Source organism: Caenorhabditis remanei, chromosome X (genome assembly GCF_010183535.1).
Source record: "Caenorhabditis remanei strain PX506 chromosome X, whole genome shotgun sequence".
NCBI lineage: Eukaryota > Metazoa > Nematoda > Chromadorea > Rhabditida > Rhabditidae > Caenorhabditis > Caenorhabditis remanei.
The window spans coordinates 7,807,470-7,878,177 of NC_071333.1; the positions used below are offsets into that span (position 1 = coordinate 7,807,470).

The 70,708-nt window shown below is 36.7% G+C and overlaps 10 protein-coding genes across 10 annotated transcripts; 4 read left to right on the forward strand and 6 right to left on the reverse strand.

Annotated features, from left to right (window-relative positions):
* Positions 1-278: 278 nt before the first annotated feature.
* On the reverse strand, positions 279-5,287 carry GCK72_023501 (uncharacterized protein; the record flags this gene model as incomplete). The annotated part of the gene is made up of 20 exons (XM_053735419.1): positions 279-438; positions 774-919; positions 968-1,215; positions 1,265-1,337; positions 1,399-1,657; positions 1,706-1,944; positions 1,990-2,091; positions 2,159-2,322; positions 2,371-2,518; positions 2,561-2,657; positions 2,727-3,098; positions 3,174-3,288; positions 3,372-3,481; positions 3,535-3,711; positions 3,760-3,869; positions 3,916-3,997; positions 4,064-4,170; positions 4,969-5,004; positions 5,089-5,172; positions 5,270-5,287. 20 exons carry the CDS (start codon positions 5,285-5,287, stop codon positions 279-281), a joined length of 2,847 nt encoding a protein of 948 aa, XP_053578985.1.
* A 6,555-nt stretch (positions 5,288-11,842) lies between these two features.
* Positions 11,843-13,225, reverse strand: GCK72_023502 (uncharacterized protein; the record flags this gene model as incomplete). The annotated part of the gene is made up of 6 exons (XM_003102518.2): positions 11,843-11,983; positions 12,031-12,161; positions 12,446-12,524; positions 12,575-12,793; positions 13,042-13,099; positions 13,149-13,225. 6 exons carry the CDS (start codon positions 13,223-13,225, stop codon positions 11,843-11,845), a joined length of 705 nt encoding a protein of 234 aa, XP_003102566.2.
* Positions 13,226-18,350: 5,125 nt separating this feature from the next.
* Positions 18,351-24,819, reverse strand: GCK72_023503 (uncharacterized protein; the record flags this gene model as incomplete). The annotated part of the gene is made up of 13 exons (XM_003102570.2): positions 18,351-18,488; positions 19,714-19,866; positions 20,337-20,498; positions 20,547-20,706; positions 20,756-20,960; positions 21,011-21,329; positions 21,507-21,632; positions 22,249-22,420; positions 23,366-23,496; positions 23,545-23,646; positions 24,369-24,474; positions 24,619-24,718; positions 24,768-24,819. 13 exons carry the CDS (start codon positions 24,817-24,819, stop codon positions 18,351-18,353), a joined length of 1,926 nt encoding a protein of 641 aa, XP_003102618.1.
* Positions 24,820-26,847: 2,028 nt separating this feature from the next.
* GCK72_023504 (uncharacterized protein) lies at positions 26,848-30,198 on the forward strand (the record flags this gene model as incomplete). The annotated part of the gene is made up of 9 exons (XM_003102546.2): positions 26,848-26,977; positions 27,082-27,302; positions 27,761-27,898; positions 28,246-28,395; positions 28,451-28,525; positions 28,675-28,960; positions 29,017-29,176; positions 29,524-29,617; positions 29,962-30,198. The coding sequence occupies 9 exons, from the start codon at positions 26,848-26,850 to the stop codon at positions 30,196-30,198; spliced, it is 1,491 nt and encodes a 496-aa protein (XP_003102594.2).
* Positions 30,199-31,081: 883 nt separating this feature from the next.
* GCK72_023505 (uncharacterized protein) lies at positions 31,082-33,424 on the reverse strand (the record flags this gene model as incomplete). Its single annotated transcript, XM_003102624.2, has 11 exons — positions 31,082-31,201; positions 31,575-31,646; positions 31,707-31,878; positions 31,926-32,032; positions 32,083-32,179; positions 32,226-32,296; positions 32,343-32,417; positions 32,713-32,878; positions 32,924-33,120; positions 33,163-33,297; positions 33,347-33,424. The coding sequence occupies 11 exons, from the start codon at positions 33,422-33,424 to the stop codon at positions 31,082-31,084; spliced, it is 1,290 nt and encodes a 429-aa protein (XP_003102672.2).
* Positions 33,425-38,554: 5,130 nt separating this feature from the next.
* Positions 38,555-43,745, reverse strand: GCK72_023506 (uncharacterized protein; the record flags this gene model as incomplete). Its single annotated transcript, XM_053735420.1, has 19 exons — positions 38,555-38,698; positions 38,745-38,921; positions 38,970-39,083; positions 39,131-39,277; positions 39,323-39,533; positions 39,582-39,745; positions 39,792-39,929; positions 39,974-40,195; positions 40,247-40,363; positions 41,182-41,212; positions 41,263-41,771; positions 41,817-41,930; positions 41,983-42,126; positions 42,173-42,386; positions 42,457-42,761; positions 42,809-42,986; positions 43,038-43,075; positions 43,120-43,245; positions 43,683-43,745. The coding sequence occupies 19 exons, from the start codon at positions 43,743-43,745 to the stop codon at positions 38,555-38,557; spliced, it is 3,156 nt and encodes a 1,051-aa protein (XP_053578986.1).
* A 4,773-nt stretch (positions 43,746-48,518) lies between these two features.
* On the forward strand, positions 48,519-50,187 carry GCK72_023507 (uncharacterized protein; the record flags this gene model as incomplete). The annotated part of the gene is made up of 10 exons (XM_003102596.2): positions 48,519-48,643; positions 48,691-48,850; positions 48,930-49,052; positions 49,136-49,255; positions 49,302-49,481; positions 49,525-49,593; positions 49,638-49,703; positions 49,758-49,843; positions 49,890-49,955; positions 50,091-50,187. 10 exons carry the CDS (start codon positions 48,519-48,521, stop codon positions 50,185-50,187), a joined length of 1,092 nt encoding a protein of 363 aa, XP_003102644.2.
* A 794-nt stretch (positions 50,188-50,981) lies between these two features.
* On the reverse strand, positions 50,982-60,503 carry GCK72_023508 (uncharacterized protein; the record flags this gene model as incomplete). Its single annotated transcript, XM_053735421.1, has 15 exons — positions 50,982-51,083; positions 51,345-51,484; positions 52,004-52,130; positions 52,187-52,266; positions 53,220-53,385; positions 54,345-54,481; positions 54,901-54,989; positions 55,501-55,600; positions 55,719-55,835; positions 56,382-56,517; positions 56,637-56,704; positions 58,109-58,439; positions 59,736-59,807; positions 59,863-59,990; positions 60,362-60,503. The coding sequence occupies 15 exons, from the start codon at positions 60,501-60,503 to the stop codon at positions 50,982-50,984; spliced, it is 1,935 nt and encodes a 644-aa protein (XP_053578987.1).
* A 1,971-nt stretch (positions 60,504-62,474) lies between these two features.
* Positions 62,475-64,878, forward strand: GCK72_023509 (uncharacterized protein; the record flags this gene model as incomplete). Its single annotated transcript, XM_053735422.1, has 9 exons — positions 62,475-62,605; positions 62,713-62,846; positions 62,903-63,005; positions 63,066-63,228; positions 63,284-63,427; positions 63,704-63,808; positions 63,852-63,943; positions 63,989-64,071; positions 64,571-64,878. The coding sequence occupies 9 exons, from the start codon at positions 62,475-62,477 to the stop codon at positions 64,876-64,878; spliced, it is 1,263 nt and encodes a 420-aa protein (XP_053578988.1).
* A 1,415-nt stretch (positions 64,879-66,293) lies between these two features.
* Positions 66,294-69,318, forward strand: GCK72_023510 (uncharacterized protein; the record flags this gene model as incomplete). Its single annotated transcript, XM_003102575.2, has 10 exons — positions 66,294-66,334; positions 66,709-66,812; positions 66,969-67,036; positions 67,082-67,185; positions 67,244-67,652; positions 67,702-68,090; positions 68,143-68,249; positions 68,305-68,753; positions 68,827-69,215; positions 69,264-69,318. The coding sequence occupies 10 exons, from the start codon at positions 66,294-66,296 to the stop codon at positions 69,316-69,318; spliced, it is 2,115 nt and encodes a 704-aa protein (XP_003102623.2).
* Positions 69,319-70,708: the final 1,390 nt, after the last annotated feature.

Genomic DNA, 70,708 nt, shown 5'->3' on the forward strand with positions numbered 1-70,708 from the left:
TTCCAAGTTTCCCATTCCATGGGATAGAGATAGACAAATTCACATTCAATCAGAAATGTATTTAAGCGAAGAAGTACTTAACGAAAGCCATCGCCAGCCTCATCCAGTACAGTTTTGCTTTTTTTCAATTTCAAATCAAAGTTCAATCTCAATTGTTTCATAACCTTTTATGTTGCAGAAATTCATTCATTCCGTAATGAAAAGTAATAATAATAATAAACCAATGTTTTCGTTAAAAAGTTGTATTAATACCTATGCACAGAATAATCAGATATCATTCACAGGAAAGTGTCTTGAGCAGAACTGGTGCTCGTTGGTTGAGATGTCTTGCGTGATGATCGTCTCCGGGTACTGTCAGTTAATAAGGCGGTATACTGGTTGGGCTCGTCGATGCTATTTGCGCATAATCGGGAACTACAATTGCCAAGGGATCGGCTACTGAAAGAAAACACGTTTGCGATAAGACACACAGAAATCAGAAAGAAACACATAGTTGTTAGGGAGTTTGAACAATGCAAAACATGCAACAATATCACGCAAAATGTTATTTTTGTATATGGGGTTAAAGAAAGTCCCCGATGACTTAAAATGTTCACTCTAGAATGGGAACCTTCAAAATTTTGTTTCTTGAGCATCAGAATCTGCGTTTGTACTTTTTCTGAACGGTGATTATCTTATAGCTGCACAATGTTAGCTGAGAGCAGATTATGAAAGAACAATGCCTCCCATAGATCAATTATATCAAGTCTCGAAATCAAGTGACATCATCTCACCTTTTGTTAAGCATGCTTTCTCCCTCTTGCTTTCTGACGTTTTTGTGTTTTTCAAACAAAATGATCCAGAGTTTGGGGGAGAAAATGCACGCTAATGCCACATTTGCAGACATGGAAATTGAAATACACAAAGATGATGTTTGGATCTGAAAATGTGTCATTTGTAAGTCAGTTATTTGAAGAATAGTGTATACCTGGAAATCACTTCCAGTTCCAAAAAAGAAGAAAATCCAACTGAGCCACACGACACAAGTGGTGTACATTGAAAAGCCAATGAATTTCGTCTCATTGAAATTCTCCGGTACTTTTCTTGTTTTGACTGCGTATGTCGTACAGAGAACAATCAAGAATCCATCATATGCCAGGGAATACAAGAAATGATGGTCAGGAACATTACAAGTCAACACCACTTGGTCCCTAGTTGGATAATGATGTCTCCAGCCTGCAAAAACTCGAAAAATCTAGAGAAACGTCACATCATACTCAATTACCTGGTGGCACTACAAACAGCCAAATAAGACTTCCGATCAGTTGTACTCCAGCAAGCATAGCAGTCATGACAACCTATAAATGGTGTGTTTCCGTTGACTTGTCACCGTCTGACAAAGTAAAAGTGCTAGAGTACCTGAGAGATGGGAGATATGAATCTTGGACGTTGAGCTGATCGAGTATTGAAAATTCGGAAAATCCTATTTGTTTTCACGAACATCGCGGAATAGAGACAAGAGAATGCAAATCCAATTCCAGTTCGTTTGATAGCACAGACAATCGCACTTGGTTTGGAAAGAAGAACAAATGTCATGCAATAACACATTATCATAGAAATGAGTAATATGTAACTGAGTTCCCGTCCAGAAGCTTTTACCACAGGAGTTTCATTGTATCTGGAACATGAAATCAGAGCTATGAATATCAATTTTGTCATAACTTACATCACATAAACCACAATTACAAACAATGTTGCAATTATTCCAACAACTGCCAGAATCATTGGAACAAGAGAGTACATGGACCTCCATCTCATATATTTCAGTTGAGAGAGTGACAAGTCAAAACATCCTTTTCTATCTTTAGTTGGCCACCACCCTTGTTCACATGCCACGCAGTGAGTTTCGTTGATTAGATATTCGTAGTCTTCACATTTACTGCAGGCCCAGCAACATTGTTCATCCTGAATTATTTTTTGAGAGGATAAGCTTTTTAGTTAGGATCTAACCTTAATCAGCTGTTTCCGGAAACCAATTTTACATGGCAAAGAACAAAGAGAAACTGGAGTATGGTCTGGGTCCCACCATAAGTTTTTCTCATATATTGTCAACTGAAATTGTTTTATTATTCTTCATTTCAGACTACAACGTCTTCAATTAGACGACGTCATAACATACGTTGTTCTCACTCCAGTGTCCAATTTCTACATAATCTGAAGGCGAGCTTTCGTCATCGGTCATCCTCCGCTTTTTTTCCATGGTTTTTGGCTTATAAGTTAGAATAGTGTAGCTTGCCGGACCATCTCCTTGCGGTGAAAATCGAAACCTTTTTCCAACGATGTCTTCAAAAAGAATAATATGGAAAAAGAAGATAGAAAAAAATGACTCACCAGTAAAGTTGACCTTAAGAAGATAGTTTTGATAGAAATCACTTCCGTCGATATTTTGCATGGCATGACAAATTTCAGGTTGTTTACTGTATCGCGATATCCAGTGGTTCTCAATAGCGTCGTCGGGGCACACAGCTTGTTTCATTGACTAAAAATGTGATTTTGTCAAGAAAAAAAGGAGTTTAAGTACCTGGAGACCGTGGGCGATTGCGTATACGGCATCTATCACAAACTGAACTTTGTCATCTGCATTGAAGCCTTCTGTGGATTGCTTAATGTCCTCACACCTGAACGTATCAATCAAATGACATATTATTTTCAAAGGAATTTGAGAACTGAGAAAAACAATTACTAACCTGGTTCCTTTAGTCCCGGGAGGAATGTCAAATTCGCATTTATACTTCACTTGCCATAACTCTCTCAACCATTTATTCCTTTCAAACGCTTCCGTTCCCGGGTGAAGACTCATGAAATACTCTTCAAATGAAGGCACCTTCTGTGATGCCAACATCAGAACAATGGCTCCTTGAGCCGCAAGTCGGTTGTCCCCGGCAGTGTACTTGTCATTATTCCTATCCCACGACTCAGAAGCCAGCCAAATGATACGCTTCTTCGCTCCAGACGTCAACTTCATCCTCTCAGCAGTATACCGCAAAATGTCCGGAATATATTCTGTTCCCACAAACAAAACGACCACCGTGGCACCCACATTTTTCTCCGGTTGAAGTCTGAAACTTAAGTGTCTTATTTCGATTTCTTGTCGAGCGCACTTGAACGGAAACTATGACTTCCGGTCAACCTACTTTTGAACCAAGTTGTTTATTGACTCAGTGAAACTCTCTTTTTTATTTTGGATTCTTTCTTCCAAAGCAATACAGATTCCTTTCTTTCTCGCTTCTTTTTTGAATGCATCAGCTCCTGAAATATTCATGTAGTAATATTCTAAAATGAGCTATATCTTCTGAATAGTGATGTTGATGATCAATGGTTTGGATTATTACCCAATTCTCCGTATTCATCCGCCGAATAAACCAAAGACACATAAGACCACTTGAATCGAACTGCTATTTCCACCATTGCCATAGCTTGATAGTCATCAGATGGGACAGTTCTAAACACACAAATGTATCATTGACACATTAGACTGGTTACCTTGCAAAATACTCAAATCGGTTTTTATCCGACAAATCAGCATTTGTGCTTGCTGGACTGACTTGTGCTATACGGAACAGACGCAACAGATTAGCCAACTGTACAGAAACTGAACTATAACTCCCACCGACTACCGCTGCTACATTTTTCTTTTGCGATTGTTTCTTGACGTTCGGATCACTTCCATCACTGAAATGATAGCGTTGCTAATCTTTAACTTTTGTGCTCTTCACTTACAGACAAACATAATCAGACGCCTCTGACGATCCGATCATATCCCTTACAAAATCCAAACTTTGATTCAATGCATATGCTGGATTTGAGCATGAGTCAAGAATAAGTGCACCCTGAAAAGTTCTCATAGTTGTTTTCTTATATTTTTGAATCCCTCACCAGTTTGTACCCGCGAAGAAAATCATTTTGAGAATTGATCTGATCCAATGCATATAGCATCGCTTCCACTCGATGCACACCCCTGTAATTATATTTTATGAGTGTTATGATTGGCCACTTGTATCGGTGGTGGGGCGCTATGGCTCACCTGGTCTCTGCAATTTCGCCACATGGCTCATCTCCGTTTAATGACTTTGAATGTACCGGAAAGACGCCACCGATCAAGATGTCGCCGGGTATTCTGATCTGGCGAACCTAAAATAATTATTTTTTCGGAGGATTCGCTTGATTCTAATGTCTAAGGTTGTGGTTTTATTACGGCGCCAGACACCAATTTAAGCAAGATTGTTCTTTTCCGTCTATAGGCCATATAAGTAAGGGAGGATTTTAAAGGTAGCAACGGTGTATTTTCACCAGTAAGTATGTTCAAGTAATAGAACTGTAATGCAAAAAAAAAACATTGGACCGTCAAGTAAAGGGACGCATCCTGTCCCCTGGGCCTGTGAGCCTAGTCCGATAGAAGAAGAATTACTCAAGTATTCTTTCTTCCGTCCGATTCTATTGAAGAAAAAGATTATATACTTTTTATCTTTTTTAAATAAAAAACATCATCTTGAAATAAGTAAAATTAAAGAAGTTGTTAGTTTTAATTGATATTTAAAAAACGTCCAAAAAAAACAAAATTGAAGTTAATCAAATGATACATTCTTTAACTGACAAAAACTTATCATATCAAAGCATGCTAATAACAAAAATGAATAAGTTGGTGAACAATGACAATCGCTTCTTAAAATTTCAAAGTTTTGATTTCATCGCACGTCGCTTTTTCTAAAACTGGAAAAGTCTTTGGACTTTAATAAAAAGGGTGTAGTGTGTTTGACAATCATTTTTATAAATTAATTTGATGACGGAAGTGTAAGTTTTAACAAAACTGCCAGTTCAAACATCTTGAAGAAAACAAATAATACAGAAAAAACGTTCAAGTTCAAGTATTCAAAATTCACATGACTAATGATTCCTCAACGTATCAAATTGCGACCCCCAAAAACTCACTTTTGCAGGTGGAGCAAGGCTGATGGTTTCGGCAGTCTGAAATAAATATGTGTTGGTTGAGATGTGAGGAACAATACTATTCGGTGATAGAAACTCTTATACTGAAACTATGCTGCTCACCTGTGCAATCACATTCACATTTGCCAGAATTTGTGAGGCAAGTGCTAGCACCGAGAACATGAATCGAGCTATCGGCGGTGGTTTCTGTAAAGTTAGAACTAAGATGAAAAAGTTATGATGAAGCTGGAGAAAGAAAAACTTTGTTTCCCTTGAAGTTTTTTCAGATTTATCAGATTCCCACGTCTCTACGCAAGTCCATTATATTCTTTGTTGGAAAAAATAAAGTTTGAGCGGACATCAAGATTCACATTATCGCTTCTTTTCTGTTGTTCATCCTTTTTTTTTTTTTGGAACTCATTTTTCTATCAACCATGTACATACTAATGGACCTCCCTTCTTCTGCTTTTAAAATCGTGAATCAGCCATCAGTATGGAAAAATGTGAAAGAAATAGTTGAAGGAAAAAGAATGAAACGGAGATTCCATATCCTTACACTACCATCCCTATTACGTATTTATCGGCGACGTGTGCGTGGAAATTCGAGATTCTTAGTGAAAGCAATAATGGGAGAAAATGGAAAAAAGAAACATTACATAACAACGTAAAGAAGAAAAACTGGGAGATATAATCCGCTAGATCAAAAATTACAAAAAAAACTGAGGAAATGAAACAAAACAAAAACGTGTAATATGCTAACAAGTGGGTGGTAAATATTGAACTACACTTGCATTTTTTGTTAGCGTCTGGAAAAGGATGAGGATTTGTGCAAAAAAATTAATCTGCTCTTTTTGAAAACATAAATTGTGAAGATATGTACTAATAGGTAGGTAGAAATAATAGAAGAAGAACAAAATGCTTAGTAATCCGGTGGCATTGTTGACACCCCCATCTGATGTGTGCACTTTTTGATAGGTGTACAAGGTTCAGATAAGAGCTCTCACGCCAGTTGAAAAAGTAAGTACTGGACTGAAAAACTACGAAAAAAGTAGAAAAGCAGAACCTAAACGGTAATAACTAAGAACAGGCGGTCCCTGTAGTCCCAGAGGTGGGCTGACTCAAAAATACCCTAATTTGTGAACAAATAACAAGGTGTCAACGTATCAAAATAGTTTGGTTCATACGACATGTGCTATAGGGACAGATGAGCCATAATTGTTTTTGGAAGCTAAAAATGAGATGATGATCACGAGCATCGCTAACTTAATTGTCGTCATTACAGAGAAACTTGCGTTGAATATCCGGACGAACTTTTTCCAATTTTGCACTTTCACTTACCGGTATCATGATTTGAATATGAGTTTTTTTGTTCGTTGTTTTCCAGAATATCAGGTGTTTGAGGGATTGAAGGATGAGAGGACGGATAAGTTTTTATGTGACACAGCGGGGGCTCAAGCGGCAGATTCGGTTAACAAGGCGAGAGGCGAAACACGATCCGTGCTATTCTAATGAGCACTATGAGTATGGAAACTCTTGTTCCTATATACATTCATATGTGTCGTTTGCATGTCTGTCTTTTCTGAAGAGACCGCCGGTCTCCGCCCACTTCACGTCGTCGACCTCTAGCCAATTTTCGGAGGCTAAGAAGAAGGGAGGAGAATCCAAATCCGGGCGGCGCCGGAAGGACCTGCTTTCCTTGTGCTCCTCCCTTTTTACTCCCAACTGCATCAACAGCCGGTTTCTCGCACGCGACACACAAAAAAATTTCCATAATTCTCAATAAGAGCATACTGGTTTTCTTTGCGACAAAACCGATTCACCAGTAAATTATGGATGTGTACATACTGGGCGCCAACTTCAAGACGAGAGAAACAAAAACATACCTTACCCACAAAATGCGCCTCATAGGACTTGTTGGACGATGTGTTCCATGGAAGATACGAATTGGTTATCAGGGATTTGGTAGAAAACCTCCAAGTTCTGAAAATCTGATGTTAGAACTGTAGATAACGAATGAGCCATATTCGGAATGAAGATGAAAAGAAGTTTCATGTTCTAATAAAAAGACTGTATTCATGCGTAAATATTTGTTCTTTTTTTCTGATGTTTGTCATCCTTTTAAATATTTATAAATTCCAGACAGTCATGTCAAATTGGTTTCTAAAAAACAGTGACTGCTGATTAATTGGAATGTCCTTCAAGTAATTTACTGCAGCAAATTAAAATCATCATATATGCGTATGAAAAAAGAAAGAAAAGAAAGACGCCGACCAAAAACCTGCCGCTTCTGACGCGGAAGATAACTCATTAAAATGGGGACCACTCGCTCTCAGTCAAAGAATAAGTGGGAATGAAAAGAATGAGATCTTAGATTTATGGCTCGTCATTTTTCATATTTTTCACGTTTCCAATGAGGGGGTACGAATCAATGGGAGGAAACTTCGGATAGCATCAGAAGTCAGGATTGGAAAAAATAGAAACGAGTGGGATGAATGAATGAGGGGAACGGCACTTCTAACCAGTACTGAATTTTAAAGTTGGAAGACGAAAGAATAGAGATGAAGAAAACAAGTGATGATGATGGAGAATGGAAACTGAACAACAGAACACGACGGTTGGTTTTTTTGTTGGAATTCGTAAAGATATAACATCACATATTGCGCACCATCTGGTTGGATATTGAGAAAAATCTGAAAACAAAGTTCCGTTCCTTCATTCCTATTCAATCGACGATGTTAGTAATGTGGAAATTGAGATTCCATTCAGTTCAGCTTCAAAAAATTCACTAAATTATTTACTTGTTATTTTTCTTTACGTCATAAATATTTTTTAAAGTGGCCTGGGAGAGTATTTGAGCAAAAATTATTTGTTTTGATACGAGTCAAAGATACTGCAAATGGTTTAGTTCACGGAGTCGGTGTGTCTCTGTAAACTTGACAAGGGGATGAACTGAGAAACTCCAAATAAACATTTATAGAAAAGCGGTGGACTCTTCATTCTTGTAGTTAAAATCAACTTTTCAGTGATTGCAGGAAAATGAAAAAACCGGACATTAAAAATTCAAGAAACATTTCCTCAACGACATTGTTTAAGAGAGATAAATGTGAAATGTTGGGTAGCCAGAGTTATCCCAAATAACTAGAAACTGTGAAATAACATAATTTACATCCTAAATCTTCGAAAGTCCATATTCTGCTGAGGTCAAACTATGATGTGGTAGTTTTTGCTATGTCATCCAAAACTCTCTATAGTTGACGATTATGCCTAGAGAACTTATGCAAAAGAGTCGAATTTCCAAACAAAAAAAGACGCAAGCTATGTCCATTCAAGGTCGAAAAATGTTGCGGAAGGCAGCTTGCACCCTCATGCACTCACTGACTGGTTTTGAATTTCTCAATTAAAACGAAACTAATGCGAGATTTACGGATATGTCTCAAGTAGATGAACAAGGTAACATAATATGTGTTGGAGACAAAGAAAACGAGACAGAAGCAGAAGCAGTAGCAAAAAAGAGACAAAATGAGGAAGAACAGGCAGACAAGAAAAAAACACGAAAGAAAAATCTTGAGGAAATGCGGCTAATTTTCAATTCGTACTTAGCAAGATCCAAACATGAGGCCTGCTGCGTATTTACATATAATGATACTTTTTACTCGTTTTAAGATTTGTGAAAATGATTTTACAGACATCTCCCATCACTCTCAGACGTAGGAAAATAGATTGAGCAGTCCCAAGAGTCTCATAAATTTTGATTCCACCCCCTACGCACATCACTCGCTATCTGATTACTATCAAAATAAGGTTTAGTTCCTTTTGATTCAATTCAGAACAAAAAATAACTGGCTACTCACTCGATATATGAATAAAATTATGCTGTACTATACTAGAAAGGGAACAATGAGATGGCATCAAAGATTGCGTGCTAGGAGCTTTAGAATCGAGAAGAAAGATTTGTTTTCCCTCAACATAATTCGATAATGTTGGCAACATTCGCTGCTAGATTCAATCAATTTTCAACACCATTCGCCGGTTTCCTTCAATTTTTTGTTAGTTTCAAAGAGTGTTCTTTTTTTTGGTTGTAGTTGAATAAAATATTGAAATGGTGAAATGAAACGTTTCTTGACATATTAGTTTGCAGAGTTAGCGTAGTTAGTGATTGAGATGATTTATGACTCGAACAAAGTAGTGAATGCAGTCACTGAATGTGTACAACTAATAAATCTCTGTTTTTGCTAGAAAAAGTAACAATTTTCTAGAATCCTATTTCTTTTTTCTCAAAAACTGAACAAAACGGAGGATGGATCATAAGCATCCAATGTTTTAATGCAATGTTGAAACTAGTTGTGTTAAAGTTTGTTGCTCTTGTTATTAAAGATAGTAAGCAGGCTACCAGAACAGCTTCACATTACTTTTTTATTCAAAAAACTTGCGATGCTAAAATCCAAGGTGTTGTCAGCAATTGACCTAACTAATAGATTTCGAATAATTTTTTTGGTATCATGCTCTCCTCCAACCACATACAAAGTTTAAATGTTAAAGACTCCTATCAAATTAAAATCAGTGGGCGAATAATGCTGTATAGCACAAACAATGTATCTGAAAACAAACGTGTGAATAATCGACGCTTCCGTGTGTTCATTCTCCTACACAAATTCTCGTTTCTCCTGTCTCTGGAGACTTTCAGGAAGTGAATGAAGCATGCCTGGATATTCACAATCTTCTAATTGTCTGAGAATTTTTTTTGAGATATGCGAATAGTGAAAACATGAATACATGAATGCGACCATAACGAGTGGATGGAACCATTTCTGTGTATTGGTAATGAATATTTGGAAAATACTAATGATGTGAAAAAAGAAAATAATAAGAAATTCCTCTAAAAGCCGGGCAACAAATAGAAAAAGACACTCGTGAGAAAAAAAAAGAAATTGGTGTGAGAGGTGAGAAAGTATGAAAAGATAGCTGGAGGAAACAAAACACTACTTTTCCCGAAACTCATCCTCCTGCTCCTCATGTTTCCAAAAAAAGCCTCCCATTTTCATAACAATAAGTAACTTGTTGGAGTGTCCATTTTTGCTTAAAAAAAGAAGAAAGGCAGTAAATATTTCTCATTTTCTTCCTTTTTAGCACCTACTCCACCACGAACAAAGAAAAGTAAAAAAACGTTGAAAACACTTGAAAACTGAAATACTTTTCGACACAGAAACCAAACCCTTTACGGCGTTGGTTGGGTTTAGTTTCGGTTGTCTATGAAAATGCTCATTTAGTGGAAGAGGACGGGAGTTTTAGAAAATGACTATTTTATTTCAAATGCTTAGACGGTGCCAACACCAGGGGAACAGTGTGTGATGTGCACTATAATTTAAGGCAGTAAAAAACAAACTAATTACGGGTGTTAGTAGGATTGGAATTTGTTTTTTCTTGACAGTTTTGTGTTTTTCTAGAAATTCCACTTCAAGCCAAAACATAATTGTTAACATTTCTGTTATGCAACCGTAGGGTTGTGATTATCCTTTTACTATTTCAATCAGAAAACAAAATATTCTAACCGAAACACTTCAGAGATGGCATACTGTAAAAATGAAAACGATGTCTCATACTTTAATTATAACAGTTATCAACAACTGTTCTAAAGAAAGCTAAACCTTTGGACATTTCATCTAGACTTGAAAAAAACAATGCGAGCTTCACAAACATAGACAACCACAAAAAAATGTTTGTTTCCTGCATGACAACACAGTGGACCACGGAAACTTATTTAGAGAAAATTATCGTCCAATTTTTTTACTTCTCTGTGTAACATGTATACTTTAGTACTACTCCTACATATGAATACGACTGGGAACCGTTGGGTGTAAAAATCTAAATCTAAGTTCCGAGATGAAAGAATAGAAGAAGAGAAAGAAAAAAAAAGCATAGATCGTGAGTATTTTTCGTTTTTCACTTTCCACACCAAAACTACCGCCGCACACTGCAAGAATTGAATTTTCTGTCGGGAGGGACCCGACAAAGGAAAGTGGGAAAAGATGACGCAAGTACTCAACGTGATTTTACAACAGCGACTATGGAACTCCGAGCATATAGTAGTGCTAAACGTGGCAGCAGAAAAGAACTTCGAAAAAAGAAGGAGCCAATTATTTGGAAGGAGTTCTATAGAAAAACGAATGTCCAAATCGTAAACCTCACGAAAAAAAAGAAAGTCGGAAGTTAGAATTTCTAAAGTTTATTTTAAGAGCAACTACACGAATTGGAAATTATGCTTTAAACATAGCAATTACAGAACAAAATATTTTTTAGTCATATGAAAATTTGAAAAAAAATCTCCTGCATATCCTAGCAAGTCATGGGAATGTTATGACGTTTTGCCAACATTGGTAACGTTTGAGTAAACTAACTAACAAAGTCAATTAGTGAGAATACTCTCCCGGCTATATTTTAGATCATCTCCATCATTCATTCACGTTATTCTAAGAACCAATTCAAATCATTTATCATGTAGACTGTATGCCTCATGAACAGTAAAAATAGTGTTTGCCATAAATTGTTCATCTTAATGGCAAAAAGAATAATGAGGATGAGACGACAAAAGAAATAAAGGCCTTGAAGTAAATGAGCACTCATTTTTCATACGGCATAAATGTGATTCGGGCTTTCAGTGCTTCTTCCTAATTTGTTTTTCACTTTCTTTTAAGTTTGGAACAAAAAACCTTTCGTGACCAATTTATTCAAACAAAACAAATGGAGAAGGGGCAATTTGATGGAGGATAGATGATGAAGTTCTACTCATGTACACACAAAATATTCTAAAAAGGGAAGGACGACAATACTTTACTGGGAAGTGCAAAGCGAGACATTTTGGCAATGCTCTGCTTTTTATCTAAAGTTGTTCATACTCGTCTTGTGGGTGTTCGAGGGCGAAGTATTCGTGGTAAAGTTGGTATCCTATGGAAGAAATATTTGTGAGAATGAGGATACTGGTGATGTATGTTGTGACGACATCAGCAATCAAGTTATCCTTCTGTAAAAATAGCAAACCAGATTGAAACGTGATAATGTAAACCTCACATTGACTATAATTAACAGAGATGAGACAAGCACGAAGTATGCGACAAAATGGTATACAAAACCATGCATCAGTTGGTTTCGTTTGGATCCAGTGTAGAGAGAGAAATTGTAACCTCGTTCACGTTGCCAAGCTGAAAAATCAATATTTCATCTAGTGCAGTTTGGCAGTTTTTTCCACATTTCTATCAAGAATAGTTGTATAAGATGGGATTGAACTGTCTCATTGTTTCAAAGTAGCACACTAGCATTTGTGCAAGCTTTGTGATAAAATGATCTACAAAAGTGCTATGAAATAAAAATGTCACATCATATTTTGTGGAAACTACTATGATTAAGTTTCAAACAAATATCGAAATAGCTTTACACAGACAGGAGACAATGAATTTTTTACATTTTGTCTTAAATAAAAACGTACTTCTGAAATGACACAATGTCTGCAATGTGTTAGCAGTCATTGCCAGAGCAGTTCCAATAGACAAGTACATCCGATTGATCTCAAATTAATTGTATTTGAAATTATTTTTAAAACGATACTCAAACTTACATCAAAATCCATAGTTGCAGCTCGTCCCGAAGCCGTGAGCAAGAAAGCAACAAACAAGAGGAACAACACAACATTGGTTATTCCAACTGTGATTATTTCAGTCAATCGTTTTCCTGGAGTAGCTGATCTGTCGTATTGAAAAAGCTCCAAATGGTCTGCAAAGATTCTAGTTGCATCGGCTACTAGCGTCAGACTGTTGCCAAGTACTCCGATGGTGAGCTGTAAATAAAATGAAAGTAAGTTATTTTTTATTACAGTGCAATGTATTAGTTTTAAATTCAATTGTTCGTAAAAGTTATTAACAAATAAATTTCAAAATAAATTTTATTTACGGGAGAGTCAAAAGTTTCAAATTCTTTTGCTTATTTATGCATTATGTAAACATAAGTAGAAAAACTTCTTCTCAAAGCAAATTTATCATGGAAAAATAAACAGATTTTGAAAAGATAAAACATTATTAATCTTACCTGGGCAATTACTACAGCCAATGTATAATACGTGTTCAGTTTTTCCAACATGCTCTCTCTGAATAGGACAAAATGACAATGAAAACAAACGATCGGTTAAAACAAACCGCTGCTGATAAGAATGGGTTGAATCGATTCGAATGCGAGGGATATCTGGTTGCGGGTCAAACATGTTTTCTTCCATTGCAACTCTAAAATGAATGATTTATTGTTGTGGCCAAGACAAATAAATAATCAGTTCAACAGTACAAAGATTGACGACAAAATGAGTTTTACTTGAAAAGACTATTTTAACTTTAGAGAATAAGAGTCCATTTCAAAACTTGTTTACAGAAATTGAAACAATTAACTGAAAAAACTGACCGAGATACCACGATAGCTCCGTATTCCTCTGACTGGTCTTGCATAATGCAAAAGTTAAGTTTTTGAGTAAAAACACAACAATTCAGGAATGGTGTGCTCAACCAACCAATCTTATCAATATGTACACGCGAATAGCCAGTCAGCGACTTTTGACGTATAGTTTTATGAAAGACTGGGTAGCTCTGTCTATGTATCAGCCATCTATAATCTAACACTAATCTTATCTTTCTTGGTTATTTAAGCCACAGGGAATTGTTTTTTAGCAGAGAGAAAAATATTAGTTAAGTGACAAGACCGAAGAGAAAAATATGAAGGAGGAAAATGTTGAAACCATTTTGTCTAATCAGTTGACCACCACTCACTTTGCTCCTCTTATTGACTAGAGACTATAATATTTTTGTTTTGTACGTTATGGACTGTTGTGACTTGTGTTTTCAACGTGCCTGGAAAATATTACCCTCTATCATGTTTCGAGAGGATCGAGATAGTATGTTTCTTTTTTTTCAATTTCCAGTAGAATTTTTCAGGTTTTGACAGTTATAAAATGTTTTCGTGTTTTTTCTTTTTTTCGCAAATTGCTTTCCATGACTCGACATTGTTCTCTCCTCTCCTCGTGAACTGTACTGTATTTGATAGTACCCAATTCTGCATTTTATTAGCATTATTTCTTATTTATTCAGAAATGTACTATCCATCTCCTCTCTACTTGTGCTCTGTTCTTATAACCAACAATAATATTTCGTGAGAGAAACTTTGAGATGACATCGAAGTGGACAGTTAGATACTTATGATGATGTTTTACTTATTCGCCAGCACCCGACCTGTCTGGGTACTTAGGATCTAGTTCATGAACACATGTCCTTGGAAGAATACCCAGACTCTATTGTGCGTCTTCTCTTCATTACGCAGCGGCACCTCTTTTCGGCATCCAACACAAAACCACGAACACACTTCAATACTCAAACAATATGATGAGACCGGAAATGATATAATGGAGTGGTTTCGATCAGAAAAGTTTAAAACTTGACAATTCAATTGACATACTTTTAGTCTTTTGTCATTCAAAGAGTGAATCCGCTGGAGATTCATAATCTATATTCTGCATTTTTATTTAGCTAACTGTGTATGGTCAAATATAGAATATAGATAATTTATTGTTATCAGCTGGAATGCAAACAATGGTCACTGTTCTGCCCATCGAATGTAGGTATGGATTGGTGTAGAGGGGTAAACATGGATAGATGGACGGCACCTATAGATGCGAACCGCTGATAATCGTCGTTGTTAAACAAGCATTTGTGAAGACACTCAGACGATGTAAGTTACGTTTATTTTGATGACTGGAGTTTGACAAACAAAACATGATTTCAGTTTTCAACATAATTTTTACTTGAAAAAGCATAAATGAAAACGGTAGAATCCTAAAACCTCAGATCCATTAGCCATCTTAAGTCTTCCGTACGGTCGTCTCCATCTTAACTGCCATATAATTATAAAAGAAGAAGACGAGGATGAGAAATAATATCCGTACAATTATCCTCGCAGCTCTCATTTTTCGCCGGTGTGCCGACCACTCGCACGCACACAATGCCAATCGGCAGGTGTTCAAACTGAAATTTGAATGGCGATGACCCTGTTGTTGACAAACTCAACGCATCCTTTTCGTTTCTCACCAGATCCGACCAAAAAATGAAAAAAGAAGGGTGAGGGGAAGAAACGGATCGAAAATTTGCAGGAAGAAAACAGTGAAACCCATTTCAAGAAAAGAAAACGCCATACGAAAAATTGGAATAGGGTCGTAAATTTCGTGAATTTCTATCAAACCTTCCATTTTACCCTTTACCCAACATCCAACCAACAATTACGTTTTTCACTTTCCGGAAGCTAGAAAACTTTTCCCGAAGTGCTGACAGAAATAAGAATACGCAAGGAATTTAAAGAATCACATATTTCGTTTTTGTCTTCTCATACTTTTTTGCCTGTTAGTATCTTAAATATCATCGAACGAATAGACACACCTATAAGAACTTTTTGCCGTCGCTCTCTCTTTGATTCAAGATTATAATCTTCCCCATCTTTCACTGCGCGTTGAACACATTCTTTTTTCAACCCATTCTCTTTTCCAACCCATACGACCCTTACTATATCGATAAGCATTTCTTTGTTTGCTTTGCTTGATTGGAGGTCCATCAACACTTCCTTTACCTGGTAAACAATTTTCTTTTTCTCGTCTTCTCTAACGATACAAGCAAGCCACGACGTGTCATAAATAGGCTCCGCCTTCCTTCGTTTCGGGAGGCGGCCGATGCGAGGCCAGGCACCACCACTTACCATTCATAGTGTGTATGTGAGCGCGTCCTCTCCTCGTCCTGCCTTTCTGCCATTGCTTCTTTCGGTGCACTTGTTGTCATGCACACTCAGATTGCTGACTTGTGAGCAAGAGCTTCTTGTATTCATATTCCCTGCCTAATTATGTATTCTTTTGGTAAGTTTAAAACAATCCACCGTCCGCAGTTTCTTATGATGTGCTCCGAGCCAACATGTGTTCGAAGCACCACGAGAAGCTGCAGATGGAGTAGTTTGTTCCATTTTGCAAAAAACTCTAATGTTGAATTATAGGGAAATCAAAAACAAAAACTGAACAGACACTGATAAAAGCAATATTTTTGTGTAATTTGGAACAGATACTGGGAAATTTGACAAGTATATTGCTGAGAAAGCGCGCTACTGAAGAAAAAATGGGCGTACCAATGAAATTTGAGATATCGGCATTCAAACAATGAGTTTTTGAAAGAAGTCAATTAGCCAAGACATTTGAAACATTTTGAAACTTGGTTACAATAAAGTTTAGAATAAACTTCAATATACCGTCGTTAGCTTTGAAATGTTGAGGAATTGGAATGCTAATAATTTGTTTTTGAAAAACGATATAAATCAGCTTTTTTTTCAATGTTCGGCTGATACATAAAACATTAGTCATTATTCATTCACAGGTTTCTTTTTCATGAGAAAAATGCTATAATAGACTAAAAGCCTTCATTTCGTTCGATCAGATTCGCCCAAAGACAACAAGTATTTCAAAAATCTCTCAATAGAAATCTACGTTTTCTCAGCTCTCACATCATTAGCATTTCACGAGAGAAGGCGTAAGGAGAAAAATGAAGCCAATAGGCAAAGCCGACATGATGTCATTCCGACTCAAATTTTCATTTGAAGGAAACGAAGAAGTATATTCATTCTGTCGTTACTTCCTTCTCGAGTTTAACAAAACAATGATTGAGAGCTCCTCGGTGTGATTTTATATAGGAAATCTTCTTTGACAACCTAGGCTGATGTCATTTCGAGACCAACAATTTACCGATCCATTATTTGCCGTAAAGATGATATCTAAAAAGACGTGGAAACGACTAATTTATGCGTTTGGATCCAATTCTATCCAAGCCAAACAATGGAAAAGAAAAAAGAAAATGTGCAGATATGAAATTGGTAGAAAAAGTTAATAAAAGAGAGTGGCTTCGTAATTTCTTATTCAGTTTCTCCTTCTCTTTTCCCCATCCTTCTCGATACCAACAAAGAAAATAAACTCAGGAGTCCAGTTGAATAGAAACTAGTAAGATGAAGTATAATGGAAGGTAAAAGTTTAAATCATGACATCAAACAGCTTTCGAATACAGGGATGATTTTAGGAAAAATGAATTTCAAAAATACAGGGAAAGTCTGACATAGTTAGTAGAAATATCAAGACTACTGTTCTGAAGGTAACCCAAACCGTTTCAAATGTGAGCACAGAATTTGGTCAATCAATTCAAATTTCTTCGTTAATTCAACACATTGGTTTGAACTGCTCAAGTGTGCTTCTTTTCACTATCAAAAACTCGTAGGATTTTTCATTTTTTGCACATACTAATTGAGTAAGAACTACTGACGCGACGTTTGTTTCATTTAATGCTACAATGGTTACTCTAAAAAATAACCCTAAGCATTCTACTGTAATATTATCTTTTTTTTTAATTTTGCACATAATTTCAAGCAAATTCAAAAACTTCTCTGATTAACTTTTGCTTCATGCATTTTTCTCGTCGCTCAAACTTTTCGATCCCAAAAAAGCAAAAATCTCTGCAACAATTTTTTTTCATACCATCTATAAAACGGTTCCCAAACAATCTGCAATTCGAAACTCATACAGAACGCAGTCACCGTGTCGGACTACACCAAAATGAAGTAAACATGAGGAACATTTGAACTTTTTATATTTGTTAGTTTACCGGAAATGAAAATGAAAATGACAATTTTTTAAAGAAACAAAACATTCGGGGGTGATACGAGGCATGGGAATTCTTAGGAACAGGTGAAAGGCATGAAAAAACTAGCAGAAAAATAATAAAAATAAAGATCTCAAGTAGAAATAGAAAATAGAAATTTAAAAAGAAGAACGGAGGCGGGAGAAAAATATTTAGATAGTTATAGCTTGTCATGATGAAAATTAAATGGTTAAGGGACGGTAGGGAGTTTCCAGAAGACTAAAAATAAACATTACAACTCGATCAGTTCGTTGCTATTCCAGGAATTTCTCGTATTTTGATAGAAGAAAATTTTGAAAAAATCGTTACACATAAATCAGTTACAAGACCATATAGAACTCTTTTGATTATAGTTTCAACAAGAAAAATTATAAAATATTGATAAAGTGCGTGAACGAGTTTTTGATTGAGATAATGCGCAAGAAAAGGCAGGACGGAAAGAAACAGTTGGTATTTGATTGGTGGCTGAGCAGATGAGGGAAACAGAAAACTTCGCAGGGGAAACTTTTATGGAATTATGAGATCGAGGAATGAATTGGGACTATGTTTGGTAAGCACCGTTTGTTGTTACTTTTTGATTTTATTGAACCAGAACCAAACTATATTTGTACTAAACAAAGAAAGAAATAAACAAATTCTAGATGTTCAAATCATCGATGTTCTTCCGCTGGCGGAAGCAGCACGACTTGATCGAACTGCTGGTGCTTTAGCTGAAGTTTTTGGTTGTTGTGGGTCCACACCAAGGTGGGAAAGGTCATGGAGAGATTTTGTAACTTCGATGTTCTGAAATATTAGAATTGGATAAAAATAGAACACAAGACGAGATAGTGTTAACTGAAGTATAGGAAATATTAGAACTTTTGATTTAGGGGTGTCACTTTTCAAAAAAACTTTTATAAAACTGGATAATATTAATCAGCTCTGGATTGAAACTGTTGTTTTAATCACTTCTCTGCCCATATAAGTTATAGTTAAATTGAAATGTTTTGCAACTATTTTCAAACGCTTCTAGCAAAAAAGAAAAACTGGCACTACGGAAAAAACTGTTGCTCAAAAAGAAAATCAGTGTAATCTACCACTGTTAGAGAAAAAATAAATAGTTAGAGCATCATGCATGCTATAAAATCAAAGACAGAATTGTGTAAAGATAGGAGGAAAACGAAAAGTGCTTTTGATCAAAAGTTTCATAGGGAAAAGAAAAAGTTCATATCCAACAAGTGTTTCTAAGTGTGTCAACAGTGTGTAAACGTGTATTGGGGAAGAAAATCGGTGATGACGGTGTGCCGAATATTGAATTGGAACAGAAAACTTACATTGAGTTGAAGTGTGGCATGAAAGGTGCAAAACTGGGGAAGAGAAGAGATCGTTAACCAAGTTGATTTTTTTTGATCTGGTAGGTGAAGAGTTTTTGATTGTTTTGTTGGGGTGTTTTTGAAAAAGTAGAAGACACGTAGCAATTGGTGATGGCGGGGGGTGTTTGTAGACTCGGTCGATATTCGTAAAGTGTGAATGGTGGATGATGGGATCGAATGGGGAGTTTCACAATCACAAGTCATTCATGTTTTATCAGCGTTCGGATGACCCGACTCCTGTAACCGAAACCACAATTAGGTACATTCCCTCTCACTCTCTTTCACTTCTTCACTTTTTTCACTCTCTCTCTCTCATTTTTGAAGCTGCAACACGTGGAAGCACAAATAAGGAGAACACTTAAATGAAATGAACATCATGTGGGGAAACAAACCGAAGAATATAAACAAAGATGCAAGAGACTTTCCATCTATATCACAAGTATGCTCTCGATTATAATAAAAAACACAGAAAAATTAAAAATAAATATATAAAACTACTTGGCATCAGCATTAGGCTCAAAAGTGCACAGAAATCAAAGGAAGCGAAAGTTGAGAGGAAAAAGCAATAATCAGAAATAGGACTTGAGATGTGTGAGTTTTCAGTGTTGTAATTGGACGGAACTGAGAAAGAAGTGAATGGACCTGGTGTCACTTACCTTTTTTCGAAAAAGGCGGGAAAAGAAGCCAGGTTTACTGGTACCATTCTTTCGTTCCTCCAAGTTGATTCCGTCGGCGCGCAGGTTCCATACAAGAATTCCATCATCATCGTAAAATGTGTTGAGCTCAGCAAAGCACTCAGTTTCAATCATCTGAAATAAATACGGGTGAAATTTTAGTCCTCTCTTACAAATTGAGTAACATTACAGTGTCTGCTCAAAATTCAAAGGTATTGTCGACGAGGTTAGATATATTGCAAGTACATAGTGTTTATTTATGCATCCCTGACAATATTTTCAGTCAGTGTCGAAGAAAATCTATGATGACATCAACGGTAATCATGTTTTAATGACATACTATAACAATGTCGTAATGTACGCACTTAAATATTGTTCCTCAATCTCTTAAATCCTCTAAACAAAATACGAGATGTGTCCCGAAAAACAATTGCTAGTCCCTCCGCAAAGTCGGAATCATTTTCTGTACTTTTCCCTTCTTTGGAAATGATGCTCAAAAAAGAAGAAAGCGGAGGCGAAAAACGATTTCTCAATTGTCACGAAAGAACAAAAAGAGTTTTAGGAAGAAGGGAGCTCAAACTTTTTTTTTCTTTTTCAAGACGAACCTCGCTTTGCCAAGGAATACTAACGCATCCAGTATTAAATTTTCCATAGAATTGAGTATCGGTGGCATCGAGACGGACTCCTTTCACGGTGCTGAACTGTTCGATGTCCAGAACATCTTTGGCGTAGACAGCTCGCGGGTCAGGGCAGAATGGAGGTGTTACCTGTACAAATAATTCATTATACATACATTTTGATTACTTATTCTCAACCTTTCCGGCTTCCATCTTCTTCCACGGCACTGGTTCACGACCAGTCACCGTATCCGCTGTGTTGAAAAATGGATGCGCTCGAATCTCTTCTGCGCCATCTTCCGGTCGTCCAACTCGTCGACAACCAAGACGGAAACCCGGTTCTTTGTGAAGCAACCCTCTGAAAGAAGAAGAAACAGTGGAATGAATGGTCGAAAGTGATCACTGACCGACAAAGAGTTCGAGCGGCTTCACTGAACTTCTCCGAATATTTTTCTTGATCTTCTCGAACTCGTCGTTCCACTTCCTCTCGTTTAACTTTTTCTTTTCGTTGCCGGAATGGAGCTTTACCCTCGATCATTTCGTATATCAGACATCCAACACCCCACCAGTCCACACCATATGTATACCGTTCATTTTTCACTATTTCTGGAGCTGAAAAGCAAAAAATACGATAAAACTAACATTTTCAGAGTTTCACATACCCATATAGCCTACTGTTCCTACTCGTCCTTTTATAGGTTCATTATCTTTAATTTCTACTGCTAGACCCAAATCGGAAATTCGAACATGTCCAAAATCATCGAGTAAAATATTCTCAGGTTTGAGATCCCGATACAAAATCCGTTCACTATGAAGATGTTGTAAGCCAAGAGTGATCTCCGCTGCATAGAATTGCACTCTCTTTTCATCGAACCCGCCAGGCATCAAATTGTACAAGTGAAATTTCAAATCTCCGCCATTCATCAGTGTTAACACAAGACATAATGCATCTTTCGTCTCATAGGCGTATGCAAGACTCACCTGCAAAGAAAAGGATGTTGATTAGAGAAAGGTCGCGTTATTCGCTTTTCATATTTGTGATTCTTTTATATTATCCGACCTCTCTTTTCTATGTCCTCTTCTTCTTTCTCCCAAAACAACATGTCAAAAGATGCATTGGGAAAAACTAACAAATGAAAAATGAGAAAGAAAACATACGACGAATGGAGAGTTAATCCGTTGCAAAATTTGTTTTTCGTTTAGGCTTAATGTTTCAGCATGTCTCTTCTTAACTCGCTTCTTTTCCAACTTCTTCAATGCATACATCTTCCCCGACGCTCGGACCTGAAAACAAAAAAAGCGGACATTGAGAAACCAATCATTCTGAAGTGATTGACTCTATCTTTTCATCTAACCCCACAAATATTCTCTTTTCGTCCCTTCATTTGATTAATGACTCAATATCCGGTCCTTTTCTTGGGGTCGGAAATTCATTTTTCCCTTTTTCCCCAGTTAGATTGGTAGTATGGATAGAGGGCAGTGTGCGTGTGGAATAAAAAATTCAATTTGTCAGAAGCCGTCATTCCATCTATCCACCCCATCTCTCTTTCTGTTTTCTCAATTTCTCCTATCTCTTCATTTCAGCTTCTGTTCTAGAAGACAACAATTAATTTATCAAGTTTTTTGTGTGGTTCGATTGACGACTTGCTATCATTTTATGACTGGAAAACTAAAACTTAGAATGGGGCAATAAAACAAAGGCACTACCTTTCAATGGAATCTATTCAGAGTAACGGGAACCAAATGAAAAATACGTTGGGCTTAATATTATTAAATATTCTGATCTACAAATTAAAATAAAAGAGTTGGAAAGAGGCATAGAACAGAATTTAGCGAAACAATGCATTTATATTCATTCATGCCCAGAAAGACAATCTGTGGGGAGAAAAACTGTATTTACCTGACACGCGCATACTTCTCCAAATCCACCTTTGCCTAATACTCGATATAACCGAAACGTGTGTTTATCCACCGGCCTTTTTTCCAACCATTTCCATTGCAGAAACCGATAAAAGTATACTGATTCGACAAATTCTTTAAAAGGCTCTTCCGCCAGATAGTCGCAAGTGAGTCTGAAAAAAGATGAAATTCAATTTGTCAATTCAACACAAGTTTGTTGTTGGTGAGGGCTCTGTCTATCCTTAGTGCATTTTCATCTACTCGTTTCACCGAGCCAACACGCAAAATTTAGCTTTTCCTTAGGCTCATCTTTCTATCCCCATGAGCCGAAGAAGGCAGAAAAACGCATGAACAAGGAGAGAAAAACTGGACAATGTGATGTTCAATACTGTCCTTTGTGCCACTGTTATTTTTCATGAATGTACACAACGCACACACATAACTATCCTTTAGAAAGCCACTGGTTCTGAAATTTCGGGGCCCGAAGCTTCCTGCAGGCTGAAAAGCGGAGAGGAGAGGGGAGAGATACGAAGAAAAATATTTTAGAATATATATTGAGGACTTATATTATAGGAGACTCCTCCAAGATGTGTCAACAACTCTGGAAGACGGAAAAGTGGCAAAATAACTGAGAATACCTATTTTGCTACACATTACAACACCCACATTATAGCCTGCTGATCCAATATCATGTAGTATGTTTTGTTGCGGTTTTCAAAAAGATCTGTCATCCGAAATTGCAGTCTAGACAGAGTATAAACGCGGGACAACATTTTTCTCGCAACTTTTGTACATCATAATGATCTAACTATTAAAAAATGTGTAAGTTGTTATCATTGGGTTTGCGACGCGTTATCAGTTAACAAGATAGTTTCCGGGAATGAGTTGAAAAAGGAGTAATGTTACGTCAATTATCATTTACGAATTGTGTCATACGACTACTGATTTTTCTTGGTTTACCTATCGGCTTTTGTGCTTCTTTATCTCATTGGCACGAACCAACAATATCAGATTGCTATGATATTTACCAAATGAATTCAATACTTCATAACAACAGACTCAGCAGTCAGAAAAATGTGTATTTTCATATTGGAGAAAAGCAGAAGAAGAAGTCTTACCTATATGGCTCCGTAAATATATCACTCCTCGGCTCGTCGTCATGTGTCGCGGAGTCTGCCGTAGATATACACGTTGATATTACCTCTTCACTCAAAAACGAGCACCAAATCTCCTGCTCGTCTTGTGAACACTGAAAACAAGATGAGGGCTATGAGAAGACTTGATAGTTTCCACTAACAGATGGATTATCCTCAGGTTTTGAATGCAGCAAAGATACGATAGCCGACGCAAGGTCCCTCCTCGATTGACCATCATCATCGGAAGTTTCATATTCTTCTACCTGGAAAAACAGAGTCAACATTCTGAAAAGGGTTACTGTAGCTCTATTCAAATTTTTATTTTGCGATTCCCATTTATTTTCTATTGAGCGTTGGCACCATTGTCCTGAAAAAACGATTCCTTTTGTGGGCCTTTGTGAATGGTCCACCATCTTCTGTCTTCAACTAACGAACGCTTTCAAGGAAAAAGCCCGAACCGTGAAACAACCCCTCATAAAATTCTTCATTGCCTTTTTTTCCCAATCCTTGCCCAATCTCATTAATTGCCTTCTCAAATGAGAGGGATCCCTTTTTCGGCGCCCTTTTTGCTTTTTCCTTGCACCCCCTTCTCGTTTTCACGCCCTCTAAAACATCCGGAAAATCATCGTTACCCATCCAATTAAAAATAGTTTCTCAGTTTTCGTTTTGTCATTTGATCCGAAAATGGGCAAAAGAAGAAGATGTGAGGACCCTAGAATCGAAGACATCTCCTAATTAGTACGGATTCATCAAAAGCGTGAACTTCCACGCATATCCTTGTCAGCAAAGAAGTACTACGGAGCACAGGCAAAAATGCACATGCACACATATACAAATACACATACACAGCCGCAAAAGAGCCGCTTCTCATCCTCCCATCTCCAAACTACGCCCGCCTTACTAATAATAAAAAATCACGAGTCTGGGAAAAGGTTCACCTGATGGGATATGAGCCTCAAAATTTTCAGAAAATCCTATTCCTCACCTTGGTCTGAAATTGACAGCATTGATGGTACTGCGAGTTGGTCGCCTGGCAGAATTCGTGAAATAGCAACTTGCCGATAGGTTGCTTCTCAACGATGAATGCATAACTGAAAGGGTACAACAAATAATTCATCGTCTTTCAACATATATGTGCATTTCCGGTTTTAGTCTCACTATCGGGAGAAAACTATACATAAGACAACTAAAAATGAAAAAAACAGGAGAGAGAAAAGGATTTTTTCAAAACATACCTCAATTCAATTTCAGTCTTTAGAGGTAAACATTCTGTATAGTGTGGGAACTGTAGATAATTTTTCCACTTTTTGCTTTTTCCCTTTTTTTGGCCACCACCTGCAATTTTTGTTTGGTGTTTATAATTTGAAGGATTATTTCAACTCACTTTCTCTTGCTTTGATATAGACCGTATTAGCAACGATATTTTCAATCTCCATAATCCTATCGTGGCTGAGCTAGGCAACAAAGGCCTGCTCCTTGGTGGAAGACGATAGTCTGCCAATGAAAATCGTTGTTAATTTCAAAATTGGCCTCCGTAATCGGGGCCTTTCAGAAAACGAGTTCAAGGTGTTGTCGGGAGGGTCAAAATAAATAAGAAAGTAACAGATAAGAGCAATATAGAAAAAATAAGGCTTGAGTCGTGACTAACTGGGAGGGGCCAATGTGCTGCTGCTTCAGTAGGGGTGTGAGAGGAGATGGGAGAGAAGGGGGTGGCTATGCTCTCTTCAGTTTCGTTTTGCCTCTACGTGGTCTGCCTTAGGAATGCAGTTGAGGGCCGCTAAAACGAGAGCCGTTGGCAATGAGCCCCCAACACAAGCATTCGCCGACCGACGGGTCACTCTGGAGCCGTGGGGAGGCCCACTTCTATGCTTCGCCACTGCGACTGATTCTGTCCCAACAGTCGCCGAAAAAGGAGAAGAAGCAGGGAGGAGGAAAAAAAGAAAAGGATGAGGCAAGTGAAGTTCAGTAGGAAGAAGAGGGGATGAAAAAAATAAGAGAAGAAGTAGGAGAGGGGGATGCCGCACAAAAATCGGTGGAAAGCGCACAGCACACGCGTGCGCGGACCGACGGAGGCCTGCGTGTCTAGCGGTCGAACATGTTTTCTCTGCGGCCTCTTGGCCAGTGTCGCCGTTTTTGCGCACCGGCGAGGCCGCCCTTGCCTCACCCCACACACTCACTCAAGCAAACCGACCCTCTTCCTCGATCGCCCCTACCAGCACTCCACGTTTTGTTTTCTCTCTCGCTTCTCCATCTCTTCTTTTTTCGCTTTTTTCCGCCACAATCAATAAAATGACAGCGGGCATCTGCATCTGTGCGCGAGTGAAGCGTCGCAGAAAATAGTACGCAGCTTTTGAGAGACTTCTCGTCGGAGATGACCAGCGACTGAAGTGCTCCCGTCGGCTACTGATACAATGAGAATGGCGAATGAAGGGTGGGAAAGAGGGTTCACGACTCCACAATCGCCGAGTGCAAGTGTATATGTGCCCTTCGCGGTCGCAAGACTCGCGTCGCCAAAAATGTTTCATTTTATGTCGCCATTTTGTCTATGTAGCTACTACTCTTTTTTACACACAGACACATATCCCTGTTTTCGAGCAACACTCCGAAGCCTATCCAACTAATCCATTAGTACATTTCGTTGTAGTGGACCACTAGTCTCGTGTCGTTTATCGTGTAAAGTTTTCGTTTTTCCGCGTCGCTCAACGAGCACCAAAGCACCAGAGCACCAGAGCACCAATTGTTGTTTGAAAATAACCGCTCGCGTGTTAGTTTATTCGGTCTGCGTGCTTCTTCCAGTCGTGTTCGTAAAGTTAAATATGAAAACGTTCGAAGTTTTGGTTATTTTTACTTTTTTCTCACTCCGTCATGCTCCAATCCGTTCAAATTTCTTGTACTATATTTGTTAGTTCACAAACAATTTTTGAAGAGTTTACGTTGAAAATCTAAAAGTTAAATTAGAAAGTGTAAAAGAAAAAAAATACGAAAAGAATTGAAAGCGGAAAAGTTGAGGGAAGATGAAAACTGATCTATGTTAGTCGTGAAGAAATATGACAAACTTTTGACGAGAAACAAGAAAAAAAGTGACGGAAGGTATAAACCAACACAGTCTACCTTCTGTTCATATACACATCAATCGCAATAAATCAAAACAAAAGGAACAAGAAATAAAACCTCATTTTGAAAAGGGTTGGTGATTCATTTTTCAATCTTCTTATCCGAAAACAATATTTCCGTTCTTTTTGTTCTATTTTAGTCGGAGAGGGGTTCTCAAGAAACCAAATAGATCAACATCAATGACTTTTGAGCCGAATCAAAATTATTGGATCCCTGCTTCACGGAATAATTCAAAATCACTTTTTCATTCAATTTCTGCCCTTTCATCCTATATTTTGCACTTTCTTCGTTTGTGAAAATCCGTTTCCTTTCTTAGATTCTTTTTTCAAAACATCTCGAATTTCAGGGTGATGACTGAAAATATTCTATTCTACGTATATCGCGACTCCGGGACATCGTCGGAAAACCTAATACGCTCTATTGTGGAAGAACTAAAAAGTTTTGTGTTCTGTGGAAGAGGAATCTCGTTCGTTTCAAAAGGTTTGTGTTTTTTGTGGTCCCTTTGGGAATTTCTTGTCTCGACGACAAAAACTAAAAAGACAATCGTCAAAAAGAATGAGTTCATACATCTTTTGTATTGTCAGGATACTCGGGAATTCCACTCCTTGGGGAGCTGCCCATTGACTCGCCAGAAGACGATATATGGAAGGTTTTAGCAATTCTATTCAAAATCAGTGCTATAGAGGAGGGACTTATTTTCAAAGTACATACTGAGAACTACGATAGGAACCCGTTGGTCACAGAAGCTAGGAAAAGCGACGTCTTGCCAACTTGGGCGCACACAGCCAAACATTTTACAGAGAATGTGAGTTTTCTAGTTGATTTATACATTCAAAAAATGTTTATAATGATTTTCAACATTAAAGTGAATGATGTAAACCCGATGTTGTGATGTAGTTATTATGTACAATTTCTAATTGAAGTAATGAAATAAGAAGACAAACACGTACAAATATTGTCTAATTTGTTTGTTTCTTATCAGGAGTTCCAATAGTTACGATGAGAGTTATGACTCAGCAAGATGCAAACATTGACCATAAATGTTCATACATAAAGAATAAAATTGACAAAAATACACTCATATGAGTCATCTACGCTATATAGGCTTCATGATTCATTTTCTGGCATTATTTTTTGGTGTATAAATTTTTTCTTACAAGTAAGAAGTCGCTCGTATATTACGTGTTCTTCTAATCAAAAACAGTATATATACATAACATTTAGTTTCAAATCCGTACCCTAATCAAATCAACTTTTTTGCAGATATTCGGCATGAACGGTGTTATCCATCTGATTTCACCCACCGTCGCTGACAAATTTCCAAAGCGTTCCCAAATCGACATGCTACGTGCGGTACCAAACGAAACAAGGAACATTCTGGTTACAGAGTCGCTTAGTGAAGTAAGTCATACTAAGGGGATAACCGTTTTTGTCCTCCTCGATTTCGAATACCTAATTATGACCGGTTTTTGGCAGCCTGTTCTCCTTGACATAATGATCATTGGAAAAAGGGTTGAAATTGGTGTAACGTTCGCTATATACCAATTCGAATGCATCATTCATGCATTTATTTCGAGTAGTTTTCCATCTTCCAACCCATGCCAGTCTAATTCGATAAATGTTCAATCGTCCAGGCGTTAAGCGTTGTGCGTTTTCTTTTCAACTAAGCGGCGCAAAAAAACAAAAGCGTTGCGCATTTTATACTCAAAAACTGAATCCATATGTGTGTATATATGCTGTCTTTTCAGAAGCTGAATTCAGCCGGTTCACGAAACTTTGGTATGCATAACACAAGTATCAATGTTCCCGTCTCAATGGCGTATGTTGCCCGCGAGCGACCGGATATTCTGAGTCTTGCTATCAGAGAGTTTATCGGAACGGACGAGAAGAAGATCAAGGTGATATATCCGAGAAATGTTGTAATCTAATCAAATCATCTTGTTGTTGTTTCAGGAATTGGAGAAGAGACTCGTAGATGAACAGGATAGAGTGATGATACATACGATTATTAATGAGACTGACTGGAAGGTAATATTTTGAAAAAACAAGTAGCGTTGTACTTTCTAAAAACGTGCAGAATTTCTATTTTCTTACCAATACTAAGATTCACACGCAAAACATAATTTTAGAAATTTATAGACTTAAAAGTCTGATCTCAGGATTATTTGTATTTTAAGGAAGTAACGGCCGTTGCCGACATCGAATCGCCCACTGATATTGTCTCTCACCGCGTTTCACTGGCTCTCTTAGCTTTCGACGAGAAGCACTCATCAATTCCAAACGGTATTGAAGTACCAGTTAGCGGGCTTTTTCAAAAAGTTTCCGATCGCTTTGAACGCGAACATTTGGAATCACTGCGTGCTCAACTTTTCGGACAACCTCAATCTTCAACCCACCTCTATCAAACTGCCAAAGCATTAGTGACAGGGAACCATATTCAGGAGTGCCGAAAGATATTTGTCGGTAAGTTGAGAAAATGAAAAGTTCAAACAATCTGAACGATTGGAAAAAAGCTGCAGACGAAGGATCAACGAGCAATCGAGAATCGGATTGCTCGGGAAATGAAGAGGATAACAGCAATACAAAATATGCGAAGAAACAGGTGTTCAAGAAGAAAAAGAGAAGTGCCTTCGGAAAAAAGCGTGAGCTTGCGGCGATTATCGACCACACGAATGCTTTGTGAGTTTAAAATCATGATATGATAATAAGAGGAAGTGTTAGGTATGTTTCGGGTTCTCGGATAAAAAGAAAATAGAACGACTGAACAGCCTGACAGAACTAAGAGAAAGTGTATGTAAGAAATAGTGTGAATCATCATTTTGAAGACATACGCTAATTGACTAGCCTATCCTCCTTGAAACTTCTTTCTGGGCTTGGCGTCGAAAGGGAAACTGCCGGAAACGATCGCGATGAGATGAAATAACCAAACATCTTTTGCCCTGTGTCAGAACGACCTTCTTCCGGCAAGAAGTGTTTCTGACTGGGCTGAACTCGTGACATACCTGTCCAAATTTGACTATTTCCAGAGAACTACCGTCAGAACCGGAATATTTGCAACCCGACAATTCGGCGTTCTTGAAGAAATTTGAGAGAGCAGTCAATGGGGATGACTATTACAAGGTGGGTGTTGGGAAGGAATATGGTGAAAATGTGAGAGAATTGATATTCGAAAATGAGAACCTTTTTTGGAACGAGGAAGTCCGGGTCGGGAAATAATTATAGGGTGTTCTAGAAATTATGGGTTGACTGGTTGATTTTTTATTACTTCTATCGTATGTTTTATATATGAGAGCATAAGACAGAAGACAACGTTATCAAATGAAATTCTTCTTCAAAATGATGTTATCCCACACAGGATTCTTGAACCCAGGAAAAGAGAGAGTCAGAAGTTTTGAATGCACTTGATCATGTGCTTGAGTCCAGACAGAGACACCTTAAACTCTTTCAATTTCACGTATTTGCAGGCCTCTTCTGACGAGTATTCATTGGGCGAAGAGGAAGATCTTGAACTGTTCATGGCCAAACCGCGGAAGAAGATTCTCGAAGAGATGAGAAACAAGAAGAAGGCACAGTTAGGCATCAAGGTCTCCGAGAGATTGCCAACGGTTTCTGACGATGACGAAATTGATGTGGCCGATATGCTCCGTGCGGTACCGCCAATTGCCAATGCCGAAGATTTTGAAGATTTTGATGATATTTAATATTCGTCTTTTGTTTCGAAAAATGATATTTCTCCGAATTTTATCAACATGACCAAGCATAATTTACAATCACATTTTAGTGCTTTATTCTTATATGGATTTTCAATTTGATTGACCACAATGTAAGCATACTCCAGGCTCTTTCATTTCAACATAACATGTACTTACTTGCCTTTCATTTTCGAAATTACACTTTTTGATTGGTGCCTTTTGTTTTGCACTTCAGATGCCTTAACTCCTCAAAACCTCCCTCCGTTTCTCACATTGTGTCTTCCAGAATTCAAAATCTTTCCGATGTTTTCATTTGCTTTCATTCTACGTTAATTCATTCTCACACTGACTTTATTTAACTTTTGCACTTTTGATTTCTCCCTGTTGTACTATAGATGCGTGGTAGTTGTTCTTTTCTGTATTATTTCTTCTTGCTTTATTCATACGAATGAACCGCAACATATATACTTTATTCAAAATTATTGTTTCGTTTCATTATCCCCGAGATGGATTATAGTTTGGCACACTAAAAGCTACACAGAAAGTTGGAATGCGAAAAAAAGAGAATATAATAGAATTTGAATTAGCACACAGTGGTAACAAAAAATGAAGAAAAAAGAAGAGAAGAGAAAAGAAATGATGATGATGTTGATGATGAATAGAAGAATTTCTATAATATTCATGAATGTACATCAAGAAAAAATGTCTTCAGAAGACGCAGATAACTTGATTATACTTTCATTATAGGCCTCTTTTCTTGATGGACCAGAATTCCAAGGGAGTTTCTAAAGATGGGATGAACACCCGCGTCCGGCGTCTCTAGCAGACGTGATATTGGGTTTAAAAACAGTTTTGCTAAACGGTCAGAATCGGAAACTAATAAACAGAGAGACTACACTCGGATTAACGGTAGACATGTGTGTTCTCCAATCATCTGGTAGCCTGGTAGACAGTCACATTTGTATGATCCTGGGACATTTCTGCACACTGATCCCGCCAGACAGCCACCGAGCTGAAAAATCAGAAAGTATTAATCACTTTTTTGGTCCAATTGGTTTACACAGACAAACTGTAAAAAGTTTCTCTCTCTGCACCATTTTCCATTTGTTGAATATTTGTTACTCCCCCGCTCAAGCTTGTCCACAAAATGTGTTAAAACTGCTTGTCCATCTCTCTAAGGTCTCGTTATTCATAGTTATCCCAGTTTTTTCTTTTCCTATGTTGTTTGTTCTTTCGTTTCTTTTTCTTTTCTACCACCTTAACCATCAACGAAAAAACAAAGACACCAAATTTATTTAGCCTCAAGGGACCGCTGACTACGGCTCAACGGAAAAAAAGAAGAAATTGTCAGAAAAATAGACAAAACGCAGGAAATGAAGACAAACCTGTTCCCTGGCATCTTGAGAAAAAGCGCACTCGTCAATGTCTTCACAATACGTGCCATTTCCTTGGAACCCCTGCAATGATGTCCTCTCAATAGAATTCTCGAGGGATTTATTTTGCAAGATGAAACTAACCGTGTTACACGAGCATTTGGGTCCTCTTTTTGAGTCTGTACACGTCGCGTACTTATGACAAGGATGTGTATCACAGAAACGGGCAAAGTCTCGACATTTGGGACAACAATTGAATTTCTCATTGTAAACCCAATCTTCTTCCGGACAACTTGGTGGCTCACATGTTGCGTATCTAAACGCTTTGTATGAATAAACTATGCCATCATCAGGATTTCTTACTCTGAGGAACATTGCACTTTTGTATCCCAGCATTGACACCGATAACAATCTCCAGGCCAGAACACCTCTCCGTGAGAGTTGGCGATTTTATGATTTTCATAAAAACACTAGAAATTCACAGAATGTCTTAAGGAATTATTTCTTAATTCTAAGGTACCTGTTCACCACAAGTTGGACAACATCCACCTTTCTTCATCATTGGATGAGCGCAGGCCACTGCTGGACACTCAATTGCACGACACACCACATCATCTCTAAAATTAAAGACGTAGAAGGCAACAATAATAATTAATGAGATACCTAGCCAAGCATGTACAAATGTTACAGTCTAGGGTTTTGGTTTCGTTGATACTCAGAAGCGCATTATTAATCTGAAAATAGTTGAATAGCATTAACAAAATGATGAATTCCTAGTACCTTGCAACCATTGAATCCATTTGGTGCAATCACAACTTGTTCGAAGAAAATTTCATCTAAGTCCTTGAATGTGCTCTGGAAATAACTTGGCTGTCTTTTTTGTTTAATTAATTTCCGAGTTCCGTTCCCAACAATTATACAACTCAAATGTTTCTAGCTAAACTTTTTGATTAGTTTTCACTGCAAGCGTCACTGAAAACGTTGGTCTTCAGACTGACACTCACCGTGACGAAATAGGGAGAATAAATTAGCATTCGATCAAAAGTAAAAGTATTTAAAAGGAAAAAAACTTAATGAATGAGATGGGATGCGAGTTTTTCACAGAGAAACGATCGGAGATCATCCGAAATAAAATGAGAAAATGACTCACAGGTTGGAAGTGTTTTTCTATCTCTTCTGAATACGATTCCGCATATTTTTTCTTCACACCATCTTGTTTACACTTTTGACCAATAGGCCATCCTGAGCCGATTTGAAAATGTTTTGGCGGTGGTCCCATCCAGTTTTCAACAACTTGCACTTTAGCTTGAACAAGACTGAAAAATTGGTGTTTTTAGTACATCATTCCTATACTAGTGTACCTCAAAAATAGATGTGGTTCAAATCCGGCAAAAATCTCGTCGCATCCGTCATAGACATGAATGTGGTTGTGTTGGAATGTAATGATCAACTCTAGAGATGGCCCAATTTTTCCAACACTGTCAAAATCAATGACATATCGTTTTTCCCAATTCTTGTTTTTTATCGGACTTTTACTGATTGGCAACATCATGTACAACTAGAAAATTAGGCGATTGAAAAATACATTATTAACTATTACCGTTTTGTTACGGAACCCAACTTCCAGCACATGGTCCGCATTCTTTCCATAAAAAAAAGTTCCGTTTGAGTTGATATCAAATGTGGCGGCAATCCAAGATTCACCAATGGATAAAAGACTCATGTAGTGGGCGAGCTGAATTATTTCATGTTTAGGAAAATTGAAATTTTTAATTCAGTCTTACCATCGAAGGGCTTCGATCCACTTCGCATTGTATGCCATGGAGGAATATTAGCGGAATCACCAGGTGGTGAGCCCACATTTCTGAATCTGAAAATTCAAAGAATGACGGTTGATAACAGAACAATTATCTATAGGCGGGATGTGAAAAACGGGAGTGTGAGAAAAAGTGGAGGTTTAATTATAGATATAAAGCACAATTATCTAGAAAAAAACAGAGTATCAAAAATAAATTAGGATATCTCATAGTTTTGAAATAAGGGATACATAAATAAACATGCTTTTGTTCTTTCACCCCTTCCCACATCCCAACAAGAAAAGAGTTGTGAAAAGATTGAAAAAGATGAATATCAGAGTTCGCGTGAAGGAAGAGAAAAGTTTTTTGTGGTTCTCTCCTTCAGATGTCTGCGGATGTTGTATCACATGGGAAGGATGTCTGAGTGAAGGCGTGAAATCAAATCTGGGTTTTTGTGGATGCTGGACAAAACTGAGGGAGACAATTGTATCATAAACTGTGTGGCCTTTGGACTATTGAGACAATGGTCAGATTCCGGAATTTTTTTGTTTGTAGAAAAGTTTATTTGACGAGCTTCATCTAACCTATTTTACAAATATTATCTAGCTATCTTCGATTTTGAGATTCTGCTCAAGATTTAATAACGGAGAAAACAAAAGTATGTCAAATTTTCACTTAAAAATAGAAAAAAAACCCTGTGACATATCCCTACAGATACATAGAACAGACTCCTTCTGTCCGTGAGGAAATTGAATTTGTGAACGGACCCTCTCAAGCTTTTATTTGCTCAACACACAGAAGAAAACTCCTTGACATTCGAAATGTCTTTTGAAAAACCTCCTCTTCTTCAAAACAAGATCTAAAACACACCTAAATGGATTTGAGCGTGAAAAATACCTCTCAAAAACTTATTTGTAAGGAGAAGGAATGTTGAATTGCAGAATGTTAATATACTTTCATGGAATAAAAAAAAACGAAAATGAAGAAAAAACGACGACAAATAGTGAAGTAGAAACTTTTGCGTGTTAGAATAAATGAGATTTTTCTGCCAGCACTGCAAAGAAAATTTTACCCTCTATACAAACTGGAAGATAGAGTATTTCTGGATGAGTGATCTGAAAAATTTAGAATCTCTGAAGACATGAACACTGGAAACGAAGATATAAAAGAATTGCTAATGCTGGATTCGTTTTCTCAAAATCACGACCAAAAGTCAAATCTTGGAAAAAATTTCTAGAATTTGAATTTGAAATCGAGCGAATGTGAAATAGCATACAACCCCTTGGCACCAAAACCCAGCAACCTCGGACCAACGCTCGAGCAGAGGTTGAAAACCGGAAATATTTACTGAATTCAATGAGAAACATATTCGAAAGTTGAAAACTGCACGCGTTGCAAATGAATAAAAACTATGGATGGCATCCACTTTGTGGATAATTCATTCCCACCTTCATTAAAAATACGATGAAATGAAAGAAATGTGTGGCTTGTTAGTGTGCGTGAAGAAGGATGCCTACTTTTGCAATAAGAGTGGGTGGAGGGAACAGTGAACCAGAACGTGGCCTCCGGACGAGCAATGCTAACCTGAGATTCTAGAGAACGCGGAAGTTGGAAACTGCTTGAGGGCAACTGGACAATCTAATATTATTGAAGAAGAGAACAGACATTTTGATATCAACTGGACTAAATCAGCATATTTCTCCCTAGACAGGCGTGAAACAAAATCGATATAAAATTTCTAAATCTGTTGATACACGGCATAATTTCAAGGGTCTCACTTGAAAATTTCTCACGTCAGAATTAGGAACAGCCTTCTGATAAGAATAGAATAGATTAGTTCTCAGTAGAATAATTGCTTGGGAGATGACTTTTGCATATGAAAATTGTGAGAACTAAAAATATACGTTCTTCTAATACTTGGAAAAATAGAAAAACTTTTCGAGGTTGAATTGTTGAGATTTCTCATTTTCAGTTCTTTCTAAAACTACCAAGAATAAAATACAAGCTAAAATTTGAAACTATAATTTTCGTCACAGCTTTTTGATAACGTGCTACTCAGACATAACAAAAAACAATGCTAAGAAAATAAGGTTCTACCAATGATTGAGTCATGTGAAAAAATACATAAATAGGATGAGAGTTTTGTGCATCTAAATTGACATTGAGAATAATCGAATAGATATTCAGTTGTATCCAGTGAGACGACATAGCCTCTTTTTTTCTTCGTTGTCATCGGCTCGAAATAAGATACATCGGGACACAAAAAGAGACGCGCACCATGTGGAACCGCCCAGAGCCACCAAGTCTAGTAAACTAAACTAGTACCACTAATTGAACTTTTTTTTTGGAATTTGTATAAAATAAAATATCTCTAGATTTTGATAATAACATGTTTAGCTCACGATTTATAGTGGGCTATCAGTTGTATGGATTCGCGCAACACAAATTTGAACAAAGCAATTGGTAAAGTCAAAGGTCAACAACATAGCCGTATTCTCAGGGGAGGGATTTCAATATTCACTAGGTTATAAAAATTAAGCTTGAAGATTAATAATCGGAATTAAGAAGCATGTGGAAATTGTGCTTTTTGAAGAATAAAAAGGAACAATTTTAAAATGTCATTGAGAAGGGGTTACTGTAAACTCTGATAGGCATCAAAGTTCAACTTGTCTAACATAACGACTTGTTGCTTCTCAGTATAAGAAACAAGGATTTGTGAAAAAGGCGAAGGATTACATGTTATGAATGTTGCGTGTCCACACATACATACACATACACAAAAAAGACCAAACAAGTAACACAATACTCGAGCGCCTCCCATTTGTCTTTCAGCTCTTTTCTGTGTAATACATTGACAAAACACTTCCAGACTCTTTGCTCCCCCCGCTTACCAGATGTGGCCATAAATCAGCACGAACACATTTTTCGACACATTGCAACACAATTCTCATTTCCAAGTAATGTCACAAAACTTAGCCTAGGGGTTCAATCAATCATGTCGATAAAACGTTGAAGCAACACAAAAAACAAAAAGAGTTTGGGAGATATGAAGGCCGCCAGATAAACGCACTCATCCATGCGTATGTTTCTATTCTAATCCGCATCCCTCGATGTTGAATCACTTATTTTTCGCCTATGAACTCCGGCAGCTCTTTTTTTGGGAGTGTAGGAGAAGGAGGAGAAGGGATAAAGAAATGGGATTTATATGTAACAAATTCCTGAACAAATAATTTCCGTTGAAAACCAGAGAAAGCTCGAACTTTTTCTCCTATTGAAGTACAGTAGCCAAGAAATGTTTATTGCCGTAACATGTCAAAACCAACATAAATCTCAAACTTCCTTAGAGCCGGAATTTTTTATTCTTTTGTTTTTCATTCTTCTATTCTCGAATATAAAAAACCTCCCACTTTCCTTTTTCATTACAGTAGTATATGTCATATATGATATATGATGAATACTTTTTCTTATGTTCTCACCGCATTCATTAGTGTAGACTTCTCACGTCAGAATTAAGAAATAAGAAACTCAGAACCTTTCTTCTTCTCAAAAATAGAAAAAAAACATTTTTTCTGCAGTAACTTCTGCTAAAATGGGTGTGCTAATTGCTCTCAAATTCCGCGACCCCGTCTAATGAACCTCACATTTCGAATGTTTCTGTGACGATCAAATAGAGAAAAAGAAAAACGAAAAAAGAAAAAGTTCTGCGCCTAATGAAGTGAACTCTGGAACTTCTTCCCACGTTTTCTTCTCTTATTTCTATCAAATGAAATTGAAAAGAAGGATGTCACGTTAAATGCAATTTAGTTCAGGAAAATATGTCATGAAAACTTGTGAGTGCTTGAAATACTGATCGAAGCGGAAACATTTCATCCAAGCAGTGATATCATTGAAATTGCAGTGCTCAATATAACTGCATTCCGATTTTTTCTTATTCTTGCTTTTTCGAATGTAATTGAATAAAAAAGTTTATGACTTATGACTTTTCCAACTAATAAACTACACTGCACATACAGTAGTTTGTTTTCGTCTCTCGTCGGAATGCTTCTGAATAATTCAGCAGATTCCACAAGAACTAGTGATGTTCTGCAGTATAAAAAATGAGTAATAAGTTCATTTGAGTGAAAGAAACGAGATGGGAGATAGGAAACAAAGAAAATGGGAGTAGGGACAAAGAGAAGTTGGAACAACCCGGGAGAAAAAGTAAAGGGAAATATTCAAAGCAGAAAGATGTCCTCAAATAAAAAGAAATGCAACGCGGATAGAATGTGAAAAAAAGAAAATTGGGGATTTTATTCTATAAATTGAGAAAACCACTTTTTGAAATTCAATTGATTGAGAGAAGTGCACCTCAATGCAATTTGTTAGAGAAAACCGGACTGAAAGCATTTCAATATGCAGCGGTTTTATAAACGGAAGAGACACAACAAATCTGGTCACATTTAGAAAATTGATTGGAAAGAAAAACTGAACCCCGGAACCCTATAAAACGACATTTATCGTTTTTTAGTATGTGACTTTTAGAAAAATGTATTGTATAACTATTGTCAGTCATATGTTTTTATAGTCGTTCGTTTCGGTAAAAAATTGAAAACCGGTTTTCATTCCATCTAACTCTGACCTGATGGGAAAAAGTGACAGTTTCCATAGAAAAAATTAGATATCCGTTTTCACTGCATCATAGAAAAGTCTTAGTTACGGTATCAACAAACATCAGCATCAATTATTGAAACAAAAACTGCCTGTATGCAATAAGAAAAAGGGATAAAGTATTACACGCAGTGAAACAAATATGAGTAACAAATACATTCGTGTGCTGTGTCCCTCGGATCTCTTTGTTATTTTATTTACACATCACAAAGTTAATGAGATATTTTTAAGAATTTTCGGCACCGGGGGGTCTTGAAAAAATAAGACTTCTATTGGAAGATGAGTTATATTCTGTGTCTTGGCTAATATCCAAGACACAACTCTTCTTGTTCGTTTGACCAAAAATGATTAATTTTCGATGATGGCTTCTTGAGAAATTGCCTTCAATGAACAATCTTGTCGAGTTTTATCCTGGCTACCAGCTGGACAGCTTAAAAGAAGAGATCAGTTTTCGATTGTCGTTGAATTCAATATATACACGCAACATAACTCAGGTTCAAATTAATTATATTAAAATTTCTTTATTATAAATGTACAAAAAAAAATAATTCATACTCCGTAAGTAAAATTGAAACTCTTTGAAGTAATCATTAAATCTTTGAAAAAACCTCCAACATCTTTGTTTACTGCATTACTTTTGACTGCATAATCTTCCATTTTCACAATGTCTCCCAATGGCTTACAGAACTCATCCTAAAGAAAAGGAAATATTTGAATAGCTGAAGACCGCATTGCTTACTGATTTAGCAAACATTCTATCCCCTTCTCGACATCCATACAAGGAACTGAATAATGGATATTGGCGGACTGCAGTGTTCAGAGAGATTTCCAAAGGATGGTGGTGAGGAATTGGTTGGTTTTTTCTTTCGGACTGTTTACATAGACCACCAATTATTGTTTCAAGTGCTTCTTTCATCTGAAAGTTCACAATTTCAGTTTCGATGAGATATGATGTTAATCTTACCTGTTTATTGTTTATAGATTTGCTTGCAGCTATTTTCATTACTACTCTCATTGCTAATATGTTCACAACATCTTCATGAGCAATTTCAGCATTAAACCAACCATTTTCCGGTTTCTGTAAATGAAGGCATACCTAGACATAGCCGGTGACTAATCGCTTACCACGGCATCTGTTTCTCCCAAAAACTGTACTTCCCTCCGTGCACATTGCATCGCTGAATTTGTAGTGTTGGATTTTATTAGAAAAGCTCCATAAGGATAGAGGTGATGCATTATTTCATGTGTCGTTACAAACATTGTATCAGCCATCTGAATTTTAAATATCATTGTTGATTTTATAATTTCACGACATACTGCTTTTTCAGGCTGGTGTAGATCATTACGAGTTATCACTGTTATGTGATTGTTGTTCAGATACTGGAACGCATCATTGGTCGGGTTGGCTACGATCGCTTGGAACAGAAAACGTATATCATATTTTGTAATGTGTCTTGCTAACTCCTCCATTGCAGCATCTATTGCACCTAGACGTAGTATTTTTCCTGCATTCGGATTTGAGAGATCTCTGAACTTATCGATCAGAATAACTGATGATAATAAAAACTATACTTACCCCGGTGATAACAAATTTCGCAAACGATAATATTCTGTTTCGTATACTAATTTTGATTTTTCAAACATCGTTATATTGTTTGAATCGTAGAATGCAAAGAAAATTTTAGACATCTCGATTCCTTTCTTAAGTGACTTTTTTGCATTGTCAGATATACCAGATTTCTGCAAATCAAAAGAAGTATTGCTAGTAATAATTTCTAATACTTACCTGAATTTCATCCAGAGTGTTATTCTTCAGAGTATCAAATAACCAATGTAAGAATTCATTTCTTTCGGTCACCGGCAAGTTAATTTGTTTTAAAATTTCAATATTCGCGTGAAGTGCATTGTAGAAAATATTGATCATCTAACAGAATTTACAGTTATTGATATCTTCTCACCAAAACTCACTGTGGCATTAATTTCTTCCAACCTAGCAATCACAGCCGTGTATCTTGCAGAATGTACCATTTTATTGTCAGAATAGAGATCTCCAAAATAGTCCACTGTGAAAACTCCTGTGAACAATACTTCGATTTCCGTACACCACTTCATCACTCTTGTTAGTTTGACTAATTTGTCTAGCTGAATGAAAGTACCATTACTTGCGATAGTGGTGTTATCATCAGGCATCTGAAGAAAGAATTTTGTATTAAAAGTTCAACTTGTTATCATTCCTCTCACCTGTATTTCTAGTTCCTGGTCCATACTCGTAAACGTCAAATTACTGATTGATCGTGTGTCTTTTGCGCAAACATAGTCATAGAAATCATTGCATGGGTTCAAAGTCGGGCTGATCGTCTGGAACATTTAATAACTGATTATATGATACCCTTCAAAATTGTAGTATCTCAGTATCAAACATGTTTTGAAATATTTAATGCAATATGAGAACCCATACCTTTTGAAAACTTTTTGAAACAAAAGTCAAGAAAATAAGCAGCAACCAGTTGGAGTTCATTTTTTTACACGTCACAAGAGTCCGGTCACAAAATCAGTAGAAACCGAGTATGTTCTTGGTATGATGAACGTGAGAGACACCTGCTTGATTTTTGCGGCACGTCTCATCCGTCTTCTCAAATTTCATTGAGCAGACTCATGACTGCGGCTTCTATTTCACTGGTTTGCGGGTCTGACGTCGTTGTCGTCCAAGTTGTACTCGGAAAAAGAAAAACCTCTCTCTTTTGCCGATAGAGTAGTACAATCAATCAAAATAAAGTAGATCCAAACGTTTTGAACTGGAGTTTATATATGATTCGGTTTCGGAACAAGTCATTCGGGGATTGGCCAACAACTGTCACTGCATCGGTCAAACCTCAAAAATCAGTCAGTTAGAAACGGGAAGAGATACGATAAAATGGCAGAAAAGAAGACGAAAAAATGGGTGTGTTTATTTTCAATTTCGAATTTGATAAAAAATCAGAGAATAGAACGAAAAAAAACATCAATCGAACGGATACAGAATCACAATTTAGTTCAGGGAGTAAGTCGTTAAGTCAAGACAATTTGATGTGATCAATTAACAAAATATGTGAGTAAAAGGAAAGGTATGTGGGATTGAACTCTCATGATAATCGAACTTATAAAGTTTACAACAAAATGTGGAAAAAACCAAATACAACAGTAGCCAAGAGACTGGATGATGAAAATCTGCAAAAAAGCAGGTAATTAAACGTACTACCTACCAACTGAGTTCATACCTGCTGGAAGAGACAATTTCCGCTTTCTCTGCTTCCTCGTCACCATAATCCAGTTCTTTAGAAACTTCATCCATCTCGTGTTCTTCACTAGATTGCGAACTCTCTGATGACTCTGAACTCTCTGCACTTCCTTCCAACTGCTCTTCTTTTTCCTCAACATCTTCCACTGTTATATCAAATAACTTCCCTTCAAATGCTGTGATATTGGCAGCATCCAACTCGTCAGCTGTGTTTTCAAGAACATCCATGAACTGAGTGAGTACAAATAAATCATCCTTCTCTATCTTCTGTGTGGTGTAATCATTCACATCGATATCCATGTTTAAGGCTTTGCAGTAGTTTTCCGGGGCAACATACATTCTTTCTCCTGGTGTGCAATTGTATAACGCATTGAATGTTGGCATTTGGGAAACAGCGACATTGATAGAGACATCATGAGGGTTATGGTACACATTTTCTCGTTTCTTTGTACAGAATCGTCCAACAGATCTCTCAACAGTGTCACGGATCTGAGGAAATCTCAGTAGATTATAATAATTTTACATCCAACTCACCTCATTACTATCTGAAGTTCTTTGAGCGATATAAAGAAGCATCAAGCGTAGTCCTGACACATTAGCACTATCTTCATATGAGAATGGTGCTCCTGTCCATTCTGTACTATTTGCCTATAACTCATTATTGTTTTTGTTTTTTGCATGTTCCGTAGTTTTAGATCACCTTATAAGCATTTGCATAATAGTCAAGTCGATCAACAACACATTTTTTCTCAGACTCCCAAGTAGAAAGTTCGAATGGTGGCGGGTCAACGTTGTAATGCACGTGCTGGAGTTCATGACACAAAACATACAAGAACTGGTTGTACTGAAATGTTTTGAGTTTTTGAATCATTCTAGGTTCGAGGATTTACCACAGCTTGTGGATCAGCAACTGGGTTGAACATTGTGAAAACAGAAATATGAATCTCGTTTTGGTAGTTGAACGAAAGCATTGCGGCAGCAGCAGAAACATGTTGGAAAACAAATCTAGAGGTGAATGTAGATATGTATTTCTCAAAAATTTCCATAGCTGGGTTCACAGCAGCTACACGAATCAGTTTCTCGACAACTTCAGCGGGAATATTTCTGGAAAGTTAGTTAGAAAAAAAATTATGTTTCCTTTACACAGGGCATTATTAAGACATAGAAAACCAACTTTTCATCAACAACCGTCTTCAATCTGTAATATTCCTTCTCGTATGCAGTCTTGGCTTCTCTCCAAACTGTGAGATTGTTGTACTCCAAATATGGGAAAATTATTTTAAGATTCTTCACTCTGTCGATCAACACATTCTTTTGATCTTCGTTATATTTTGAGTTGGATCTGATTTGAGAGATATGAATATCTCGAATCTCATCAAATATGCTGTGGTAAAAATGGTTGTGAGTGGAAATTGGAACTTTGAGATCTTCCAAGTTCTCCACAGATTGCTTCAAACTTTTGTAGAATCTTGTCAAAGTCTGAAACTATCATAAAATAAAACAAAAATCACTGGTACTTGAATCACCATGAAGTTGTAAGGCTCGAAGTATTTTTCGAGAGATTCTCTTTTCTTGGGATAATCAAAAGTCAGAAAATCCTCATGTCTCTTCACATGTTCTGTCCATTTGACACCATTCCAGTACGTGTCAAATTGCACCAACCATTTGGAAATGATATCGGGATTAGCAACATCCCAGAACCGTCTGTAATAATTTGAGTCAAGTAATGATTGTTTTTTAATTCAGTTAACTCACTGTTTTTGAGCAGTTTGGAAAACGTAGTCTTGGTATTGCTGAAAAAGTCATTGATTGGATTTCTGATGAAAGAGCTACTCACATCAATATCGTCCGACAATTCCAGCCAACGGACATCTCTCACACGTGATGGAATTCTGGGAATTTTCTTTTCACAAACATATTCATAAAAGTTGTTGCACGCGAGTGGAGCAGCTGGATCCAATATCTAAAAATTCGAGATGCCAATTCAAACATCAAAAGATATCAAGCACATTTAATTGATTAATTGACCCGGGAAGACATAAATCTTATTGGTTCACATTATCATCAGAAAGTAGCAATGATGATAGCATAAGAGCAGTTGTTGATTTGATACGGAGAGAAAAAAAAACAACTTGAAATATACCGCTGTTTAATTATATTGATGTTTGATTGGACATTAAAAACAAAACAAAAACTGTACATTCAAAAATAAAACAACACTGAAGCATAGTATCTTCGATGATATCACGTTACTAAGATAACACCTAGCTGAATTGTCAAAAACGACAAACAATTTTGTTTCCGTTTTCACTATTACATAAATTTATAAAAGTTTAAAATTCTAGCAACATAGGAGAATAGGAAAACTCTGTTCAAATATGTATGTTAAAATGTTCTCACCTGTTCTTCGCAATAAATGAATGAAGCTAAAAGTGCTATAATAGCAAAATGAAACAATCGCATAGTTGAAAACCAAATCCACTATGTCTTCGCTACTCTCGTACTGCTCTACGTCGGAAACAATCTGAATATCATCAATTTTTTCTCTTTTCTTTACGTTTCAAAACTATCGAAACCACGCCTACCGCCGAACTCTGAAGAAACACTAATAGCTTTTGACGAAACGCAGATGAAGATCCAACCACAGCAAAAAAAACGAGGGGCCGATCAAAACCAAAGTGAAGCCGATTTGATGAAAGGCACGGGATGAATTGCAACTCTTGTGTAATCGACCATGCTCCCCAGTGGTTTATCATCCGGTGTCCACTTGTGTTATCTTCTAGCGGATCAATTGAGAAGTTGGATAAACAGATGGCTATCAATGAATCAGTTAAAAAAATTCTTGATGATAGGGACAGGTTGAACCAAATTACATTCCCATTGTTTTCATGTGGGCAGTATGTGTATGTTATTCTTTCCGTCGTCTGGCGAGAAGCTATATAGCATATTGTTACGAAAACTGAGCTCAAGAAACACTGCTGTTGTTGAGAACAATTGTTCTTGGAACAAACCTACTCATGAAAAAAGAATCTTCGGCAGTTGTTCTTTTTCACAACATGTCAGCATAGTCTGTAGTACTTCGAAGATGATTTATGATATCACAGTGAGGAAATGAAGAGAAGGAACTAACTTAAGAAACCATTGACACGAACCTCGGGTAAAAATAAAAATAAAAGATAGATCTGAAACAAGAAATTAATATTCTACATTTTTCACATTCTGTTGATTGTTCTCTAAAAAATGAGCATAAGAGAACTCCTTCCATACTATTTTAAAAATATGCAAAGTATGATCAACTCGCAATGGTAACGCGGAGAAGAGTACACTAGTTAGTAAACAAAATCACGTGTTATCCCTTACGGTCAAACTTTCCCTTTTCATCGGATCCTATCATTCTTGGGTGATCATCTAATTTGATAAGATAGTAAATAGTGAACCGGTTTGAATTGACCTTTCTCATTTTCTCTGCCGATACGTTTTCTCTAAACATCTACATTCGTATCTTGTGATTTCTGAAATTGTTATGTTAGCGTAACCATAGATACACTTGTCGTCGAATAATTCACTTTAAATTCAGCCGAAATTGTGTTATCACTTCCTGTGTTGTGTCTTAGCAGTAGACAGCTCTTGCATTTGGATTAAATTTCTTCCCTCATTGTTGTTTCTGCCTTTTTTTTTAGAAAGCGGCTCCTCACACGATAATCAATTCTTCCATTCTTCTCGGTCTTTTCCTTTTCTCAAAAAGGAAGAAACGCATTTAGTTTCGGAGTTTGTGAGCAAGTTAAAATGGAGCTATGCAGATTTCTTCCGCTTTCTCTTTTTGACATTTTGTTTTCTTTTCTTTTCACTTTCAAATTTTTGCTTTTTTCTCCTATCACATTTGCTCCACAAAAAATTACTTGGCACTACGAAGAATAAAAAGAAAAAGAAATAGACGGCGAATCTCTCAGAATTTTTTTGTCCCTCTCTCCGTCTTTTCTATTTTTCTTTTATTCAAAACAACAACACCTGCCGTTCTTCTCCCCCTCAAACCAACATTCTTCCTCCGAGGTCATTATTACAATCGTTTGAGAGCCTAAAGGGTCCAATGCTTGGGGTTTCCGTCATCTTTCATTTCCGGAAAGATTGTGGTGGGAGACGAATACACGGAATGAGGTTTTCATTGATGATTTAGTGTTGAAGTTGGAGAGGAAATGAATGGGATAAAAAAAAGAGAGAAGAAAGTGGAAAAGTACCTAACCTCTAGGGATTTGGCAAACTCTACTTGCAGTGAAGATTCTAAAAAAGTACAAGTGGGAACATTTTTGTTTCAAAAAGTGTACAAAAAACTACATTTCCTCAATTTTTGTTGGTCACGGAAAATGTTTTCAGAGCTTCTTTTTCTCTCTGTTAGAATTATTGATTCTAACATCTATTACTGTCTCGCTAGGAAAAAACAATTGTGAGAACCAGATTGTGAAGGTTTACCGGAAATGTATCCCCAGGAAGTTTTCAAATTTTCGAAGTTACAAATAATTGATCACTTTGAGAGACACGTTAATACCAAAATTTTCAAACAATTCTTCGTTTTCCTTATTGAAAATATCAGTTAATCTATTTCTTCATTGTTTTCTCCATTATTGTCTTTCATTTTGAATGTCGCATCAGTGAACCAATTGCAAATCCAGTTTCCCAAACTTCAAGTCCAACAAAACCATGACAACTCAATATTTATTGGTGGTAGACCTCCCAAACATTCGTCACCTACAACACTGCATGTTGTATTTCTGTGTCCCCCGTAGAACACATTTTTTTTTTACATTCTTGAAACTTGGACTGTTTGCTCTCTCTTTCTTTTTTCTTCCCTTTTTCTCTCTATCTGGTAGTCAAACTTCCAGCACGAGGTTATCAACAAACAATAGGTATTTTTGTGTTCAGGTTTCTCTTTGTTGCAAAAAAGTTGGAGGCTAATATCATCATTTTGTAAAACAGTTTTGAATTCTGTTATACTTTTGACAGTTATTATTTCAAGTGTATTTTTTCCGTTGTTTTTAAACGTATCAATAGCACGTTAAATGAGAGAAACTAGGTACACTTTTTCCATGTCAGCATCTTCTCTACCAAATTGGTCGAATTTATCATTGGCACGTCACATATTCCTTAAAAGTGTTTCATTTTCAAGTTTCTCCGTTTCCAAATTTGAATTTGCTCAGAAAAAAAGTTTTGTGCTCCAGAAAAACCTTACTATTTTTTTTTTAGTATGAAAGTATAACTGCTAGTTAGCGGCAGACATGTATACTTATTCTCATCATTTTTTGTAATATTAGTAAATGAAACACCGAAGAAAAACTATAATAGAGGCGCATTCACATCTATTTTTTAAACCTTGTTCGTTTGCGTTTTTTTTAAACTTTTAAGTCATCAATCTTCAACCAATCTAACATTTTCTCTGACAAAATTACAGGAAAACTCCCAAATTGGCAGTACTTTGAATGAAAAAAGAGGTTACATTTTGTTATTTTTTTCACGAACTTAGAAAACGAATGATTGAAACCCAGAAAAAATATTTTTTAACATATCGAGAGTGCGCCTCTAAGAAAAGGGCGCTTCTATTACAGTTTTTACGGTACGTAGTTACTGTGAAGATAATATCCTTCTAATGTTTTGAAAACATTTAGAAAGTCTATACCTTACTAACTGTGTTATTCGGGATAAACCAAAGGATAAGCGAATGGCAAACGGGAAGAAAAGACAACCGATTAATCTAAGCCGGGTGGTCATATAAGGAGTGCGAAAATACACTCGAGACACCCGCAGTGTCCAGTTCCACAAACTGGCTGCTTCCATTCATGCATGCCCTCTTTTCCAACTACTCTCGCAATTTTCTTTCTCGACCGCTCTCCGTATTTCGTATCATCTCTATATTGATTCTCTCTCGGAGGGCTTCCTCGGTTTCTTCTTCTTTCCAATACCCTCATCTGTTTTACTTTCTCCGTTTCACTCATCGTGCTGTTTTCTAGTCGCTTTCGTTTTTATTGACTACTCAATTTTTCAAACTTTTTTTGTCTCTTCTTCTCTGCTACTGATTCTGAATTTTTTGCAAAATTTTGATCATGAACGCACCAGAATGATTCATCATTACTGTTGAGTCATGAGAAAAACTAGTGTTTACGTTATATGAGCTGCTACTACTCGTTACGTCAATTACTATTTTTGCATGAATGACGTAGGTTGTCCATGAACTTGGTACACAAAGAGCAACACTCAAGACTCAGAAGATACGAGACAGGAAGAAGTTGCTCATTTTAGAATATTTCTTCACACTGTGAAGCTCATAAGGTATTCAAAAAAAATTCAATCCTAAAGAGGGAGTTTTGGAAAAAAAAATTCCATTAAAAACTCAAAAATGTTCAGTATTATTTTGGTTTAGAAAGTTACACAAAAGCTCACTATTGAAAATACTTTTATTACATCCACTCTAACTTTTCTTCAAACTTCCTCCTCTATTTTTCTTACTGACCACTAAAATTCACAAGCAGTCTCACTGTCTGCTGTACCTAAAACTGGTCTTGAAGGTTACTCAAGTGTTCAATTTGACAAATACGGCAAGAAAAAAACGTACGCGGTCAACTATTTTTTTTCTATTTCAAAACTGCAGTATGTCTAACTAACCGAAAACTTTTTTTAACAATCGAGGTCGGAAATATTGTAACTGCGGGGGTATTTTGTTTTCATTTGATCACACGTATCTTTTCAAAAAACTAATTGAAAAATATTGTTGGTTCTTTTCCAATTCTTGTTTGTTTCCCACCCTTTTTCTTCATACCATGCCAATTTTAATCATTTTGTCAGTATTCATTGTCAAAAAGTCAACAAAAATCAAAAATTTGACCGTCTTTTCCCGCTTGATTATCAGAATCGATCATTATTACCATTTGTTCCACGTCATTGTGTACAGCTTATTTTAATGTTTGCTCAGATTTGATTTTGACTTCCTCCGATGTGCTCTTTGTTGGAGGATGACAGTTCATTATTGCTCATGTGTTACGTGTTGGAACATATTTTCTCCTATATATTTTCTACTTAGCAAGTTTTAGCCCTGTTACTAATTTTTTTAATAGACGAGTGTTCTTCTTTCAATTTATTCTTGGCATTGTTCTGCCCCTCTTTTAACACATGTAAGACTTCTGCTCGTGTCGAAGAAAAAATGTGAAGAAACAGGGCAAAAATCTAATTATTTTTTGTGTTTCAGAGTTAATGGTTCAAGAAGATGACGACGATTTGCGGTTGTCAATGTCCCTTCGTCCGACAACATTGTCAACGCGTCCTAATTCCTTGTCGGTGAACGGAAATGAGAAAGCAGTTCCAGAAGAGAGCGTGTTGTGAGTGTCTCCTCATTCTAAATTGACCCGAAAAATGATTTTTTAAGACGATCACTCTCTACTGGAACGTTAAAATATCCCGATGACGAACATTTCTACACATTTAATTCGGCACATTTACAAGATCTTGGAGCTATTGGAAATGGAAACTTTGGAACAGTGTACAAAATGAGACATAGAGAAACAAATAAACTAATTGCTGTGAAAGTGCGTTTTCATTTTATAACAAAATTTTTTTTATTGATTTTCAAAAGTTCAAAACAAAAATGACATGTTATGTTTTCAGCGGATACGATGTAACAACATAGATCAACGCGAACAAATTCGCTTACTGCGAGAGCACGACACGATTGTGAAATCCGAAAAAGGGCCAAATATTGTCAAGTTTTACGGAGCCATTTTCAGCGAGGTAAAAAAGAGTTCTTGGAATTTGAAAACATTCAATATTTATTTGGAAAGTAGTAAAAACTTTTACAAATATTATCATTTTAGGGAGACTGTTGGATCTGCATGGAGCTGATGGATATATCTATGGATCTTCTATACCGACGAGTCTACGATGTAAAACAGAGTAGGCTCAATGAAAATGTTGTGGGTCATATCACAGTTTGCGTAAGTTTTTATTTCCCAAATTAATTTTTGAACATGTGATTTGCAGACAGTGGACGCTCTCGATTATTTGAAAAAAGAGCTGAAAATAATTCATCGAGATGTTAAACCCTCTAACATATTGGTTGATGGACATGGTGCAGTCAAACTATGTGATTTTGGAATTTGTGGACAGCTCGAAGATTCCGTAGTGAAGACTCATGACGCTGGTTGTCAACCATATTTAGCGGTGAGCGTTCCATTCGAATTAAAAAAATATTTGACAATTTCAGCCAGAAAGGATAACCAGCTCAGATAAGTATGATGTAAGATCAGACGTGTGGTCTCTAGGAATTACTCTGGTAAGTGTGTAAAATGAGACAAAACATAACAAAAACATTTTCAGTACGAAATTGCAACTGGAAGATTTCCTTACCAACAATGGAATTCATTGTTTGATCAAATTGCAGCGGTTAGTTGTTATTGTTTCCTTTTTCCCCAAAATTATTTTGTTTCATTTTTTCAGGTAGTCAACGGTGATCCACCAATATTGAGGCCGGACAGTGGAGACATGAATTATAGTCTCCCTCTTGTAAAATTTATAAATACTTGGTAAGTGAAAGAGTTCAAATAAATATACTAAATAATTGTTTTTCAGTTTAACAAAAGAAAGGCGGCATCGTCCAAAATATGATACGCTGAAAAGCTTTGACTTCTATCAGATGTGAGTTGAATTACAATTTTGAATAATTGAATTTAATTCAAAAGCAAAAAAAAAGGATTTGCAAGAAAACTTTCGTGTATACTAGAGATATGTTCGAAAAATGTTTCAACTCTCAAATTCAACTTAAATTTTCAGATACGCCAAAGGCGGACCAGAAATCGAAGAAGCAAAAGAAATTCTCGGAGTAGAAGCCATCGACACTCGTGATCATCCTATTGATATACGAGGCTAACCATTGCTCGACCTGCAATTTCTTTATGTATATCAACTTGAACTCTGTTTTTTTCTTGACAGTTGAAATGTCTCTGGAAATTCAGAATACTTTTTTAAAATGATTTCAACTACCTTTTTGTTCATAATACCGTGTTTTTAATTCAATTCCCACGCAGCTTATTCAATTTTTGTCGGTTTTCTTCACAAGTCATTTGTCATTTTTCCCCACAACGTTTAGTTAGTGATTGCAGCTAGTGTCTTCGTTTTTCAGTTTTCACTGAATCTTTTTTTCATTTTGACGCATTGATTTTGTCACTTTCAAACCATGTTTCTTCTCGTCACCTCTCTTCCGTCCGATTGTGCTAGCTTCTTTCCAATGATCTCAAACTTTTGTTTTTCTAATCATTAATAATGTTCTGCAAAATTATTTTATTAATAAAAATGATATCAATTATTTTTGTAGAATAAAATTTTTTGATTTAAAGGAGGACCGGAAAATTGGCTATGTGATTCTCACAATGATGCTTGAAACTAAAAAGTTCTAGTTGAACAGTTTGACAGCAATCAATGTGCTTTAAGATATTATTTCATAACTTCCCTCTGCACCCTGATTATTGATACTTGTGCTTTCGTGCTGCTCACTTTATTGCAGCTGACATCCGAAATGTTGAAATAATGTGTAACAAAGAACAGATATCTACATACATTTCGAAAGATAAAAGAAAGTGCACACAAAGGCAAGCTGTGGAGTGAAAAAAAACTAAAGTTAATATATACTTAAATTATGAGTATCAAGGGAGTAGTTTTCTCTTTTTACGAGTTCAAGATGCTATCTCGAAGAGTATTTGAAATGCACCATCCCTTGTTCCGATCTTCGACTCGATTAATGCAAATTTCATCCCAAGCACATCCAGACTGAAAAGAAGAAAAACGATGAACAAGGAAATGGATAACTTAGAATATGTTAAACAGATTTCTCCTTCCAGAAAACATGTTTTTTTCGTGGAAGTGAACGTGAATATTTGTTCAATAGAATTTGGGAGAACCACTTAAAAATTATGAATCTTCTCTGAAATAAGTACGTTTTTACTTTCTGGATTTTCTTTTTTCCTGAGAATCCGATTTATATCTATTCTGTTATTATGAACTTGCAAAATATTTCTTTTTTTCTCTGACCTTTATCTCATCCGGGTTACAGCTGACGATTCGCATAAATTCAGCCTCCGAATGGGACATCTGCTCAAAGTGAGGTCCTGCCAACGGATGTCCGTGTGGTGTTAGTGTTCGAACATCAGTTCCTTGGTTGACACCTCGTGCTGAAAACTACTACATGTCAAGCGTACTTATAGCACAAACTAGATTTCTAAACCAAGGTTTTGAGAGACAAGTAAACAAGCTTTAGATATTCACTGCATATGCATGTCTCGAACTATTTTTTTTTCAAAAAGTCTAGTCTCGTTTCAGTTATTGAGTAAAAGAAATCAGAATACATTTTCAACAGCATGAGTTATTTTTACATCTGAACTTTCTTCAGCTCTACTATTAAAGACCCCTAATTCTATTCAGAACATAGTAAATTAGTATATATTGTTGGCAAACACTTTTTTTGTAAGAATCATGATATTCAACAACAATAACGTGTTACTATGCAGCAATAAGGTTTCTAACAAAATCGTCATCAATTCAGCCTTATAATGTCATATGAACAAATGTTCCTCAATAAATCTATTATTTGTTATTAGTATTCTCTTGGAAGAGATGTTATTCAACAAGCTTCCTAATCGTTTTACCTTTCAAGCATTTTTTGTGTTCAAGCAATTAGATATTGTACTCACTCATTTTGTCGGTTTTGAATTCAAACAACTCTCTTGACTCAAAATCATAATCTCCAGTGTAGAGTCGTGGAATAATTTGTACCGAATATCGCACACCTTCTTGCAAATTTTTGATCAGTACCGTAGTCTGAAAACATTTTTCACTTAGTCACATTTTTCACTGAAATTTTTCTTTTGCCATACATTTTTTGAATCCTCAATTTCAATCTTTTGCCATTGTTCCGGAGTGAGATCTTTGCGATTTGTATATAGAATAGTAGCACCTAGAAACAATGAGAATATATATGTAGAAAAACCGGAGGTTTTGTAAAAAAGAAGCACATGTACATATCCATTAAATCATTGGACAAAGCCGTTGTCGTACAAAACATGTAATGGAAAGTGGGATTTGTGTTTTCTTCTTTTTACTTAGAAAGGGACCTCTCATTTTACAGAGCCCGTTTCTCATCCCCTCAGAACTCATTTTGCCTTTTTCCTCACCAATGACACTGTCCAATATGCTTTTTGGAAATGTCCAACGTATTTCTACTTCTCCTGGAGCTACATTGCGATATGCTAGCGAATTCCCTTCAAATTCCTCTTCATCGGTATTATCTGCGTTTAGAGTGAGTTTAATTATACCTTTTATGTTATCAGTAATTTCGAAAAAAAAGAAAATCAGAAAAGCAGTAAAGGACAAAAACAAACTGGGGGTGGTGAGGTAGATCAAAAAAAATTATAAGAGACGAACTGATTAGTCCATAAGCTGTTGAAAATAAGTGTTAGTAAAATTTGCACCATTTGAAACCATATGTTGTCATTTCTGATATTCACATAGAGTTAGTCATCAAACGGGTTAAAATCAGCATTCGGGTTAGCGTTCGACCAATCTGTAAAGTACGGAATCAGAACAGGAAACACTTTGCTAATTGAAGGAAAGAAAAACTCAAGAAGTTTTTTTTCGCAAGGCAGATGAAAAAGTAAGTGTGAAGAGAGCTCAAATGGGAACACTAGTCTGGAAGTTGAAGAGGAACGCGTCATGCTTCTTACATCCTCTTTTACAAAATTCAATTTTTGATCTTAAACTCTTCCTTCCTTTTCAGTTACAAGTTTTCTTGTATCACTCTCAGCTTTTTTGTTCTGCACCAAATGTTCTGCTCAACTTTTATTTTTTTCAATGAATCATGTTTTCTCACACGCACACATAATTTGGGATTTAGTTCACACATTTGCTCACCAATTGTCTTGAATCTATAAACTGATGGGGCTCGGATGACAGATCCATCTGTATTGCGTACGTTCACTCTGACAAAATAGACGGTTGAGCTCTTGAGGTCTTCCAGTGAAAGGTGTGATTCTTTGTTGTTCAGACGAACTAACTTCCATTGAGAATCAGGAAGGTCCTGTAAACAATTTCTATGAATATTTTGTGTTGTGGACAAGATTCATATTTTGGACGTTCAGAATAGACATATTTTCTCTGACACATTCCAAAACTTGTCTTTAGCATTTTTAATCTTTCATCAATTTTTTGAATGCTTAGACTGCTTATCATTCAACTAAAGTTCTTATAGCTCAACTTCAAATTTTCTACACATTTCTAAAATTTGAATAAGCAAACCCCTTTGTTAATGTTTTGTAAAAAAGTTCTTCATAACTTCTCATAATTCGTGAATCATTCTCGTTTTATTTATCTGATCAACGAGTTATCACACTCTTCCGACTTTTGACTAAAGAAAAACAGAGCCTCTTCGGCGACAAGTTAAGTTGGGAGGGAAAGAAGTAAAATTAATTTTTTGCTGTGTTGTGTTTTTCTATTTCATTGCCCCCTCCCTCGATCTCATCAATCTAAAATTGTTTTCCAACAAAAGTTTTTTCGTTCGTTCATTCGAATTTTTTCCAGCATATATCTTCTTTTGTTCTTTTTTCTTCATTTCTCCGTTTTTTCCCGCTCGTTCTTCTAATTATTAAGCACTAATTAGCATGTAGGTAAATTGCTGTTTTGGGTTGGTGTTCCTTTTAAAAACTTAACTCTAGACTTGTTTTCAAGATCGGAAGGTTTTAAGAATGATTTTTGAATCGAAAGGAAAAGGGAACGCATTAATTCTTATCGAGGATTAGATTAGCAACGAAAAAATCTGGTATGTTTAATGTCTGCTACATCGTGTTCAATTCAGGATTAGCAACATCAATATTCAAAGAGTTCTTTTCTGCCTCTCTATTTATTCTTGCCTTTTTTGCCCCCTCCTTATAAACCATTCTTACGACATCTCGCTTTTCCCCATTGTACTTTTTTCTAAATAAAAGAACTGGTAGCAATATTGTTCGTCCTTAGTATATTTACATATAAATTGAGTCTCACCTTATCTTGACTCAAGTAAACATCATAACCAGCCACGTTTTCTGGACGAATATGAGGTTCAAGCATCCATTGCAATTTGACCGAATTCACGTCGTGAGAGTAGATAACGTCAACTTTGTGGATTGGATTGGTTTCAACTAAAAAATTTAGTATGATTGAAAACATTTATAAGTGGCAGTTGCAATCTATAAACTAGTGTTATAGGTTTTATTCCACAGTGAGAATTTGGAAACTCAACATTTTCTTGATTTCTTCTCTATGTGACCTTTCAATTCGAAGAATCACATATATCTTATCTTCTTCAGGATATAATAACGTTCTTCCTATTAGCAAGTTCAGAAGAAGATTTTCGCCGTTTGCCAGATGTTTTTTGTTTTTTGCTCTCGAACAAAACAAAAAACTGGGAGAGAAAGGGCAATGTGCTGACAGCTAAATACTTTACATTTTCACATACATACTGGTGAAAATGCAGATTTTGGAAGAATCGAGAGCGCTCTTTCTTTTTGCCTTCATGAATGTTTTTCGTTTAGTTCACTTTTTCCTCTCTTGTCCTCACCTCGTGGTGTTCGAAAACGGAATTGGCCGCTCTCGGTAACGATGTTATTGGCAAGCACTGTTTTGATGCGTAGCAGATATTCAGTGTTGCTGAAAAGTTGGCAGTGTATAATCCTTGACCTCAAAATTATTATTTTTGTTTCCTAGTTTTCTAGTCACATGAAACTATAATTATCTTTCCATCTAATGCTATTGTTGCTTATGAATTTTTAACTCGTCCTTTTATTCCATTTCTTTTTTTTTTTCGTTTTGCTTTCTCTTTTCTATCTACCATTCACTTTTCATATCCCGTGTCATACTTCTCTATTCACTCCGATTTTTTGCATATCAAATAGCGGGGGTAGTTTTTCTTTCGAACAGAAGATTTTTTTAATTAAAGGGATGGATTGGTGGGTAAAAAAGAGAAGGGTGTGCCACTCGGCCCATCTCAACATTTTCCACGTTTTTCGTGTGTTTCTTTTCCATCGGCACGTCTTTGTCTCTTCCAGCAAAATCAGTTATTGTTGGTCAGTGTGTTTTCTTGAAAAAGTATTCCTAGGGTAATGGGCCCAAAAAAAGAAGTAAGTGCTGATGAAAATTCAATAGCGGGTCCTAGTCAAACCTTTTCAAATGGTGCAGAGCTGCCGACGAGGATGCACCATGGAATTGAATCTTCTGCCAGTATCGGTTGTTTCCCATTTCAGCATACTCCACGTTATACGCTGAAAAAGGAACGAACGACGTAGATATATTCTAGGATGAAAACATAGGTGTTATAGAAGATAGACACGAAAACCTTCATGTAGGATAATATTATGTTTTTTTTCTTGAGTGACTCACAAGCAATTCTGTTTTGCATTGTTGACGGTACTTCCCAGGTCAAATTGACTATTCCTTGTGTCGGAGTGCGGAAATGAGAGCTGATGATGAGGTTTCCAATCTCGAAGTAGTCATCATCTGTAACTTTTTTACGTAACTGTTTCCTATAGTTCCTTGTTTTTTTTTCTTTGATTTGGAAAGCTGAATTACAAATTTTCAGTTAGGCTTTTGATAGTTGAGTATCGAAAATCAAAAGATTCGTTGCACTTCCGGTCTCTCGAGAAAATATTTTGGTTCGCAGAAAACTTGCACTTGTAACCATAATCTTAATCAAGATTTAGGATTAGTTTCTATAATTGAGAAAATTTTCTGATCGCTCAGTGTGCACTTTCTCTGAACACCAGCTACCCTGGATTTCTATTTTCTCGGTATACTCTGTTTGCTCCACGTTTTTGTCTCTGTGACCTGAGACGTTTATAATGTCTGACGTGTCTTGGTTATTTTTCAAGGAAAAATAGACATGAGAATCATCAAGCGAACTATATAGGCTCATCTGTGTTTAAATCGTCTGCGTATTTGTTTGATCCGAAAAATGCGGTCTGTCACTTCCCCTTTATCTCTTGTGTTCCTTTTCGTACTCCCATTAGACATCGGATGAGTTATGTTCAACACTTAAAACACTACCTCTTGGCATAGTAATCTCGACAATGGAGGCGGTGCCAGAGATGGCATCTTGGCTTGTGGCACTTCGGATTGTCATTTCATATTTCTCTCCAGCGATCATCTTGCCAAGTGTAAAACTTGTTGCAGCAGTTTTGATCTGTAAAGAAATTTTTTCTATTCTGTCAGTATTAAATGTAGTTTTGTAGCATTTCTTTCTACTTTTCCTGGTGCCATGTAGATCAAACACATAGTAATCATGATTCAATTTCAATTTACCTGCTGATTTTGAAGAGTACTACCGGATGCAGTAGTCAGTTGTTTCACATTGACCAAGTAGTAGATATCTGAAAGCAGAAAACATTTTGAATTTTGCAATTATAAACTTCAAAATGCATCTTCAAGCGTGCTTACAAAACTCCAAATTCATTTTTTGTAACCATATTCACTTTTTCTTTCTATTCTCACTTGAAACTTGTAGTTTTAGCACATTTCTTTTTATTTTTTTCCTATATATCAAAAAACGTACATCGAGAGCGGGCATAGCCATTAATTGGACAGGACCCTCTCTTCTTTTATTTCTGACTTTTGTTTAATTTTCTGTTGCTGAAATTGCAGTACTCTGAACTAGAGTTAGCTATCGTCACTCTATACCCAATTATGCGATCGTTTCAGTGCATCTCTAATATCACTCCGAGAAACATTATCCAATTTTGCTGCGGTCCCTCTTTTTTTTACTCTTTTCGTTTTTTCGCCACATTCAGCTTTCCGCTTTTTGAATTATTCAAAACCATCCATCTTACCCCCCACACACATTTCCTATCCGTTCTTTCTTGCAAGTTTCACATTACGAGAGTTCCCAAAATAGAGTTACTTCATCTACAAAATCAGAATATTACTTTTTAGAATAATGTGTTTCCTGGGAACTTGGGATAGAAACCAATAAAGTCCTGTCCAATTTTTTTCGGACCTGCCAATCTAATCAGATGTAGGAAGTAAACAAAGTTTCCGAGAACTAATTTCTAGTTCCCAGTTTTCATCGCCTTAAATGTTCAGTATTTTATCTAAATTTTCTGCTGAACATAAAACTTCAATCCTTTTTGTTCAAGAAACAAACAACGATATACACCTTAAAACCTTAAACAGATGTCATTTTTGTTCTTTTCTGTTTTTTTTTTTGTGAACACAGGTAATGTGAGCTGTGTTCTTCATCATCGAGAACCCTCACTTTCTACTTTCATCTCTATATCTTCCTCGTCAAAAGTGTTTTTTTTGTATGTCTTAGGCACTTGGGCTTCTTTTTTGTAGTGTCATTCTACATTCAGTCGACACAGTTTTCTTAGAAAAAATCTCGACCACATCCATCTGTCGTTTTTGCCTCTTTTTTGGCTGTGCTTTTTTGCGTACTCTTCCTCTACTGGCTATTTCAAGTATTTTCCAGTGGACGAGTGACGAGACCGGAACTATTTCCTAGTTAAGAGCTACCTTATATTCAGATACTCTAGAACTAGTAAACACAAAATTTTCCGTTCTTTTTTTGCTTATTGATTCTTTCACTTCTAATTTCTTGCCCTTGCTATTTTGGTTAAAAATGAAATACGATATTTTGGCATCATATCAGTTCAGTGACAAATTAACTTCTAGGAACTCAAATATCCGGTCTGATAGTTATTATACGACTCTCAGAATATAAAATTGTCATTTTTCTGATGTCCTAAAAATAAGAAGAAGAATTCAGTTTGAGTTCTTACCTTGTCTTCCTGGCATTGCAGGCTGCCACTTGAGTTGTACTGTAGTAGGATTCATAATGTTAGCGGTGAAGTGGAGTGGTGGCACAAGTGCTCCTGGAGCATGAACTAGCGGTGATGCGGGAGCTTGAGGTGGTTGAGCATGTGCTTGAACTGGTTGAGGATGTTGGGGATGGTGAGAAGTATGGTGCTGGGCATGGTGCTGGTTTTGTTGCGGAGCATGATGCTGACCATGCTCATGAGCATGCTGATGAGAGTGATGCGCGTGGTGGTTAGGGCTCGGTGCTGCTGGAGCAGCTGGTGGAACTGGACGCAGTGGGGCAGATCGCACGCTCTGAAATGTTTCTAGAATATTTACGTATTTGATATCATCCTATAATCGATTTGTATTTTGGAGTGGCAAATACCGAAATCCTCCCAGTTACTCATGGTTCACACGTTCAAGTAATAGAGTGCCCGTAAGTAGAATTTTTTGGCTTCATTCCACTTTTCTACCCAACCAACTACGTCAATCTTTTCATCGCGACCAATTCCTATAAATATTTCATAGTGTCTATAAGAATGATATGTTCCTTAATTCTTCTACGAATAGTTTTTTTGTTCTATTCATCTCAGTTCACTCGTACATCTTCATTCCTCATTCAAATATTCTTTTGCTCAAATTCACAACGTTCTCTCTTCTTCTTTTTCTGTTGTTCCGTGGAACAACTGTTGTTGTTGAGTGTCACTCGTTTTGCAGAACAAATTATCGTTTTGACAAAAGATAGAATGTAGAGGGATACGGTAGTTTTTGGGCTTTTGATTATAGAATACGAATGCTTTGTTTTGATTCAAAACGGAAAGAAAAACACACGTCGGTGTGGTTTTTGACAAATTGCAGAACTATTTATTATAGGAGGCACTCCAATTTTTTGAATTTCTTTCGTTTCTTTCGTTCTCGTTTTCAAATTTTTTTTTTCTCAATGGGCGGTCCTTAGACAAATTTGATGGAAAGAATAAGTAATCGCACCACACCTCAATCTCAACTGAATTTTTCACCAAATATGAGAACGGCTCTCAACGGAAAAATGAAAAGGAGAAGTTTTCACTTTTTACCAAAAAAGCGCCAACCCTACGGAATATGATCTTATTCTGAAAGCAGGAAGTGAACATCCTGTTGACGTTTTGAGTAGAGAAGAGAAAAAGTTTCTTCCAAAAAAGAGAGTTAGAAGAGAAAAAAGGAAGAAAAAGGGCCCTCCTAAAACTTCAATGTCTACTGGAATCACTTTTTGAATTTAAAATTGAGATGGCAAAAGGAAATGTGTTTGGACCTTTGTCTCAAGACCACTTTTTATTGTTTTCTTTTTAGAATTTCTGGTGTTGCCCGGGGATAATGCATTTGGACAAAATTAGTCGTTGGCAAATGTTATATCTGTTTTGTTGCTAAAAGAAAATTTTGCTAGCTGCCACATTCCTCGTGATAAAAAATGAAGTTTTTTGGTTTAAAAAGTATAGAAAAGTGGTAGTAAGTCTTTCATGGTCAGAGTTCACTCTCACGTTTGGCCCATTACTTATTCTTTTGTGAATATTACTATTATTCTATTCACCATACTACTCTTTTACCCTTTCGTTTTTATTACACCGAACTGACCTTTCTAGCTGCATCTACAATTATTTCTTTTGTCCAATCCTCTACGATTTGAGCTCCTCGTTCTGTTTTTATCTGAAATTTTGATGAGGTTTTCTTTATTTCCTAATAGTGTGTATGTATGTTCTACCTGAATGTGGACGTTTTCCCCGTCGTTATACGTGCCTAATGGAATCCGTACATTTGACTCGACTGTTTTGATGTACTTCCAAGCCGCTTGGTCGGATCCGGACTTGTGGCGGATGGTGTACATTGTGTCTGAAAGACCTTGTTTGTCTTCGGTCACTAGATATTTACTCTTTCAAATAATGCTGAATTGTTCAAAATTTTTGCTTATCATCGTTTGATGATAAAATGGAAGAGAAATCAATTTTCTAGAGAATGTTAATCAAGGAAATAGTCAATTTAATTTCAGAGTTCTGTCATTGTCTAGATGAACACATAGTACTTCGTGATTCATCAGAATCAGAACATGAACAGCGGATATATGAAACATGGAATATTTATAAGTCGGCTCTGCATTTTTGGTATTTTGATCGCAATTCTGAGATTTTCTAACACTTTTTGTTGGTCTCAATATTTTTCTCGCATTTTTCTCAAACTCAATGTTTATATTTTGTTTCACTCACTCTGAGGTTGTGATCCAGCTTGCCACTCAACATAGATAATGTCCAACTCAGGTACAACCCGTGCTCTCGGATCCTTGACCACAGGTACCGGTTGAGATACAGTAAGATACAAACATATCGCAGAAAATAGTAAGAGTTTCATGGAAGCAATCGGTGCGAAGTAGTTTGAGTGCGGGAGCAACAAGAGACGAAGGTAGTAATGGAAGTGCGACAAGGGCAAACACGAGCCGCCCTGGTCAACGTTATCTCAAAATGATACATTGCAATACGCAACTGGCCATTCAAAATGTAATATCTGAGAGTTTGTGAAGGATAAGTGTCACTCTTCTCAGGACAATTTACAGCGCATTTCAAACTTTGAAATTGAGAAATAGAACACAAATTATAGAGGAAATGAGAGAAATTTTAAAGTTTCATCTTTCTTGATTGTGTTCGTGATTTGCTTATCAAAGTTTGAAGTTACACAATCGAATGAAAGGTTGTGAGGTATCAATGTGGCGTAAGAATCAGAACCAAACCTGCCATCGAAATTGACGATTGATCAAGAATCACAACTTGAAGACGAAACATGTTGAAAATATGGAACTGTTCAAAACACATAACATACAAAAGGAATCAGGTGTAATTATTCGTTTCAGAATATCAATGAGAAGTACAAGTCCATTTTTCTTTCAATTTCTGTTCAAAACTATTTCGTTTTAATTTTTACCGGTCATCAGAGACTCGTACTTATATTGCCCTGAAATTCTGAGAACACTTAGATACTTTACTTCCAATCCTGTTTTAAAGCTTGACATTTGATAGAGCGGACACAAAATTAGGAACAGGAAACAACAAATAACAGAAAGGACACCCCGAGCATCCTTAACTTTTTTCGTCATTTGTCTTCGGTTTAATTTATCTTTCCCGCGGACATGTGTTTTCATTTTTCTGAAAACATTCTAATTTTTCAAGATCTTTGACACCACGTTAGTTCGAGTTTTTTTTGGATTGGGCACATGAAAGTTTTCCGAGAAAATTGTCGGTTGAGTTCCTTGTTGGATTACTTATAGGAAACTAACTTTTTTTTGAATTTCTGAAAACGAAAACCTATTTTATGGCTCTTTTCGCGCTGATTAAAAATGGGCGCTTGTCGGCTTTATATGATAACTATTTTAGTTCTCCTAGCATCTAGACTTTCATTGGTTTTCTGACCCAGATTTTTCTCTATTCAGAAACTTATATACGTAGATACAGCTTCCTAATTTCCTGTTTGACACTCCATTGTCTATATATACGTATATGTATATATAATTAGTAATTTTTCGCAACATTTTCGTTGGCTCCGTCGTCATCGCTTATGAGTGATAACTCGGATAATGACTTCATTTCAGTTTTATTGGTAAACATCCTTATTTGTTTTTAATTAATTATCAAAACATTACAAGACAATTCTGGCGCTTAGACGTTACTTATGGTATCAATCATTTTCTGAAAATTCAGGATGATAGTTTTTCACATTATGAGCGTTTGGTTACATCCGAATAGATTTGAAGAAATGAACTCTAGACCCTGCTGTGAGAATACATCCCTCACACAAATTATCATGATGACCGGAAATTAAAAGTCTCTAGTTGGAGTCTTGTAGACTGTGTCATATCATCCCACGGATTGTCGGAAACGTAGTACAAAAAACTACGCAACTAATACTTTACAAAAGCTACGGTTTTGTCTGATGAATTTTTTTTCCTATTTTGAAGAAGCCTGCCAAATATTTTTCAATCACATTCAGATCTCACTACCGTATCATCCAAAAATGAGTAATAGCTGAAAACCAAACTAGTCGCCTCGATATCAATTGAGCCGTTTTATTATTTACACCTCTATGACAACTACATCTTCTTCAAGTAAAAAAATAATAACGCAATATTGTATGTCTGTTGAAAGTGGTAGTTTGTGTTGAGGAGCCGGTACCCAGTCACGTCGTCTGTCTTAGTGGCCGGTTCAGTTTTCTCATTTCCGGACAGTCATCGGCCAAGACACCTCATATCTCCTTCCTTGTCACTGTTTTGTTTTTTTTTATACTGCAATTAAATATTACTACTCCAATTAATATACCTATTATATTTAGAAAATGAACAACTCAACGGCAGAGGCATTTGTCATGATGCATTCAACGTCGGAAATCATTGAGATGTTCTATCAACTTGCGTTTTTTATCATTGGAACTCCAATCAATATTTTTGCATTTGTGAAGACAAGTCGGTAAGTGTTTACTGATGGATATGTGTGTACTCTGCTGTAAAAAAGTGATCAGCAATTCAATATTCCTGTTTGAGCCAACATTCTGACCACCCGTCCTATAATTACAGCAACGTTCGAGAAGGAGGTGTGGAATCCCGCTTGGTGAAACTAAGCCGACAACTTCTCATTGCTCATATCATGGTTCTTTTTATGTACGGAATCTGGAGAAGCTACTGGATTTACAATATCGTTTGGACTCAAGGTATCTTCTTGTTAAAGTGGTCACACTACAGATCTGCAACTTTTCTTTTTTTTTAGGAGATATCATGTGTCGTGTCTTCAGTTTTCTCTGTGCTCTTCCCTTTCATCTCTGGTCGAATATGGTTGCCGCTATTGCAATTGATATGTTATGCTGTATAACGTACGTAAAAAGGATATTCATTTAGGAAATAGGAAAAATGACACGTTTCTCTCGTTTCAGATCTCCATTGAGCAGCTATCGGACCGGCGCAAACCGAGTTAATTGGCTTATTTCCTTAGCTTGGGGCTGTGCTGTCGTTTGTGCATCACCAATGAGCGTTCTTCGGGGAACCATTCGGATCAATGGGGAAGAGAACATGTATCAGTGCTACCCGAGAACTGATGTATGATTGATTGTCTGATGAGGGGTTCAGTAGAGGCCAATGAGACCATTTTCAGGTGTTTAACGAGGATATCTTGATTGCTTTCAACCTGTTCCACGTCATAACTTCCTTTTACATCCCATTGTTTATAGTTATTATATGCTATTTGGCTATTGGGTTCTCAATCAGAAAACAGATGGCCGAACGTCGTCTGCTTCAGGTATACGGTAGTGAAAATTGAATACACAGATGTTATATATGACAGTTGTTTTGGCTTGTCTAGGAATTCGAAAATTTAGTATAATTCTTAAGAAAAATATGAAAACTGGCATTTCACGACAATCAGAAATAATGGAGTAGTGTAGTAACATCAGAAAGCAAACGAAATAATATATCACGCTATTTCTGACATTTTGAATAATAAGTACTCATAGATTACAGATAATACAGTGATGATAGGTAGTTGAACAAGAAATACAATAAAATATAATTGCAGGATGGTGGACAAAGTGGGCAGAAGACCACAAACACAAAGGCTCGATTTCTCAAAGCTTCCGTGGCTATCATATGCACTTTCTTGTTTACATGGCTACCATATCAAGTAATTGAAATTCTTCTGATCTAGATATCATCCGTTTGTTCAGGTATTGGCTCTTCTCCGTATCGTTTGTGTTTCTGATGAGTGTCAGGAAATGGTTAGCAAGATGAACTGGCTTCAAGCTATTATTATTGCAAGGTAAATTTGCCATTGTGTAAATCATATATTTGAACATGTTTTCAGCACTTGCATCAACCCATTCTTATATCGTTTTGGCACAGAGCCAAAAAGGAATTCCTATTACTGCAGTACCATGGACACTGCTGGTAAGGAGGTATGCATGACGGTCGGGTGTTTTTCTCCTCATTCCCTTCTCTCTTCCTTCAAAAGTCACGGTTATGCTCTTATCAAATCACGTGGTTCTTTTTCACCTCTCAAAAACTATTATACTTTTCACACAATGTTTCTATCATTCTGCACGTACGTCTCTTCAATTCAATGAGACTGGGTACATCAAAAAATTATTATCTAGTAGTTAAAAAATTCTAGTGATGAGATTGCGTCAGTTGCCGACATTGTAGACCACTGAATTTGCAGAGTGTTCAGAAAAATATTATAATGTGGTTAGATTTCCGATTGTAGATCAATTTATTGATAAGATAAAAATATAGACAAATTGAATTCTAGACTACTGAATTCATTGTATATCAGTGTGTGATAGGACTAGACGTCGTCAAATTGTGTATCTCCAACATTTGTAAATCTATCTTTCCTTACCGTCACACAGATTATATCCTATCACATTTCTCTTTCTTTTCTCTGCAGGCCAACCTGTTCCACACACCGTCCCCACAAAATTCACATCTCGATCGAAAATGCGATCACTTTTGCAGGAAGTCGGTCTGTCCGCCGATCGACGACGGTTCGTGAAGCCGAAGCCCAACGGGTTGCTGCTGCCGCAATGCGGGCACGGTGCAATGCAGCCGAACAACCGAACGCCTCCACAATCTCGCCTCGCGGTACACGGGCAACGGTCCGAGAACCGACGCGCGTCCCAAATCGACTCAAGAACACCAAGAGTAATGAGGTTTAGATGCACTGGATCGTTGGATGGAAAAGTTGATCGATGTTGAAATCTGATTATTTATTTATTAACCACACGTTTATATATCTTAATTACTATCAGAAAATGAACAAACCGGAACTGTTAGACAAAGGAACAAAAACCATTCATCTCAAAAGCTGACAGAATTTTTATGAAACAGAAATCATCTTTTTCAGAAATATAAAATTCTTTCGTTTTTGTTGATGGGAGTTCCGGCCGGTTTTCGATTTCATTCGTTCTTTCATACTTTTTTTTCACCCTCTTCATTTATCCCTTTAATCCACAAATCATTCTCTATACACTCTGACGGACAGTTCACCAAATCTCTGCCATCTCACTCCCATAATTATTCGTCACCGTAATTTACCTGGCAGCTAGGTCATCTCGTCTATTGCCCTCCTGCGCATTTTTTGTACACTATGTTCTGCTCTTCTCGTCCTCTCTGCCCCTTTTCCCCCACTCATCATTTTTTTCCGTTGTAAATATATCCCCTTTTCCTCATCATCATTTGTCTATTGGTCGTCTTGTGTTGTTTAGGTAATGATGAACCATGCCAGATCTTGAATTCTTCATGATCTCTCCCCAATTCTTCTTTTGTTTGTTCGAATATTCTCACTTTGCCAACATTTTTCAATCTTAAAAATGTAAATGTCGTTTTCTTTCAATAAAATAACCATGGGAAAATATTGATTAGTAGTTTGAAGATAAGTATCTACTGAGTCACCTATGACATGTTCTGGACCACGACTCACCTGATGTCAATTCAAGATAATTCAACACTCAAGACGATCACGTGTTGACTCAATATAAAACAGTTCTTTTCTAATTCAATTCTCCCAGTTAGTGGTCTTAGAAAACTTTGCCCTCTGCAAAACTGTACGAGATTAGATGAAAAAAGAAAATAACCACTTCTTTGTCTAGTTTTTTCTCTATCTTACCTGTCAAGATAATATAGATAAAGAAAGACGACAAAGTTCTCTGTTTCACAAAAACTTTTTAGTTGGGCAAAATTGATAAGATGACACCATTGCTTTCCCACACTCTTTCGTTTTCATTTCAACGAAAAGAGAATTTCAAGATTTTTAGGGCGGTTTTTGATTTTTTGACCTTCACAAACCATGAGGCTACCATTATTTCTTATTTTCAATCAGCATCTTTTCAATTAATCGACAGAAAAAAGTTCCTCGCAATGTTTGCTAGAAGAACCATCCTCTCGACTCCGCCCATTTCTTTTTCTCGTGTCTCACCCTCATAAAGATACCTATCAGTCCATGATTTCTATTATCTTTCGGCATTGGTCTAGAAGTTAGGACCAACTGTTGCTTTTTCGTGTTTCTTTTTGCTCTTCGTCAGTTGAACTTTTCATCCATACAATTGTCACGTTTATTTTTCTCATTTATAATTTTCAGGGTCTTTTAGGAATCACTCGAATCAGGTACAACAATGAGTCAAAACGGAGTTGCAGCCAATAATGGATCAACTAGGTGAGCTCCCGGTATCAACTTTTTGATCTGAAACAAAGTTTTTTTGTAAAATCACGTAGCACTCAGAAACATTCACTTCCAATTTTTGTTATCAGTAAGAATTATTATTGCCAACGGTTTATGATTTCAATCTTTGGAAAATTTTCGTATCGTTCGATCTATTTGCATTCAGCAAAACGTTTTTCAGTAGGAATTCAGCAAAAAATGTCAAACGAAAATAAGACATTTTGGGAATTGTAGTTAGAATTTCTATTTTCTAAAAGATAATGATCAAATGAATGAGAATGATAAATGATAAATGACCACGTGTTGATAAGATTGTCACATCTGTTAAACATAATTATCTTTCTCATTAATTAATTCTCTGCTTGCAGAAAAGGAGTCACCTATAACAATATCTTGGAAGCCGCTCAACGTCCCACTCCTCTCGTCCCACTTAGAAAACTCAAGGTCGAGCACCAACTTCAAAGCGATATTTGTGAGTTTTGATGACAAAAAAGCTCATTAACGCAACCTTCATTTGGGTTTTGCGTTTTTTACCTCTTTTACTTTTTTCTATTTGTCTAACCTCTCGTCTATGTTTGACAATTGGCTTTTGGTCACGACAGCGCACAAAAAATTTTACTTTTTTCAGATGTGAAACTAGAGTATCTCAATATCGCAGGATCCCTTGAAGATCGTACTGCCGATAAAGCTTTCCAGGTATAATGGCTACTGGTTTGCTTAGATTGAACATTCAATTTTCAGTTTGCTGAAGAGATCGGAGTTGTGAGAGGAGACAAAGTATTTGTGACCGCTGGTGGGTCTGCAGCCATCTCGTACGCAACAGTTGCTGCTGTGAAGGGCATCAAGTAAGAAAATGAAAAAGATCAAAAAGCAACACGTCACTCATTCTCCTTTTTATTTCAGATTGACCATCTACGCACCCAAAGGAGAATTCGCTTTGGTAGACACTGTTCTACATACATTGGGAGTTGATGTAGTCGAATTGCCAGTTACCACTTATTCTGAAGCTCGTGCTCAGACCGAAGAAGCTGCTCAACAGAAAAACGTCTTCTGTTTGAATAAGTTCACCACTAACGCTGCTTTTGTTGCTAATCTCCAAAAAACGGCATGTGAAATCGAGAGAGCTGTGAATAACAAGTCTATCGGAAAGGTTGGAGCAGTCGTGATCCCATTGAACACTGGTGCACCAGCTGCTGGTATTGCTGCGTACTACAAGGGAACAGGCGATCATGGAGTCCGTGTTGTTGGAGTCACTTGCAAGAAGAATACTATTCCAGAAATGGGATTGGATTTGAAAAAAGATCTGCTTCAGGTACTTTGACAAGAATGAAATCGTGTTTTCTTAATGGACTGAATTCCAGGAATATGGTGTCGAGCAACGTGAAGTTGACGAAGATGAGGCTTACGCCTTCACTCGTCACCTCATCGGAACTGAAGGAATCATGGCTGGACCATCTTCTGGTGCCGCGGTTCTTGAAGCCATCAAGCTTGCCAAAGAGCTACCATCTGGATCCACTATTATTGTAGTTCTTCAAGATGGTATCAGAAACTACTTGCGCCATTTCCTTGATGATGATTGGATCACTGCACACAAGAAAAATGTGGTGACCAGAAAAGATGGGCCACAACCAAATAGCACTTATGACCCAAAGGTTTTGGAATACGACCCAACTAAGCTGGCTGGAGAGTGGACTCAAGACCCAGTAACCAAATCGTGGTCTCACTCGGATGTTGAGTTCAATGAGTTCAAGTGAGTTGAATTATTGAAGAAGCCGTCAAGTTTAAAAAGTGTCTCGTTTCAGCCCAGAGAGACCTCTTGTCCTTGATACCGTTCTCGATGCTATTGGCAAAACACCACTTGTCAAACTTCAACACGTTCCAAAAGCTCATGGAGTGAAATGCAATGTTTGTGAGTGAACTTCACTATAGCGAACAAATTCAATGAACTTTTTTTTGATTTTCAGATGTCAAATGTGAGTACATGAATGCCGGTGGATCGACTAAAGATCGTATTGCTAAGAGAATGGTTGAGATTGCTGAAAAGACCGGAAGACCAGGAAAGTTGGTCCCAGGAGTGACTCTCATTGAGCCAACATCTGGAAACACTGGAATCGGACTGTCTCTTGCTTCAGCTGTTCGTGGATACAAATGTATCATCACCATGCCAAAGAAAATGTCTAAGGAAAAGGCTATTGCTATGGCCTCTCTCGGATCAACCATTATCCGTACTCCAAATGAGGCTGGATTTGACAGCCCACATTCTCATATTGGAGTCGCTCTTCGTTTGAAGAGTGAAATCCAAGACGCTGTCGTTCTTGATCAATATTGCAATCCAGGAAATCCATTGGCTCATTACGAACAAACCGCTGAGGAGATTATTTATGATATGGGAGATAAGCATATTGATCTTGTGGTGAGTCTTATATTCCAAAATAGATTGATGCAATGACGTTTGGTTTTATTAGTTTCACACTTTTATTTTGCAGGTTCTTACTGCTGGAACCGGAGGAACCGTCACCGGAATCTCACGCAAGATTCACGAGAAGATTCCAACAGCCAAGGTTGTTGGAGTCGACCCCCATGGATCTATTCTTGCTGGTCCAGCGGAGACTGATATCGATTTCTACGAGGTTGAGGGTATTGGATACGACTTCTTGCCAGGAACACTGGACACCAGTGCTATCGACTACTGGGCAAAATCTCACGATAAGGAATCGTTCTTGATGGCTCGTGAGCTCATCAGAACTGAGGGAATTCTCTGCGGAGGATCTTCCGGATGTGCTGTCCACTACGCTCTTGAAGAGTGCAAGTCATTGAACCTTCCAGCTGATGCTAACGTTGTCGTTCTTTTGCCTGACGGAATCAGAAACTATATGTAAGTTATATTTTTCAATTGAACTAGGTTCATTTTGCATCTTTCCAGCACCAAGTTCCTCGATGACGACTGGATGAACGAGCGTCACTTCCTCGACGCTTAAAAAACAGCAAACCTTAAACTGGGCTCCACCATTCCGTATTTGCTTCTGAAAACACGTATTATTGATCCGTATTACTGATAAAATCAACTGTTTTGTTTAATTTTGCACCTGCTTTCGTTTAATAAATACAAATGTTATTTTGAAAAACAAAACTTTCAACAAAGAAACATTTTTAATAAGTAATAAAAGAAGGATTTACAACATTTACACTATTTAATGTTCTGGCAGACGGTTGTCTGTTGAGTAGAAACTGTTATTGAGATTAGCTTCATCAAAACTTACTATTCAGCCAGTCCTGTATGACGACAATCCCATAACAATAGTCTTATGTTCTCAATGATTGGCGCAGTCCGGGAATTGGTGGCTCGCCACAGAAAATGTTACAGAAAACAAAATGATATAGACAAAGAAAACATCTGCAATTGCCAATCTCCAAAGGATGTCGAGAAGCCGATATTCTCAATACGGCAAAATTAACAAAGTTAGTAATAATACATTAAACGCAAACCATATGCTTTATTGTAGACTCTGTAATTTTGATAGCAGTTAGTATTTCCTCTTTCCTCTTTCCCTGTAGTGACATAACAACTGAAATTGTTCAACAAATATGAGAAGTTAACAAGGATCAGACTTTGTTTGATACACTTTAAATAATTGAGTCTACATTTTGAAAAAACTCATAATTTTCTATTATAGGAGTATCAATCTATTCCTTTTGAAAAACACAAATCTCCCTTTTTTGGTAAAAATAATGCTGTTGCCAAATATTCCAGAAATTTTTCCTTTTCAAAAAAAGTTCAACAGTTTTGTACAAACAGAAAACCGAAGTTCAAAAATTGAAATTGGAATGATTTGACCCAGGAAACTATGTCAAAGTGGAACGATACTTTTGTGGAATCGTCAAATCAAATGTTATAGAATTTTTCGTTTTTAGGTCAACTGATAGGAAAAATAGCGCAATGACCTAGTTGTTATTCTAATTTAGAACATTTTTTTTATGTTGGCTCCCTTTTCTCAAAAATTACCCAAAGAATTTTGGGAAAAATGAAGGGTGGAATGACTTTTTTGTGGAGTAGAGCATATGTATAATATTGACAATTTATTTATTTAATGATTAGGGGATGATATTGAAATTAGATAACTGAAAAATATATTTATTGAAGATAAACAATTTATAGTGGTAAAACATTGCCTCTTAACTATAGAAGTTAGTAATTGTAATTGTTGTCGCCAACAACATAATTGAAAAATGATTTTTCAAGCAACATTTGTCATTTCCATTGAGTTATTATTTTGTTCTGTCTGGTTTCTCTGTAAGGTTGAAGTAATTGAAATTATTTGAGAATATTATTTTTCTCAATACTCTTGCAAAACGAAGCAGCCGAGAAAT